The 72,089-nt window shown below is 31.1% G+C and overlaps 7 protein-coding genes across 11 annotated transcripts; 1 reads left to right on the top strand and 6 right to left on the bottom strand.

Moving 5' to 3' along the window:
* Positions 1-874: 874 nt before the first annotated feature.
* On the bottom strand, positions 875-6,112 carry LOC108324744 (receptor-like protein EIX2). The gene is made up of 2 exons (XM_017557675.2): positions 3,411-6,112; positions 875-1,035 (listed from the first exon to the last, which is right to left on the bottom strand). Exon 1 carries the CDS (start codon positions 6,069-6,071, stop codon positions 3,435-3,437), a length of 2,637 nt encoding a protein of 878 aa, XP_017413164.1. The 5' UTR covers positions 6,072-6,112; the 3' UTR covers positions 875-1,035; positions 3,411-3,434.
* Positions 6,113-8,306: 2,194 nt separating this feature from the next.
* Positions 8,307-18,172, bottom strand: LOC108324100 (uncharacterized). Of its 4 annotated transcripts, XM_017556927.2 has the most exons (22): positions 17,997-18,172; positions 17,728-17,880; positions 17,468-17,627; positions 17,055-17,373; positions 16,718-16,858; positions 16,457-16,646; positions 16,216-16,346; positions 15,281-15,487; positions 14,778-14,944; positions 14,210-14,288; positions 13,310-13,837; positions 12,795-13,188; positions 12,214-12,259; positions 12,032-12,139; positions 11,547-11,798; positions 11,285-11,353; positions 10,890-11,117; positions 10,509-10,619; positions 10,200-10,307; positions 9,898-10,005; positions 9,321-9,419; positions 8,307-8,596 (listed from the first exon to the last, which is right to left on the bottom strand). In XM_017556927.2, exons 1-22 carry the CDS (start codon positions 18,097-18,099, stop codon positions 8,440-8,442), a joined length of 3,858 nt encoding a protein of 1,285 aa, XP_017412416.1. In that variant the 5' UTR covers positions 18,100-18,172; the 3' UTR covers positions 8,307-8,439. The 4 variants fall into 4 exon arrangements, with proteins under 4 accessions (XP_017412416.1, XP_017412415.1, XP_017412413.1 ...); XM_017556926.2 differs by lacking the exon at positions 12,214-12,259 and having other exon boundaries at positions 9,321-9,416; positions 12,764-13,188; XM_017556924.2 differs by lacking the exon at positions 12,214-12,259 and having other exon boundaries at positions 12,764-13,188; positions 15,281-15,484; positions 17,997-18,171.
* Positions 18,173-26,154: 7,982 nt separating this feature from the next.
* LOC128195740 (uncharacterized) lies at positions 26,155-28,257 on the bottom strand. The gene is made up of 4 exons (XM_052874138.1): positions 27,971-28,257; positions 27,691-27,745; positions 27,120-27,402; positions 26,155-26,807 (listed from the first exon to the last, which is right to left on the bottom strand). The coding sequence occupies exons 1-4, from the start codon at positions 28,255-28,257 to the stop codon at positions 26,155-26,157; spliced, it is 1,278 nt and encodes a 425-aa protein (XP_052730098.1).
* A 1,008-nt stretch (positions 28,258-29,265) lies between these two features.
* LOC108324867 (plastidial pyruvate kinase 2) lies at positions 29,266-34,109 on the top strand. The gene is made up of 12 exons (XM_017557800.2): positions 29,266-29,728; positions 30,357-30,644; positions 30,766-30,931; positions 31,161-31,295; positions 31,460-31,570; positions 31,668-31,756; positions 31,956-32,018; positions 32,129-32,304; positions 32,580-32,682; positions 32,764-32,912; positions 33,273-33,381; positions 33,698-34,109. Exons 1-12 carry the CDS (start codon positions 29,498-29,500, stop codon positions 33,803-33,805), a joined length of 1,728 nt encoding a protein of 575 aa, XP_017413289.1. The 5' UTR covers positions 29,266-29,497; the 3' UTR covers positions 33,806-34,109.
* A 2,122-nt stretch (positions 34,110-36,231) lies between these two features.
* Positions 36,232-37,375, bottom strand: LOC108325461 (hevamine-A). Its single transcript, XM_017558538.2, has one exon. It carries the CDS (start codon positions 37,308-37,310, stop codon positions 36,408-36,410), a length of 903 nt encoding a protein of 300 aa, XP_017414027.1. The 5' UTR covers positions 37,311-37,375; the 3' UTR covers positions 36,232-36,407.
* A 4,110-nt stretch (positions 37,376-41,485) lies between these two features.
* Positions 41,486-49,192, bottom strand: LOC108326011 (ABC transporter C family member 10). Of its 2 annotated transcripts, XM_017559218.2 has the most exons (12): positions 48,703-49,192; positions 45,576-47,634; positions 45,073-45,393; positions 44,897-44,983; positions 44,177-44,764; positions 43,920-44,084; positions 43,193-43,487; positions 42,854-43,068; positions 42,465-42,770; positions 42,294-42,363; positions 41,970-42,209; positions 41,486-41,824 (listed from the first exon to the last, which is right to left on the bottom strand). In XM_017559218.2, exons 2-12 carry the CDS (start codon positions 47,619-47,621, stop codon positions 41,712-41,714), a joined length of 4,446 nt encoding a protein of 1,481 aa, XP_017414707.1. In that variant the 5' UTR covers positions 47,622-47,634; positions 48,703-49,192; the 3' UTR covers positions 41,486-41,711. The 2 variants fall into 2 exon arrangements, with proteins under 2 accessions (XP_017414707.1, XP_052730978.1); XM_052875018.1 differs by lacking the exon at positions 48,703-49,192 and having other exon boundaries at positions 45,576-47,969.
* A 6,523-nt stretch (positions 49,193-55,715) lies between these two features.
* LOC108326238 (ABC transporter C family member 10-like) lies at positions 55,716-62,394 on the bottom strand. Its single transcript, XM_052875017.1, has 11 exons — positions 60,029-62,394; positions 59,538-59,858; positions 59,369-59,455; positions 58,628-59,215; positions 58,380-58,544; positions 57,664-57,958; positions 57,339-57,553; positions 56,946-57,251; positions 56,556-56,619; positions 56,229-56,468; positions 55,716-55,935 (listed from the first exon to the last, which is right to left on the bottom strand). Exons 1-11 carry the CDS (start codon positions 62,123-62,125, stop codon positions 55,823-55,825), a joined length of 4,491 nt encoding a protein of 1,496 aa, XP_052730977.1. The 5' UTR covers positions 62,126-62,394; the 3' UTR covers positions 55,716-55,822.
* Positions 62,395-72,089: the final 9,695 nt, after the last annotated feature.

The following is a 72,089-nucleotide window of genomic DNA, read 5'->3' on the forward strand; positions in this document are numbered from 1 at the left end:
ACTTAGTTGTTGCCAATTAATTATAACCAATGATTACTTTAAAAATAATTAAAGAAAAACAGTTGTTTGGATCCTAATTTGAGAAAGATTATCAAATTATTGGAGATTGACCATGCTAAGAACTTTAATATGGGACTGATTCTGTATTGAAGTTTAGAAAAAGGGTGTATGCACAAGAGGATAATAAGTTGAATAGTATAATTATTGATTAAGGACACAAAAGTTAACTTAGTCTGTATATAAGTACATTAATTATTATTAAACAATATATTAAAGTATTAAACTCTCAAAATTTGAATTTCTAAGTTTTCCATATATCTCACGTAGTCAAGAGATATATAAATTAATATAAATTTTATTTTATAAAATTAATTTTGGAAAATTAAATTAAATTTAATTACTTTAATATAATATTAGGACTATTAAGAACATACTAAAAGAGATTAGTTAAAAAATTATAACTTCTCGTAATCTATTTATTTAAAAATGTTAAATTTAAATTTTATAAGAACCTTTTTAACTTAGAAGTTCATACTTTTAACTTAAAAAAGAAAAATTTATTAAACATGATATAAGAATTTGTTTACTTAATAAAATTATATATTTTATATGCCGAGTTATATCTATATTTTATGTGTAGATTAAACATTTTATAGAGTAATTTGATAATGATTTAATATTGATGACATAATTAACTTAATCGATATTATATTATGATTTAAATTTAAGTCTAATTCATTTTTAAAAAAATTAGTGTATGAAGTTAAAATGATCTTACTTATATCTTACTTTAAGTATATCAACATTTTAATTTTGTTCGCTGTGAAACTCAGAGCCACAGAACAAAATAGAAGCGTTTGTTACAGATGCTACACTACTTCATACCCATCTGGTTTGATCATTATGTGATTACTTATCATCATGTGTAAGTGTAAATACCATTTTTTTTATTTGTATATAAGACATGATGAACCTTTTGTCATCTTAGAAGAACCTTTGTACAAAGTAACGTGTCAAGGCATGAACATTAAAGACCTGCAATGCATTAAAAGTGACTGTAGTTATATATTAATTATTGTGGGCGTGTTCTTACTGATGAAAAAATAGTTAAATTATTTTTTATGGAATAAATATAAGTTTTCGTAAAAATAAAAATTTGATGCAGACTTACATAATAAAATAAATAAAATAACAATGAAGAATTAAATTATTTTTTTCAAATATATGTTGAACAAAAATACACTTCTTTAAAAAACAAAATATAAAAGTATTATGCAGATTCTATATATAATTAGAGTTAATATCTATTGATATAAATATGTGAGATGTAGCAAGAGTAATCTAAATATAAAAGTGCCATAAAAGTATTTACCCACCAAAATAGGATAAGATTGTAAAAAGATATGGTATTTTAAATAGATAATGTGTTTAAAATAAAGAGATTTTAATTATTTTAATAATAAAACTTTTAAGTATAAATAAAAATTTTATAAAAGGATTTTATTATTTTAAAATATATTGTTTCTATAAAAATTATTTTTATAGAGTTTATCATTTTTTTAAAATTATTTTATTTTTTATTTACCTTTTGAAGAAATGAGATAGTAGAATTACTTTTTATGATAAGTTTTCAAAATCAATCAATCAAGTTCTCAATTTGGGTAAGTTAGTTTTTTACTTTTTTTATAGGTTTAACATATTCTTCTTTTATATGTGGATTTATCTTTTTTGTATGTGTCTTTATAGTTTTCTATAAGATTTTATGTTGATCAGTAGTCTAATGATGTACCATGGTCACGATTGTGTTGTTTTTAGGGATAGATAAAACTTCATGTGCGTCTGAAACTGTTTTGGGGTTTCTTCTTTGAGCAGATTGAACTGTTTAACAAGTAAGGAAAGCTAATTACATTTAAGTTATAGATATGTTTAAATTACTTATTTAAGTGATTGTATGTGGTTGCATGATTTGTTGAGCTGTGTGATGAGTATGATTTGGGGAATTGAGGTTAGGTTTCTAAATTGCATGAATTGGGTATATGATGAATTTTGAAGTAAAATTAGGACTAAACAGCAAAAGTAATGGTTTGTACTAAGTTGAATGGCTAAATATTGAAATGGTATGTTGATATTGTTTGAACCATTGGAATGGAAATGGATAGGTTTGGATATGTAGAATAGCATAAATTTGTTTTCTACAATTATGCAAACTCGTTGGACGAGAATATACTTGTTGAGCGACCCCAAAGTCAGAGAGTTCATTGACTTGGTTATCGCTAAGAATGTCTAACCTTCGTTGCACGATTTATCGCAAAAATTAATCTCGATGTTAGGATTGTTAGGCAAGACCTTTAGTCACTGAGCGAGTGAAGATTTTGACACTATTCGCTAAGTGAAGCTAACAAAGTTGTTCAGTCATTTTTATATTCAATGATTTATGTGAATATGAGTTGTGTAAGGATTGTTTGTAGCATATAAATGTATTGATGTTTGAAATCTAATGAGATATGAACTGTGAGAATGATAAGATTTTCAAGGAAAAATTCTTATGAAGTATGCTTCTTAGTGTGTATTAAAGTAGGGACTCAAATAGAAAATTATCCTAATATTTTACTGGTCATTCACACTCATATAAAGGAGAATGAACTAGGTGGTTGAGAGTCGCAGAAAGTCATGATCAATATAATGACTTATATATATGATTAATCTTCTGAATGGAGACTATCTATGAGAGTACTAAAACTTCCTTATAATTCAATATTAATGCAATTATCGGATGATTGAGTCTAGAAGAGTCTCTCTTTATGCGAGTTGTGTTTTGAAATGGTATAATTGTTTAGCTTGTCAATGTTGTTTGTTTAATGACTTTTTTGTACATTAAGTTATCTTATCTTTTGTTTGTATCTTTTCATTTTTGTTTTATATTTTTTATAATAATCATCATTATGAGTGTAGATAGATGAAGAAGTATAAGTCGAACTACCTCTAAAAAGTGGAGTGGCGGTGATACAGCTAAGTAGTTTTAGATTTTAATTCTTTCGTTTAGAATTTTTTTTGAAAGACTCAAAAAGAATTTCGTTTATAGTTTCTTAATGTTGTAGACAAGCATTATATTTATAGTAATATATTATAGGTTTTGAATTATTTACATTTAATTTATGAGTTATATACTCTTTCACTTTATGGCTTAGATTATTAATTGAATGTTAGAATAACATTTCGAAAGTACAATGCAATAGATATTATTTCTATGTGGTATTTTATAGATTAGAATTATTATATAGGTGTCTATGTTGGATTTAAGTAGAGCAAAAATGTTCTTATTTTTAGAGAAATAAGAGTATATTTGTTTTAAAATAAAATATATAAAAAATGACTAAATTTAAATGCCTAGAAAAACATTATTTACGTACCATATTTGCGATATCTCTTATAATTCAATGGATGTAGGCACGGTTGCATCTTCTGTTGAAAAAAATGGCACTCACCAGAACTCCCCAGAATCCCACAGCAAACCCAATTCCCAGACCCATGTAAAACCACGAATATATTTCAAATTTATCATCTTCTTCTTCCTCTTCCGTGGGGTTTGTACGATGAAGTTCTTCATCTTGCGGACAAATATCTGTAAGTGGAGGTCCACAGAGGCCAGGATTGCCGATATAGCTGAGTTCTGTAAAACCAAGTTGGGTCCCTGATGGAATTTTGCCCATAAAATTGTTGAATGACAAATTCAAGACCTCGAGATAATGTAAGTTAGACATGGAACTTGGAATTTGTCCAGAGAAATTATTTCTTGAGAGATCAATCGATTCTAATGATTTCAAGTTGTTAATCTCTTCTGATATTGTTCCCATTAAGTGATTATGGGACAAATTTAAGGACTGTAGTCCGGTGAGCATATACACATCTGAAGGCACATTTCCATACAAGTTGTTGTTTGAGAGATCAATCACATTCATCAGGTCAACATATGATAACTCGTTTCCTTTTATACGGATCTGGATGCTAGTCACAACGGTTATTGAAAAACCAGGAAAATTAAGGATGAAGCCTACTCTACGAGTTGAAGCATAATTAGCAACCATGGTTGTTATATTATGCAAACAATCAGGTATAGATCCTGATAATCTGTTACTTGAAAAATCCATCACCATTAAGGAATGGAGTTGACATATCTGTCTGGGAATAGTGCCACTGAATTGATTTGATCCCAATTTAAGACCTTTAAGATTTTGTCCAAACCAGCTTGGTAGAACCCCAGAAAGATTATTGTGACCAACATCAAATATACAAAGATTATGGCACCTTTTTAGAGAAAGAGGAAGCTCCCCAGATAACATATTGTTCCCCAGAGACAAACAACGAAGGTTTGGCAAAGAGCCCATTGAGTTAGGAATCTTACCTTTAAGGTTGTTGTGTCCTAAATTGATAAGAACCAAGGACTTCCAATTATTCCAACAATCCGTTAGTTCTCCAGATAAATTATTATAAGCCATATTCAAGTGAACTAAATTGCTTTTATTTGTCATATTTTGGCACAAGATGGTAGAAATGGATCCTGACAAAGAGTTATTACGTAAGTGTAAAACAACCACTTCTGGTGTTATACGAGGCACGCCACCTCCTAAATTATTCCCCACTAACCAAACGACTTTCGAGTTTAGCACAACATTTGACATGTCCCCATTGATCGTGTTTCTTTCTAAGGAGATAAATTCAAGTTGAGTAGCAAACTTCCAAAACTTGTCAAGAGGTTCGAATGAAGTCTTTGAATCTCCAATTGCAAGATATTTCAGAGAACTGTGTTTGAATACCCATGCAGGAAATTTGTTTCTCACGTAGCCCAATCTAATATGTTTAAGTTGAAAGGGAGGGACCCATTCAGAATCAAAATCAAAGTTCAAGCCAGGTGAACTCAATGAAAGTTCCCTCAGATTTTTAAAGGAAAGTAAATTTCTTTCCGACACAATTCCAGTTAAGGAATTTGTTGCAACTCGAAGGATCTCCAAGTTGAAGAGTTTCCCAAGATCATCTGGAAGACTTCCATTGAACTCATTTGATTCAAGTATCAAAATTGTCAAGGATGATAGATTTCCCAAACTTGTGGAAATTGAACCAGCTAAAAAATTATGAGAAAGATCAAGTTCTTGTAGTTGTTCAAGTTGTCCAAACCAATCTGGAATGGTTCCTTTGAGATAATTAAAAGACAAAATCAATGACTTCAGACTTCTAAAACATGGCAATGTTTTAGGAAGTTGGCTATGTATTTGATTTTGGCTAAGGTCAATAAGAGAGATGCCACTACTAAGATTGAATAACCAGGTAGGAAATTCAGATACAAAATGATTGTGAGCGAGATTTAGAACCTGAAGTGAAGTAAAATTAGCGTACTCGAGAAATGGATAGATGTTTTCAAGTTGACAACTCACCAAGTGCAACTCTTCAAGAGAAGGGAGAATGGTTACTGATTGAAGCCAATCAATGTCTTTGTCAATATAAATACCTCCAAGGTTGAGATATTGCAAAGAGGTCAGTGGAGAAATCCAATGCAGATCACGGACAAGAAGATCATAGTTATATGATAAATCAAGATAGCGAAGCTTGGTAGTGTTTCCAAACAGATAAGGAAGGTTATCCGTTGAGAAGTCATCACATCTACGGCTACCGATTGAACTATATTTGATACACTTGAAGTCATTGTTGCTCAAATTCAAGTAGTTCAAAAATTCAAGTTCCAGCAAAGTGAGGGAGAATGCACCTGATAAGCAGTGTGATTTGTCATCCTTGTCTCCATAAGGAACAAGTTGGGGATGATTTGTATAACAAGGGAGATAAAGTTCTGTTACTCTTGCTGTGATATCATCACACTTGACTCCAGTCCATTCACAACAATCTAACTTTGGGAACCATGAGGAGAGAACACCTGAAGGATCTATTACTCCTTGTTTGAAGTTTAGGAGTGTGTTCATGTCCTTCTCGTTGCAATGAATCTCCAAACTGCACATGACAGAATTGAAGGTGATTGAACATAAGAAACAAAGCAAAAAGAGTTCAATGCTGAAGGCATCCATGATCACTCAACAAGATGTTTTTGATGGTGGGAAGGCATTCAATCCAGTACTAGTATATCTGTGGTTGAAGTATATCCTTTGTTTGTATGTATCTTTAAGTTTAGAAGAGTCTGCAAAAGTCAATTTTACAAGTTTTCACAGCAACTAAAAAAAGTTCGATTAAGAATTCAACAAGGTAATGATGATACACGTACTCGAAGAAAAGGATGTTATTAGTGTGACCAATATGGCTCGACCACACAACATGGTTGCTTGTCTTTGACAAGGCACATCAAGGGCCACATTATTTGTAGGAGTTGCCTTTGAGGGGTTGTGGTTTTGTTTTGTTCTATTCATCCCACTACCAAAATAGTAACCCTTAAACAATAGAAAAAAATGAAAACGTGAAGGAACTTTTGAGATTATTCCATTCATAATCTCCACAAACAGAAAAAGACAACTGTCTTTTTAAGTGAGGGTCATCTTCAATGTAACTTTTACTAAAATCTTCTTCTTTTTTCTATTGATGAAGACTCATATATTTATTAAAGATTCTTTTGTTAGTTTTTAGTTTAACGTTTATGTCTTAAGTAATAAACGATAAATAATTGAGATTTATTAAAAATGATATTTTCTTTCAATAATGATCATGAAAAGATCTAAATCCTATCTTACTAATACTTTTAAGATATTAAATATAAATAAAATATACTTCGAAATTTTAAATGAAAACATTTGAAGGATAAAAATAGTTCTTAATGTATTAGATATTCGCTATTTAAAATAGAATTGTAACGAAATAGTACTAGATAAGAAAAAAAAATGTAATATTAAGAAATTCTAGATATTTTAATCAAATAAGAAGTGACATTGGTGATATAAAATCCTTGCTTCCATAATAACATATAAATGAAATTGAGAGGAGTGAACTTTAAACCAAAAACTTTTAATTAATTATATACGGGTAGGAAATATAATATACATACATATTATATATATATATATATATATATATATATATATATTAATACAATAGTATAAAAATATTTGGAATATATAATTCTCAAAACAATATCTATACAAAAAATGTAAATAAAATAAGTTTGGATATATGGTAAAATTTGCAAAATGCATTACTAAATAGTTAAAAAAGATTGTCCAAAAAAAATTAAAAATGGAGTATCATATCTATAACAATATACAAATAGAATATTATATTTATTTATAAGGAAATACTATTTAAAAAAATGGAGTATAAATATAACTACAAATAGAGAATTGGGTTTGTTAAACTAAGCGAATTGGCATTTCCATGGATGGAGAAATTTAATGGATCTTTAGGCTTAAACTTATCTCCACCTCACATGAGATGACTATGTTGATAATTTGAAATGTTTCCAACCATATATATATATATTATCTTATTACCTCTAAATAATATAATTACAAAATTATCTTTATACCCTATTATTAAGAAATGGTGATGGTCCTATAAAATATCGCTTTTTATAACAACTAATTCAAACCCACTTGAGAAATAGCTTTCACTAAACCACTGTTTCACCGTTTCAGCAGTGGAGTGTTGGCCCAAAAAACTGCGCTTAACAAGTTTATTTCAAATTTACTAAGTTGTCTTTAAAATTCTGCATGCTAATATTATAACTTTATGATTAAAGAAGTTATGAAAAAAAATATTCTTAAATCTGACTTTTATTAAGGAATTTATACTATAAATCTTTTCCTTTGAATTCTAATGTGCTAAGAATCCTGTGATCCTGTCAAAATAAAAAAAAAATTGTAAAATAACTTTCAAACGTTTTATTACCATTTTAAATATTTTTATTTTGAATTAAAATAAATTTAAAAAATTATAAAAATAACATGTTTATAAAATATATTTAATAAGAATAACACTACCAGTAACAGCAATCACACGAATATAACTATTCACAAATAGTATAATTAAGTCCGTGATACAAACACTTAGTTCAATCTTAATGTTACATCAAATCCTGCAACAGAAAAGAGTGCCAGGTTTAGGGACCACCTTGAAGTAGGATTTAAGAATCGTTGGGTAAGAACTACAAGCCATAAATTATGTTTATGGAACGGATGTTTTAGTCTCAGATAGAAAAACAAAGGTTCATATTTATGTGAGTAATATAATTCTGAATTCATAAAATGAGACAGTTTTTACGCATATCTTGAATTAAGTTGTCAGCAAAAAGTAGAAGTTAATTCATGGGAGTAGACGAATTTGGAGAAACCTTAGGAGATGGAATTCTATTTTTACAAGGGTCCAAGCTTTACATAGTCGGTTAAGTATAAAAATATTTGCAAAAATAAAAATAAAGAAAATATTTGCAAAAATAAAGAAACCTGTATCCCTTCAGTCATCGTCCTCGGGATCAATCACCATTCTAAGCTTCCTTCTGGATCTCACATTCTCCGAAAATGCACTGACATCCACATCATCCTCTGAATCTGCTAAGTCGTCCATTTGCTGATATTCTACTTGGGAGGAATTCATGGAATCAGCATCTTCCCTGCCAATTCAAATTCAATTCACTTTGAGACCTTGACATACACATCTATGTAATCCATTTTATGTCCCTAACTTTCTTCACATAGCATCAACATTCTCGCAAATTAATCTCAACCTTTTTTTCCCTAAGACTAACAGCCATTGACGAGTTACTCTTAATGACCATTATATTACAAAACATAGACCAACAGCTAAAGGCGAGTTACTTTTTATAACCATTATATCACAAAAAAAAATAGAAGATTTAAAATGGAGATCAGCAAGAAAAACATAAATGCTCTTCTTCTCCATAAATCTCTATCTGATTCCTATAATTACACTATTAAAATACCTAATATCTCTAACTACAATGCACAAAACACTGACTTCTACTATTTAACATGGTATTTTTTTAAATGCAGAGGCAAGAGATGTATCCTTGTAGTTTCTATAAGGCCAATAATTTAGGAGAAACACCCATTGTTTCTTATTTACATCTTAATAACTACAAATGTTACAACAATTTACATTTCAACAAATAGGCTAAATACCCAAAAATAAATTATAATTAACTCAATTGTAAGCCCAAAATCACCAAACAAGCAAAAGTGTTCATTGCAACAAAATGTCTTTTCCCACTAAGTGGCAAAAATGTGATATTAGACCATATTAGCAAAAATGAATCCCACTGTACACTGAATAAAATATTACCAAAAATAAAAATGATACCGAGTACAAAGACATACATTTCGATAACCTCTGACATGTCTCCATTAAGGTGATCATCAACTTGGGTATTTTCAAGCTTGTCCTGCTTTGGTTTAGGAAAGGATCTTCCAGTTCTTCTACATCCATAAATGGCACCAATAAGAACATAAACAAAATCAAATATGGTATGAATGGTGCTGGAATATGACAAGTTAAACTACAAGTGGTTAAAAGTTGTTGTATACAGTGTGTGATTGATTTTAAGGAACTATTTTCAAGCTCATCTTGCTTTGATTTAAGAAAGGATCGTCCAGTTCTTCTACATCCAGAAATTGAACCGATAAGAACATAAAGAAAGTTAAATATGCTAAGAATGGTGCCGGAATATGACAACTAAAATTAGAAGTGGTTAAGAGTTGTATAAATGGGTAATTGATTTTAAGAAATTAACAAGAGAAAGGAATCTTTCCGTAGATACAAACTTAACTAGCATTGTAACAAGATTTCACATAAAAAAAAACACAGTTCAAACTAAATTCCAGATATACAAATTTGTGTCCCTATCATTGATCAATTGTATCCAAGAAAAGAAAAGTTGAAACATGGAATATTTACTTGAGAACAGAGTCGAGTATTTCATCATCAGAATCCTCTCTTGATGATGTATCCTCACTGATAGGTGCAAGCAATTTCTCAGCTGATACCTTGCTATTTATTTTCTTCCTATATTAAATAAAAGATAGTTATATCCAAATGAAACAAAATTGTTGATATACTAGACAAATCCATAATTTTTTCTAGTTAAAGCATAAGGAGCCAGCAGAATCAATAGGTTAAACTAAATTCCTGACATCATTTATGATATCATTGATTAGTAAACTAGTGATCGTACAAACGAAAAGGCAAATGAACATTACTTGATAACAGAGCTGAGCATTTCGTCATCCGAATCATCTCTTGATGATGTATCCTCACTGATAGGTGCAAGCAATTTCTCAGCTGATACCTTGCTATTTATTTTCTTCCTAAATTAAATAAAATATAGTTATATCCAAATGAAACAATATTGTTCATATACTAGACAAATCCATCATTTTTTCAAGTTAAAGCATATCGAATCAGGAGCCAACAGAATCAACAGGTTAAACTAAATTCCTTATATCATTTATGATATCATTGATTAGTAAACTAGTGATCGTACAAATGGGAAGGCAAATGAACATTACTTGATAACAGAGCTGAGCGTTTCGTCATCCAAATCATGTGTTGACAATCTATCCTCGCTGGTTTGCCCATGTGATTGTCCCCTTGATACATTGTCGTTGTCGACTTTCTTCCTAAAATCATAAACATGGAACAATAGTTAGACCAAAGAGCTAGAAGAGACTCATTCATCCGAGCAGCAAAAAAATTGCATTTGGCAAAGTACTAAAATTCGGCTGAAGCATATATTTATGTATAAAATTTGAACAGTGTATCCATTAAAATGGTCCATGGCCTTCTGGAAGTTACACATGCCAATGAGTGAATGTTATTTTGCAAACATGAAGAAGTCAATGCCTCAGCTTTGTAAAACTGCATGACCAAAACCGCAAACACAAAGTTACCTTTTTACCAATGATACCAATGTCTCATCTTCAGATTCATCCATCCTATCATTTGAACTATCCATGACATCTACACCCTTTAGGTGCTTTTTGCCTCTAGAACTCTTCTTCTGAGGTAGTGATAAACCAAGCTGCTTAAGTTTTCGAGAGACTTGGGCAGGAGTGAATTTACCATCCTCATCAAGTGCATTGGCTATCATGTAACTACATCTTCTATGGTCCTTGAATCTGCAGAAATAACAACCTAATAAACTCATATGTTCAATTCCTCTGCTATTTGTCATCCTCAGCAAACAATATAGAAAATTCAAAAAACATATTAACTACTATCCGTTCAGCCATTCTCAGTTAGATACTGAGAGAGACCAAATGCAAGGCAACCAAGTAGTACTCACTGCTCATATAGAACTTTTAACAGAGCTTCCTGATCTTCATTGAAAGCACGGAGTCTCTTCTTTTTTTGCCTGTATATATGAAATTGAACTCAAATTCAGAGACCACCTTAATCTATTCGATGCATCAGAATGTATGTTAAAAAATTGTTGAATTAGGATGAAGAATAGTGACAACGTTTCACTTCTAGGAGGAAACAGAAATTTAATAGAAAAAAAAATACCAGTAATACTTAATAAGCATCATAGTTCAATATAAACATACAGGTGTTGAACTAACTGGCTTCTTTCGAGATTCACTGATTTATGATTGGTATCTCCCACTGTTGTCTCAGCATCTAATTGATTGGGGCTAGTAGACAAAGGTCCTTCAGCATTATTATCACCAATCCTTCTCCTACGTGCAACTGTTAGACCTAATCTTTTTAACGTATTGGAAATTTGAGCAGGCGAAATTTTACCATCTGGATCTAACACTTCAGCTATACGCCGACTGCAATGTCGGTCATCTTTGAATCTAAAATAATCAATGCAAGAACCGTTGGTGAAAAGAAAGACTAAAATCCATATGCAAGAGAGAGAGAGAGAGTTAAAAAGCTATGAATTAATCCATCATGCTTTCTCCTTCAAGTATGTTTGCACAGATGATGTAAAAAAATTAACGAAATAAAAGTGAACTTCTTTCTGACAAGGCTCTACATTAAACTATGTTCCAAAGTTCACACAAAGGTTTGGTCTGATTAAACCTACTTTTCATAGAGATTCTTAACTTGTCCTTCCAAATCGCCATCAAGAATAAGTTTTTTCCTTCTCCGTGGAACTATTTGAGAATCATCTTCCATTAATTGCTCCTCCCCACTGTTAATCCAAGTGAACCAGGAATCAGAAACTACAAAATCTCAGAAAAAATTGATGAAAAGTTGCGAACATACTTATGATCATCTTTTCCATTAGCACCAAAAGAAAACGAGAGTAGTCTCAGTTAGAAAATGTGGGAAATACTCAACGGTAACATCATAGAATATTTTATAGCATCGTATGTTATCTCATAGGAACTCTTCTACATTTTATTACTTATTTTCTTAAATAATTAAAAACTTTATAATTATAGCAGAGGTATCTGATTAATTTGATTTAATCACATATCATTGTATAGGAATAAAGTTTCCAATAATTATTTGTATTTTATTGTTATTAACTTACATAAAATAGGCTCTATTCATTATGTAGTTCAATTACAAAGTTCTAGTATCTCTTCCGTCTATTTTTCCCTCTCTTTCAAAAGTACAGATAATTCTTCGCAGTATATCTATCTTTATCTCGATCTATTATGAACCAATCAAGCAACAAGCCTAATTTGAAAATTGGTACCACTTCTAAAAATGGTCATCTCAGTGCCGCCAACATATTTCCCAAAACATATAGAAAGTTCAAAATCTAAGGCAAGAAGCTCACAACCAAGGTTCGAGATATTTATCTTACTTTTGATATCCTGAGTCATGAGTAATCAAAACATCAGCGTCATCCTCACCAAGTTTTTTATATCCTGAGCCATGAGTAATCAAAACATCAGCCTCGTCCTCACCAAGTGCATCAGCTATGCTTCTACGAGTCCACACCTTCGCTGGGGATAGACCAACTTTTTCATCTTGTGCAGTGTTATTCCACTTGGTACTTTCTTTCTTCAAATGACCAAGCTCGCTCAACAAATATTCAGCATTCATGTAATGACATTCCCTTTGAGTCTTCCAGAAAAGGACTTCTACAAACAAGAGGGGTTGTTTTTTCATTTTCTTTAGCATATTTCTGACCAAACAATTCAGGAAATCAACTATATCTGCATATTCCTGGCAGGGAGATGACTTTTGTTCAACCAGGATGTCATAAAATGTTGTGAGCAGCGATAACTGCAATAGTATGTCAACAAGATCAATAAATATTATTCATCAAAAAAATCAATAAATATTATTCAGAACCATTTTCAAAAACTACAATCTCATTGAAGATGGAATACTTGCTGGACTTTACCTGGTAAAACATAGGTTGGAGTTCAAGATCATCACTTATTCTCCGCAACATGCTTATTATGTAATGATTTGTAGCAAGGGAATTGCTCTTATAAAACTTGAGCAACCAGCACAATTTCTGAATGATACTATGATTTGCAAAGGCAGAGACAAGCGTTGAAACCTTGAAATCAACTTCATTAATTGCATTTAGTTGCTCATCTTCAGAATAATCATTAGTACCATCCAACATGTCCTCATTAACATGTTCAGGATACGTGGCTTCCATTGGTTCCAACTCAACTTGGGGGTTCTCATCTTCTTGAACATGTTTTTCATGTTCATTATCATCAAGGGCAACATCCTCCCCGGTGGGATTTGGATTTGGATTTGGTAGACATTCCTGCAGTAGCTCATTTTCTGCTGATTGATTGACAGTTGAGATGCCCGTTTCATTTTGAATGCAAGAATTATCTCCAGTCAGTTTGTCCCCCGATTCCGTTCCTTCTGGAATTTTTTTCTTTTTCACTTTCCTTGATTTTCTCGACACCTTGAATTAGAAGATATAAAGTAGAAAAAGATATCAAAATGCAGTAAATTTTTTGGACAGTATGCTCTGCAATAGATTTTTTACAAACCCACATATTACATTATTAATGTCAAAATACTAAAAATTTGAGCTATTAGTGAAGGCTCGTTATCAGCTTTATTCATCTCTAACAAAGCTCACGGAAGCAAAAAGCTATTACATTTAAATGTGAAATTTGAATCAATATAAACAAGGGAGGTATTGCATATGAAATTCAATTGCTAAGCATTTGTGTTAAAGTGGTTACAGGCATCTTTCCTTGTTTGTTCTGATCTCAGTGATTTATTTCAAATATAACTAACTCTTGACAGTCAGACACAAGTTTCAGCTTACCCTCAATGTTCCTCGAGACTGAAGACTATCCATCAGCTTTACAACCTTATGAATGATTTCTACCAAATCTGAAAGATCACTGAAAGGAAACAGAATTCATAAATATGTCAGTAAAGAAAGAACCATGGGGTTATACACAAGCTCACAACAAAGACATGCATAAAATCACTATTATCATTGAACTCACGTATGAAGACAATTGGATTCCTCCCATAATAGACAATTTTGCACACAGCTTTTGAATTGAAAAGTACATATTATTTAAGCTGATTGCAAAAAGAGAAATTTATTTAGTTGGACAGAAACACTTTTCCACTGTCTATCACAATGCTGCTTGGCATACTTAGCTTTCTACCAATTGACGCATTCACCAATACGTAATGTGTCAATTTTTGCATGATGTATGAACTAAAAAGACAACTAGTGAGTGATTAACAGATGTCCCTTGAATAGCATTTTAGGACCAGAAAGCCGCTAAGAAACAAGTTTAGGACCCAAAAAAAGAAGTCCATATATGTTCATAATTAATGAATGTGAATTTGTTTTTTATAGAATAACGAGGTCAAACCTTTTTGGTTGCTTGTGGGTGTCAAAAGTTTTCATCAAATTCAATAGGAATTGTGTCATCCCTTCCTCGGTCTGATCATAAGTTAACTTGTACAGAAGGATACGAGCTGTTTGTGGCTCCTTTGAGTCTTCAGGCAACAATTTAAGTATCAAATCCAGCATGCGAATCTGAAAAATAAAAAAACAGAAATTAGTAAACATTTAATAAGGTTATGCACAGGAATGGAGTTATTGAAATCATTCTTGCAGAAATGCCATGACTTGTAAATTTATTAAAAACAATAATAGATAAAAGTGGGACCATGGAATGCCAAGAAAAATGGAATGAGATGGTGATTGATAAAGCAAAACCGTTTGTAGAAGTGATCTAGCTTTAAGATATATTTACAGTCCTAAGAACCTTAGCTAAAAAAGAGAGCACGAATATAAAAGAGAGTAGAAGTTGATGTAGTAACATGAAAAAAAAAAAAACAGAACATTTTAATATTTTGTAGTTCATATTACCATGTTTTTCAAAAGAGAACCAGCTGCAGATAGAAACTGGTGGTCATTTGTTTCCTTTAGACCATCATAGGCATTCCGCCACTGTGAAATGACCATTTGAAACATTTCCTCATTCAAGGATGCTGCAATTGGACCACAAATTTGACCACTGAAATCTGAGGTAACTGCATCTTTATCACCAAAATTCTCAAATGTGTCTCCTCCCTCCTTGGTTTAATGAAGACGAGAACATGTATGAGAATGACACCATTTCTCAGTCGTAGATTGAAAAATCACAGGTATGCTATTTACAAATAAAGCAGAAAGTAATAACTCACAAAAATGAGAACAACAGATGCTGTTACTTATTGCCTAATTTTATTTGATATTTTGTTCATTTCCATTTGTCCAGCCAAAAATTTTTTATTTGCCAGCTTATCATTTTGCACGGGAGTAATGACTAGCTATTTGCACCTTGATGAATCAAAGGTCACAAAATAATAAACCCAGAAAATTCAAGTAAAGAAATCAACTTTTTTATCCTTTTGTTATTTCTTTGATTGTGATGTGTATATAAATAGTAGTCATTATCGCTTACTATTCACTAAAAGATAGCCATAATGTGCCATAAATTGTAACTATAAAATTACAGGAACTAAATTACAGGCCTACAAACAAAATCATTACAGGAAAAGTTTGCTTCGACATGGGTTGAGAAACTAAAATTACAACTACTTATGCTTCATGCTAATTTCTAAGTAACTATAAAACAACTAAATATGTAAGGAGAATCTATAAAATTCCAACCTTCAGATTAATCAGTAATTGTTCCTATTTAGACCATGAATTCTTAAAAATTTGCATTTAATACCTCTAATAAAGGGGACAATGTTAAGTATTGCAGCTTGAAAGAGGTCAAGAGAAGAGATATGAAATTCTCATACTATCACTCTCACCTTAGAAGCTGAACATTTGTAAAACTGAAACGCAATGACAAATTCAGCCACTTGAAAGAAAACAACAACATCACTTCTTTGAATTGAGGGATGTTCCTTTGCGATGTCTTCACGGATGGATTGCATCAAAACTGATACAGGTTCAAATTGCTGTGGGATTACTTTTCACTTTACAGGTTGAAACCAAAAAAAATAAATATATTTGCAAATAATACAAATTATCTGAGAACAAAAGGCATACCATTGTATCCCCCAGAAAGCAACTGATTCACAAATCCGTGAAGCAACTCCAATATCTTATCCTTTGTTGAAGGCAACCTTGGATGATCCCACGCAATTCTTTTAGTAGGACCCCGAGTGACATTGTGTGCTTTAAGCAGCACATTATGAGAAGAATTAGGATTTCCTTTAACCACTGCCTTAGAACCATCCTACCAAATAGAGAGCAATTATCACTCAAGTCCACCCACATAAAAGCACGTGCAGGGTCAAAAAGTAGTACCATTGTAAGCCGAGAAAATGTTCCACTGAATTGCGAATGTCTACTAAGATTTTTGATCTTACTACTATTTTTTCTATTCTTTTCCTCCTCCAAGATGAACTGGTGGAGACTATTAAGAGAAGCCTGGGGATCTTCATCTGCCTAAAAAGGATTTTACAAAATGTAATTGACCTAACAAAATTATAAAAGCACTATATTGGAGAAGATAGAATGAGGAGATCTTAACACATTTACTATGCGAGTAATGTTAGCAAAGCACATTCAGAAGAGAATAATGTAAATAAGATGCTCCTAACGAGCTTGGCAAGAAAAGACATTAGTCACTATGAGGACTAACCTTTGATCCCTTCGAATGTGCCCTAATAATTAACTCCGGGTCCTGACCCATGAAAATGTAATGGAAAATTTCTAGTAGAAGCAAGTTATCTTGACGGAGATAAGCATTAGAACCACCAACATATTGAGTAATAACCAAGATTATATCCATTACATTCTCGCGAAATAAAAGCTCTAGAAACTGGTCTCTCAGAGATAGAAACTGACACGCTAGTCCCCCTGACTTCTGGTGCAACGGAATTTCTTGAACAGCAAGAATATTTCTAAATAATGTAAGCACAAGCTGGACTAGTTTCCAATCATCCTCGCTAAATGTGTCGCTGTACACAAACAATTTAAAACACACACATAAGCACTTTTTTTCCATTCGCACTCGATACACCGAAAAACAAATTGCAGTTTGCAGCCACTCACCGTTCAAGATTCTCAAGCGGCCTCTCTAGAAACGAAACTATCACTGCAGCGACATCACTGTTCGTCACAGCAGACTTCAAACCCCACAGATACTCCAACTGTTGAGGTATATCCGTGGAAGAAGGCTCAACCGGCATCGTAAGAAACACCAGTACCTTTACTGGAAGAAAAACAAAACAACTACAGATGAATCAAAACCCAAACACGCTTGAATCGACAAATTCAAGATATGTGTGTGTGTGTGTGTACATAAGGAAAACCTGAATTCAGAAGCAAGTTGCGATCTTCGTGATAAATCTCGATGGTGGGTATCAAATACTTAGAAACTATGTTCCATTTGCAAACTTGCTTGAAGACATCGCGCGTTTGGGGATCGTCGCGCCTAAGAAACCGCAGCAAATCTTTCAGGTTATCTGGTAATTGATAACAAGTGTGAGCAGTGAGGAACCGAAAATTATCATCAAATCGAAATCATGTGAAAAAAAAAAGGAAATGAAAAGGGGATATTGAAAATGCAAGAGAATCGTACCAAGACAGTGTTCGCCTTTGGTAAAGCCAACTCGATTGCCTTCATCGTCCTCTTCGACGGTTCCGAGGCCGGAGCAGATTACTGATAAGCCTTCGGTGTCCATGGTGATGACGGAATTGCAGAACTGTGCAGTTTCGGGATCTAAAACAAGGTCTGAGTTGAGTTGAGTAGTTTAATAGAAGAATGGCGGAAAAACTTCCCGCGCTTTTGAGCGTAGGCAAGAAAGCGGTGTCGTTTAACTTTTTTGTTTCTGTACCGTTGGCTTTAACTTAGTTTTCTAACAGAAGAAAACGATGTCGTTTATTTTCGTTAGTATTTTTGTCGTGGGCTTTAGTAAAGGGCTATTACGGTTCTTTGCCAACTGGCCTTTTCTGTCGGCATCTCCATAACTGCTTTCTGCACCCTTCCATTTCAATAAATTTAATAAAAACGACTTTTAAAATTCTTAATGAGATTTTTCTAGTTATTCATAATGTATTAGAAATATTCAAGGATTACAAGTTCAATATGAAAAAAATATAATCACAATGAGATTGCACAATGCATTGTAAAAATATAATATGAATTAAATTCAAATTGTCTTAATTTTTATTCTGAATGACTTCATAAATAAAATTTGTCATTATAGAATGAGTGGTCTAAATAGTTTAAAATTCGTCCTGAAACTTTCTTTTCAAAACTGTAAACATCATACCTTTCTTGAAAGGTTCAATACATCTATAATAAAGATTAATTAACTTGTTATGTATCATGTGTTGAAAATGAAATATCTCCACATGTCTCAGATTGTAATTATGCATGACACAAAAATTAACTCATATAGATAAGAATAAAATTAAGTAATGTATAAACTTCAATAATAATAATAATAATAATAATAATAATAATAATAATAATAATAATAATAGTTTAGATTGTGTGATGGTAATAGTAAGAAATAATAAGGGTGTGAACATACAATGATTTGTATTGTAAAAGAGGTTTATGGAATCATTGCGTCATAAACAACTTGTTGTCTCAAAAATTCAAGTTGAAAGGCATTATTCCACCCATTTTGAGACTATTGGCATTTAAAATTATGGATCATATATCCTATTGGGGCTTAAGGCATTACTAAGATTTGTTTAATCAGTTCACCTCCCAGCACCTTTAAACTACTATTACCTAACACTTTAAATATAATGTATTTAAATATAATATTATTAATTACAATAATAATAAAATATGAATTTTTTTTAGAATCATTGTATTTAATATAAAAATATAGTTCTTTAATATTATTAAGAGTAGTTGAAATATTTTAATGAAAATATCATAATTTTCTCGCTAAATATATTAATGCGAGATGGAAGTACCGATAAAATGAAGACCAATCAAAATAATTTAATCTAATAAAGATTATTTTCATATGAATGTCTTTTCTTTATGATCTACATTAATTGTATTGTATTTATTAATAGAAATATTCATTTAATATTATTAAGAGTAATTTAAATATAATATTCTTGTAAGTGTATTATGGACTAATCCAGAATGAATTTTTAAATTTGGAAATATATTTCAGAGAATGATTCATCCCATAAAAATCACTTTAAATAAGGCATAATTTTAAATTATCATATTTATGACAAAAAGAAAAAGAAAGGGATGTGGGAAGAGTTGTTGCGATTTGAAACAGATATTCTTAAGCAGTGTAGTCATGTAAAGGGAAATAAATAGAATATACATGCAAGAAAGAAACATCGAGGATATATGTTTTAAATATATTTTTAGTTTTTAATCTTTGATATAAAATTAGAGATTGATATTATCTAAAATTTTAATATATTTTTATATTTATACTAAGTTGATTGTAATTTTTAAGTGGATTGAGTTATGTTATTTATTATAGTGTCATTGTTATCATGTAATTAAACTTAATTTTTATATAAATGTTATATTTAATTTTTTATTACATATTTTTTTAATTATTTTTAAATCAACTTTAATTATATTATTGAAATATAATTGTTTGCTATATGTAAAAAATAAAAAACAGGGTTAGAGTTGGTTTTAAAATAGTAATAAAAATTCTTCTAATTTTAAAAACAATAATTTTTTTTTATTTTAAAAGTATTGAATAATTTTTCTTATAATTTAAAAAATAATGAAACAAAAGAATATTCCTTCTAATTTAAAAATAATAAAGAATTTTTTTCTTATTTTAAAAAAAAAAAAAATTCCTTCTAATTTAAAAAAACAATGAAGAATTTTTCTTTAATTTTAAAAACAATAAAAAAATTTCCTTCTAAAATTTAAAATAAAAGAAAATTAAAATTGAGTTGAGTTGAATATAAAACACTACAATAACACATAATATTAATATTCACTTGATATATGATACTGACACAACTTAAAACGTGATATGGAATATAATATTGTATACATAACTATTTTTTTAATTAAAAAAACTACAAAGTGATAAGCGATACTCATTATTCATCTTCAATTAATTATTCAAACGTCGTTATCTAAAAAATCAAGTTGACAAAAATTAGACATTATTAAATGTAAAAAGAGAATAGATGACCAAATTAAATAAAAATAAAATTAGAAATCACCATTGTTTAAGCCTTGATTTAATTATTTATTTTCATGTTACTCAAATAATTTTGTATATCTCAATCATATACTAATTTATTTATTATTATTATATCATACTATTTACAAAAACTGTTAAATATCTAAAAATATCAAATATCAATTAAAAACACAATAGCCCAATACTTACAAAATACATTATTATTTTTTATTATTGTTTTGCTAATAACAACCGTAACTATATAGAATTGATTTTCTCAAATACAACGTTCACAACTACCATATTATCAAATATATAATTGTAAATATGATGCAATGTAGTTGAAAAAATATAACATCTTACTATCATCACGTTTTAAGTTCATGCATTAACATTCTAAATTTAAACTTCAATTTTGTAACAACAACTTATATCCATTTTGTCATTGTTTTAATATTTAGTATAACAGTTGCATTATACATTATAACAATTATACTAACCCAACATTTGATAATTATTACATTTAAATGATATTTAATTTCTAACCACAACAAATATCTATTTCAATTTCAATTAATCATTTATCTAAACTTTGTCTAAAACAATTCCTTAAATTCACAATTATGCATCAATTTAATTATTATTATACATCTTAATATTAAAAAATGTATATATAAAAATATTTTAATATATGTTACAACATAATAATATAATTATTTTTTAAATTACTAAACTTTTTATTTCAATATCACAATTATTTATTATATATAACAATTATATATATATATATGGGGTTTGCTAATTTACGTAAGGGATTCTTTTAGTTAGTACATTTTAGCAAAGTGTACCAAGTTTTAGGTTACAAAAAAGTCTCTATAAAAAAAAATACAACTTTAAATTCAAGGGTATTTTAATAATTTTAAAATAAAAAAAATAAAAGGTAGTTGTTTATCATTCTGATTGGTGCACGTGTATGAGTAGTTATTACCTTTTATTATATATTTTTTTAAAAGGTAGTTGTTTTTTAAAATAAAAAATAAAATAAAAGGTAATAACTTCTCATGCGTGGACGATGATAAAAAACTACCTTTTATTTTTTTATTTTAAATTAAATTTTAAAATTATTAAAATATCCTTGGATTTAAAGTTGTTTTTTTTAATAGGGACTTTTTTGTAACCTAAAACTTGGTACACTTTGTTAAAATGTACCAACTAAAAAAATCCCTTACATAAATTAGCAAACCCCTGTATATATATTTAAAACTTATTTATTTAAATATAATAGTACCTTATATTATTTTATTATAAAAAAATTAAAAACAACAAAACAGAGGCACGTGCGTACCACTGGTCTAAGGCTAGTTAGGGGTGTTGCTCCCTCCACCACCACCCCTTCCTCCCTCCACCTCCCCAATTTTTCTTAATTCCAATAGATTAAAATTTTTTACTTTTACTATTTTAATTTATTTCAAACCTAGTTCTCCTACTTTAGTCCTGCACCTAATCTTTCCATCTCCCATTTTTGTTTAACAATTTGTCTTCCGTTTTACTCTGTAACCCCATTTGTCTTCTCTGTTTCACTTCTCTTCCTCCATTTCTTTTTTCTTCATTTTCCTTTTGGGTTTCAAAGTTTCCATTGTCGTTCATCTCTGGTGTGGAGGAGCTCGTTTAGTGTGGAGCAGTCGTTCATCTCTGGTGCGGAGGAGGTCATTCATCTGGCGTGGAGGAGCGTGGATCTGCGGTTGTCGTCCAGGTTGGTTCTCGCTCACCATTTTTGTAGTTCAATTTACGGTTTATTATTGTTTACGTGTTATTTGTGCTTGACTGTTGTCGCTGGTTGTCGTTGTCGTCGAGATTGTTGGCCTAAACAGTGCCCGTGAAAGGCCAAAACGGATGTAGGATATCTGTTTGGCCTTCGACGGATGTCCGACTTCCGTCGACGGATGTGGGATATCCGTCGAAGGCCGATCGGATATCCCACATCTGTTTTGACTCTCAGGATGCTGTATTTTTTTTTAATATTTTAATTGTTTTTAGAATTATTATAATTGGAATATATATATATATATATATATATATATATATATATATTTGATATATTTTTTCTTAATTTTTTTAAACAGTAATATTTGATATATATATATATATATATTTATATATATAGTTATTTTTAGATTTTCTTTAACGGTTTAGATTATTATTTTAATATCTTGTAAATTTTTCTATTTGTAGTTTGTAAATTTTTCTATTTGTAGTTTTTAAATGAATTGATTAAGTTTGAATTAGATACGTAAACTTCTATATATTTAAATTATTTTTATTTCTTGAAATAAATATTATTAATTTAATTCTATTTAATGTTAGTAAATTTGTATTTGTATTTAATTTATTTACAGTAATTTTGTATTTGTAATAATAATTAATTTAATAATAATTAAATGGAAATGTATTTAAATATATTTTTTTAATTAATTAGCTAATTGTTTATTTTATTTAATTTTTGTTGTAGTTAATAAATTAATTATTATTAGTTTAATTTATTTTGAATTGTATTTTTTTATAGTTTATTAATGATATTTAAAACAATAATTTTTTTAATTTTTTAAATTAAACAAATAAATTTTTGTTCAAAATGGCAAGAACACGTGGTGCATCTTTTAGTTCTTGAGGAGAGAGTTCGTCGCAGGGCGAAGCTCGGAGAAGACCTACCGTTTCTGCTCGTAAAGTCGTGTAGCTCCTATCCAGGATGACCCCATAGCTGAGGAGCGAGCCTTTGAGGAGTAGACATATGAGGCGTATGAGACTCATGGTGAGGAGGATGCATTTGAGGCCCCTAACGACGATGACAATGAGGAGGAGCATGCGGATGTTCATGACATACAAGAGGATGTCGGTGGATTTCCTGGAGGTCCACGTGATGGTTCATTGCTAACGCACTATGTTCAACATGTAGCTTATGCTATTTCACAAGGTCGGGTGAGTGCAAAAATAAAATTTATTTTATTATTTTTTTAATAGAAATTTTATTAAATATTGATGTGTAGGATCGAGGGGACACACTGAAGTTGATCTCCCACGAAAAAAAAAGTTAGAACCATGCCACGAGGGAATTCAACACATTGTGTTGAATTCCAGTTTGATGCCTCTCACAGGGATTTGTTATGATTACGTTGGTAAGGGGTTACTCCTCGGATTCATAGAGAGGTAGCATTTCGAGACCAGTAGTTTCCATCTCCCTATAGGGGAGATGTCGATTACTCTTGATGACATCTCGACGTTACTTTACCTGCCCGTGATGGGACAAATGTGTGATTTTGAGGAGTTGGAGTTTGAGGAGGCTCGTACAACCCTTGTGCAACTGCTCGGCGTTGATGGTGGCACAACAGGTGCTGAGATAGAGGACGCATGTGGTCCGAAAGTCAGACTCAGCTGGCTTAGAGAGATATATGTTCAGAGGTGTGAGTCGCAGCATTGAGACTATGCTGCCAGAGCATATTTGTTGCATCTAGTAGGATGCACGATTTTTGCAAATAAAAGTGCTAGTTTTATACGCGTGTCTTATTTATTGTTATTTAGAGACATACACGCGTATGGCAGATATGCCTGGGGTGTTGCTGCACTCGCCCATTTGTACGAGTAGCTCAGGGATGCGAGTCTCACCTCCACGAAGCAGATGGCCGGATATTTGACTCTATTTCAGGTACAATTATAACTTTGACATTTATTTCCATGATCGAAGTTGGATGAAATTTAATTGAATAATTATTTTTTTAGAGTTGGATATACGAACATTTCCCTGGCATGGGAAGGAGGCGGTTGGTGACTTCTTATAATGATACCACACCACGTGCCATGAGGTGGCAGAGTTCCATTCTCGCGGAGATTCGCTCACAGTTGGATGCGCTGACATACAGTGGAGTTGTATGGCATCTGTATGAGGGGCATCGGGCCATTCGACCATTCTTCGGCATCTGTATGTATTCTGGATGGATTCGGATTGGTGACACCCTTTGTCGTCATTTGCCTGAGCGTGTGCTGAGGCAATTTGGGTTTCAGCAAGACATTCCACGATCACCGACTACGGTTTCAGATGCATATATAGTGGTCATTGATCATGTTTGGTTGCACTTTAGAGCTCAAGTTGTGAGTAATGTCAAACATGCAACATCCCCTTCTGACTGTGTCGATGGGTACATTCAGTGGTTCAGGAGGGTTTCACATCCTTATATTATTGTTGCTGCAGATGACGCTCAACCGGCTCTTGCGCCTAGACAATGCCCCGATGTTCCACAGGAGGCGCGACCCCATCGTAGATCGTCTCCACCTTCACCATCTGGCACCCTGGTATGTTATTTTTCATTGCTTATATTATTAAATTTTCTTCACCTTGTTTATTTAATTGTTTGATATAATTATAATGCATGCTAGATTTAAGCGAATGGCGAGAATGTTACAGTCCTTGATATTGTGTCGTCATGTGACCGAGGGTACTGTTGCACATCAGGTGTGAGTGGACCTGCTTCAGATTGCTAATGAGGGCATCGACGAATATTCCCCGACTAGGAGAGGGCAAGGCATATGCGTGGTAGACGATCGACGTCTAATTGATAGGACTTTGTATTTCATTTTTTCATTATGTATTACAGGACTTTATATTTAATTTTTCTCATTATGTATTATTTGACTTTATATTTCCTTTGTATTTGTATTAGACATTTATAATTTCTTATAATTTTAATGTTTTCATTTTGAGTTACATGTTCTTTTATATTGGTTATATAGATGATCAAATATTTATATGTTTAAGTGGAAAAAAATAAGAACTTAATTAACAACAACTAATATAAATATCACTAATACTGGTAATATAAATATCTTCATACATAAATAAATACTACATAAATATCACGAATAATAATAATATAAATATCACGAATACTGACAATAAGTACTTAAATAACAAAGTATAATAGTGTATTTTTACATATCTTCATACATAATATAAATATCATGAATCACCTAAGTCAACATAAGATGTTGTTACGCCCATCAACTGTGCCGATGCTTGCATCCTACTAGTATAAATAGATGACCACGCTCGTGCCTTAGGATAACAGTGGGTTGAGGACATGATATTCACCATAGGCAATGAACAACCTTCTTGTAGCTTAACATGCATTATACAAATTACAATAATTAATTGAGTGATAAGTAATTTTAAAATGAAATCATAAAAAAATGCACTTACCTGCACAAAATGACATCCATGAACATGTCCTATACAAATTAAGCGATGTTGAGTTATATCAGAAGGTGGTGTGGAACGTAGTGGGAAGATAGTATAATTTTGAGAGTATGACATACACACTAAGATAACGTTATATCGGTTAGCAATTGCATAACCAATGTCTGGTAATGTCATCCACTTGTTCATGTTAGCCTGTTATGAATAAAACAAGTTGTTAGAAAAAAACAAATGTAATAAATAAAATACATAAAACAGGAAACACTTACCGTTGACAGTGACTGCACCAATAAAGAGTTCATCAGTTCTTCTAGTCTATCATAGCCTCCGACTAGGCTTGCGTATTCATTATGTCATTCACCGAGTTCTTTGTACAACTCATTCCTAATAACGGGCCATGAATCTTCTCCGAGTCCCAACAACGCATCAATGCATCTATACCCACAGTGACCATCAGCCACAACATCAACAACGTCCACAATGAAGGGGTGAGTAGTAGAATGAAACTGGTCTATCATTGGAACTCTCCTTTTCTTCACTGCTTTTGGCTTTGATTGTAATTTACTTCTCACAGATGAATATTCTATGGTTGAATGAAAGGCGTCCACATACTCAAAATATGATGGATCCTGCGTAGTAGACCTTTCTCTTCGTTGAACTTTACTTTTTTGTGCACCCTTTTTCTTGACTTTATGTAATGGAGGGACCATTGATGTCAATGTAGGACAAACAATCTCAAGTAACTTCTGCTTAATGGTGACTTTACTGCCAATGTCAACCTCATTGAATCGTTCTTCTACTTGTTTCAACTCATCTTTAATGGATAATTGAGACTCAGTTTCATTTAATTCAACATTTGAGAGATGCAATCTTCGCCACATGATATGAAATTCACCCACAGGGATCATCCTATGATCATACCGTGCTAATTCACATGCACAGGGGACACCAAATGTACGTCTCAATACGCATCCACACTTTGAGGAGTCCAATCCTATCTGTTGCACTATTTCCAATTCCTTAGCAATGAGATCCAATGCATATCAAGAGACACGCCCAATAAGTTATCTATATCTGTAGCCTTTAAAATGGTCACTCGTGAGCAACAGACTACTTTCAAATGACGCCTTAATCTTGTTGTGTTGTAGGATAATGACGTTATGAATATTATCCCAACAAGAACACAAATCACCCATATATTGCCTAGAACTTTCTTCAGGCTCTAATGAGCAGATTCAGCCCTGAAACAAAAAAAAATCATCAAAAAGTGCAAATAAATATTTATCTACAAAAAAAAAAAAATAACATTACAACATACCTATTGTGGTTGTGTTCCCTAAATGCATTACTCTGTTCGTCCAGAACTTTACAAAGTATGTACTGTAAGGAATAATCCAAGTCTGATTAACATATTCAAAGAACAAAGGCCATGAACTGCTTCCGTATTGAAGACCATTCACATACTCAACAAACAACCTTTCTTCAGCACAATCCATCACATTTTCCCATGCATCCATCAACACACCCCAAACCTCAGTAGAATGAACTAACATTTTGCATTTAACTTTAACATTTTTAAGGATGTGGAATCGACATAACATCTGATATGACTCAGGGAATACATTTGCAATGACATTCATCAAAGCCAAGTCTCGGTAAGTGACAATGACTTTAGGACCACCCTCAGATGTTAAAAATAAACCTTTCAGTTTTTCCAAAGCCCATGTGAAATTACTCTATCTTTCAGTAGACAAGAAAGCAAATGCTGCTGAGAAGGTTAACCCTATAGACGTCATACCCACAATCTCAAGCAACAGAAGTCTATATCTATTTGTTTTATATGTGGAATCCATAAAAAATACAACATTAAATGAGTTTAACAATTTGACCGCATCAGGATGTGTCCTAAACATGTCAGTAACAACCTCTGAATCATCAGCACACCTACTCCAATGAATGTACTTATCCCGATCCAACAACATCATAAGCTGTTGTAGTTCAGTTCTGGACCCTCTTAATGATCGTTTATACGCTTGCCTTGTGTTGTAGATTTGTTTAATCGTTGTGACATTTCAATCATTATTTTGTTTGAGTGTTAATAAAATATTTGCAGGTGTAACTTTACTCTTTGTCATATCAACCAGTAATGACTTCTCACTCGTATTTAACCTGCCAGCATAAGGGTGACCAACTAAAGTTTCAGCCAACTCATGGTTGTGATGTCCACACATCACCTTCAACACCCATCCGACCCCATCTGAACATGGTTTACCCTTTAATCTAAACGGACACTCACATTTACGAGTGTTGTATACACTAGCCACCGCATCGGCTTTGTATTTCCGATATTTTTCCCCTCTTTCACATCCAAGTATGACGAACGTTTTTCTTCCACGTACACCAGTAGCTATGTCAGATCTTACTATTATCACAACAAATCCTAAATCATAAGTCATCCCTCTTACCCATTGAATTAAGTGCTCCCGTGAACGAAATATTTCATTTGTGGTAAATTTATTTGTTAAATCTCCCTCTACAACTTTGCTAATTGATGAAGACAAATCAGATTTCAAACTACAACCAATTTGAGAATCCATACGAAGATATTCATCCATTTTAAATAATAATCACCCACAAAATTATAATGAGCCTTATTAACATAATTAATAATTAATCAAACAAATATAAAAATATTAATATAATTAAATTATATATTTCATATAAATAAAGTAATAAGTAATTTTTTATATAATTATAAAATTGTTAAAGAATTAAAGGATACAAAAATCATATATAAAAAATATATATTTTACAAAATCATTACGTTTAAAAATTAATTATATATAACGTCCAAAATACAAAAATATAAATATAAACTAATATAAATATACATTATTAAAATATATCAAAAATATATTTAAAAATAATAAATCAAAACATTTAAATTAAATTATTAAAATATCTCCAAAATAAAGAATAAACTAATAAAACAAACCCTAAAATAAAAAGAAAAGGTTAACTTACGGAGGACACATCCTTCAAGGGATGTCAACATTCGTTTTAAGGTAAAACGAATATTTTAAGGTTTTATTTTAAGGTTTATTCGAATACCACCTGGAGAAGCACCACACGCACTGCACCACGAGAGCTTGATAACTCTTTCCAACTTCTAGTATCTCACAACGACGAAAGGTTTTTACTTATGTATAGACTAGAATAAGTTATTAGTGGAATAGGTTGAGAATGGATAAAATTAAAAAATAATAATCCTAAAAGTAAAATTTTAGTGAAGAACAAAATAAAAAAGAAAAAGTAAAGGGAGAAAAGTGTGGTGGTCACCAGTTAGTTATAATAACAGTTTATGAAATACACAAAGAAAACCGGTATCAGTAATAATGAATCACACGAGCGTCTAAAAATAGAAGTTAGAATAATAAGAACAGCACTTAGATTACTCGCTTTCAAAAGTGTGTTTAGTTTATGGGAGCAGACACAGCACGATAGTGTTCAATTCGATAAAATCGAATATGTGTTTTATGTCTTCTGTCATGTTATCGGCCCCCCCACTATATACCTGTCTACCTCTGCCCAATACAACGGCGATTTCTCCAAATCTTTAATTGCACCTTCTTCTTCTGCACCCTTTTATCCTCCATAGCTTCTTCACACACTCCATTACCCTCTCTCTCTGCAAAAATGTCTCAGGTTGTTGCTACTCGATCCATTCACTCCTCCCTCACGCACCCCACCTCAGGATATGTACACCACAGGCCGCCAACATCGTTGAAGCCTCCAACTTTTGCTTCCAAAGTGTTACCACAACAAAGGAACAACCGCTCCAAAGTTCGCTCCCCCAGTTGCCGCGTCAATGCGAGGAAATCTGCACCCGCTGAAGTTGTCCCCGTATCAGCCGCGGATGATTTAAAGGTTTGTGCCTTTTTTCTCTCACGCTGTAATTTTCCCTCTGTTGCTGAGAAATATATGACGGGGAAGTGAGAAAATTTGTTATTTTTTAGTGAAAGACCTGAAATGGAAGTAGAGTAATGAGAAACTTCCACCTAAAAGCGTGGTGGATTCGGGTGGAAAGAAGAGAGATAGGAAGAAAGAAGAGAATGTAGAGAGGTAAAGGGTTGGAGATCCATTCAATGAGTAGGTATATGGCCAAAATAGTATATAGAAATGGAAGAACACTCACTTAGAGCAAGGTTTTGCAATTGAGTCAATTTCAAAACTAAATTGTATGAGTAAGTGATTGACGTGGATAAATGATGTCATTAAAAATGAAGAGAGACATGAAAAGAAAATTGGGTTTATGTGAGATGCCAGAGAAAGTGAGTTTATGGTGAGTATTTATTTATTTATTTATTTTTTTAAAGTAAGAAAAGTGATAAATATGGTAAGTGATGGATAGAAAAGGACGATATGGATGAGAAGAAAATTGGGCGGAAATCAGATAGAAGAGAACGTGAGTGTATGGTGAGTGTTTCTCATAAAGCAATGGCCGGTGGTTGCGAAAATGGTTGAGTTGTAACCCATTTAGTGTTGCGGTGAACAGATTGAGGAGGAATTGCAGTACTTGCGTGGGATGCAGCAACTTGGTGACACTGCGGTTGGAATGTGGTCCAAACCAACGGTTAGGAGGAAGACAAAGATTGTTTGCACCATTGGTCCTTCTACCAACACCAGGGAAATGATCTGGAAGCTGGCTGAGGCTGGGATGAATGTCGCCCGTATGAATATGTCTCATGGAGATCATGCTTCTCATCAGAAAGTTATTGATTTGGTTAAAGAATATAACGCTCAATCCAAGGACAATGCCATTGCAATTATGCTTGATACCAAGGTAATGCTTAAGTTCCTCCTTCAATCTCCTGCTGTTTTTAAGGATACTTGTTCATATCATATTTCTATGATTACAGTTTAGATTTTGTGTCAGCTGATGATTCATTTTTCTCTGTTTTCAGGGTCCTGAAGTTAGGAGTGGGGATTTGCCTCAACCAATTGTGTTAACACCTGGGCAGGAATTCACTTTTACCATCCAGAGAGGTGTTGGAACTGCAGATTGTGTTAGCGTTAACTATGATGATTTTGTCAATGATGTGGAAGTGGGGGACATGCTTCTTGTTGATGGTATGTCAACCAACTGTTGGCTTATGAAAATAAAGTATAATTAACCAGAATAAGCTTGTGTGCAAGACAAGCTTATAAGCTAAATAAAGTAGCTTATAAACTGCTGAAGTCACTTTCCGAACGCACTTATTATATGTTTAATTGTTGGTGGACGATATCTGTATTTTCCTATTTATCTCACGAAGAGTTAGTACTTAGTCAATGGTGTCTCTTGTCGTGTGTGATGTAGGTGGTATGATGTCTTTGGTGGTGAAGTCTAAGACAGAGGATTCTGTGAAATGTGAAGTTGTTGATGGAGGAGAGCTCAAGTCAAGGAGACATTTGAATGTTAGAGGAAAAAGTGCAACACTGCCTTCCATAACTGGTTAGATTTGGGATTACTATTTCCATTCTTGACATATATATTTTTTAAATATTTGTCTATCTCTTTCTACATGGCTATCCATGTGGATGGGTTCTGGCCACTGGACGAGGATTGATGTGATGTTGATTTTCCAAAGACATAATATTTTTGTTGTTTTGCTGCAGAGAAGGATTGGGATGACATTAAATTTGGAGTGGATAACAAAGTTGATTTCTATGCCGTTTCTTTTGTAAAGGATGCACAAGTAGTTCATGAACTGAAGAATTATTTGAAAAGTAAATATTCAAGATAATTGTAATTTTTTAGTTAGTCCATCCGAATAATTTCTCTAATTATTCTGAAATATGATAAATTTTCCACTCAACACTGCAGGCTGTGATGCTGATATACACGTCATTGTAAAAATTGAAAGTGCAGACTCTATACCGAACTTGCATTCAATTATTACAGCATCTGATGGGGTGCTAATCTAATCCTTACATTTTTTTTTTCTCACTATGGTTATTTCTTCATTTTGGGAGTAGGAATGATTTAGCCCATATTGTAAAAACAGAAATCTTCAACACTGAGTGTTTTGCTTAGAGGTAGTGGATTACATTTTTGGAGCATTAGTTTAGTATTTCTTGATATTGAACTGTCTACTTCTGGCATCCTGTTTAGGCCATGGTTGCAAGAGGAGATCTTGGTGCAGAGCTCCCTATTGAAGAAGTTCCACTTTTGCAGGTAAAATCCTTTTAAACAGAAATGAGTTAATGTTAAAGAAAATGATTACATATTGCTTCCAAAACTGGACATGAATTTGAGTTCTTCATCAATAATGCCTGGTAATGCAGGAAGAGATAATCAGCATATGCCGAAGCATGGGAAAGGCCGTTATTGTGGCAACAAATATGCTGGAAAGCATGATTGTTCACCCGACACCAACCAGAGCTGAGGTATCTGATATTGCAATTGCTGTTAGAGAAGGTTCTGACGCAATAATGCTTTCTGGGGAAACTGCTCATGGAAAGTAAGTAATAATTCTATGTCTTGAATTGTCCAAATCACCTGATATTCTTCTATTGGAGTTCTAACTAAGGAAAGAAAGATATCACAACAAATTGGTGTTACCTTGAAAAATTAGGTTTTGATGGTGTTATAGTTGAGAGTTGATATTGTGATTTTATATGCTGGAGTGTCAATATGTGGTTTCATTTGTAGCAGTCTACTTAGTGACTTGGAAGAGTAATCTAAAGGTAACATTCATTGAATGTGACTATAATAACTACATTCATTATATTGCAGGTTCCCACTAAAAGCTGTGAAAGTAATGCACACTGTGGCATTACGGACAGAAGCCACTATAACTGGTGGTCAATTGCCACCTAATATTGGCAACGTATTCAAGGTTTGAAATTTAAACTCAATGACTCTACTTAATTTTAACCATTGTGTTCTAATGACATGTGATCGTTTTTGTGCTGAGTAGAACCACACGAGTGAGATGTTTGCATACCATGCAACCATAATGTCTAATACCCTTGGAACCTCAACTGTTGTCTTCACTAGATCAGGCTTCATGGCTATCCTTTTGAGTCACTACAGACCTTCGGGCACCATATTTGCATTTACAGATCAGTAAGTTCCTTTTTCGCTTTGTCTCTTTAGACCATACGAAAAACAGTTTACTTTTGAAGTTACAGAATGTACTAGGTAGTTAGTAAACTAATTTATAGCCAGTTTGGAAATCCGTTTTGCCTGCCTCTGAAAGAACTTCTCAAAAGTTACTAAGAAGTTGTTTCTTCTAACAGAAGTAGCCGGTTGCATCTGTGCCCAAGTTGTTTGGGGTTCTCTGTTCTATTTTTGTCCTTTATCACTATATTTCCTTAATAATTAGTTGTTCTCATTTTCTTAATTGGATGTATGTGAATCTGATTTCTTATATTGGAGTATATAATTCAATTGAAAACCATGACCTCATTTTTGCTGGCCATGCAGAAAGAGGACACAGCAAAGGTTGGCCTTGTATCAAGGAATATGTCCAATTTACATGAAATTTTCTGAAGATGCCGAAGAGACTTTCAGAAGAGCCCTGGATCTGCTCCAGGTAATATTCAGAGGATATCTTCAGTGATTGAAATATTATATAAGAAGCATATAAACAGGCTCATATTAACTACCAACTTTATTGATGACTAATGAGAAATTTGATTGGTCATCTTTTGTGGGATTTTTTTTCTATTGATCACTTTTTCTATTGGTCATCTTTAAGGGATTTGAGTCTAGTTTAACTTAGACCTACAACATGTTGGTTTAGGGGATATAAGAGGCTGTTTCTTTGAGGCCAAAAAGGGTTCACAGGGTTGTAAATTTTTCTTTTTATTTAGTTTTCTTATGATCATTCTTTTTGTTTCCATATGCAGAAGCAAGGAATGGTGAAAGCAGGAGAAGAAGTAGCACTGGTTCAAAGTGGCAAACAACCCATATGGAGGTCCCAATCCACTCACAATATTCAGGTCCGAACAGTGTAAACAGAATGAAACGGGTTGATGCAAATTGTATTTTGTTGGTTGTTGCCTAGGCTTTTCACTTCTTTTTTTCACTTATGCTTTACTGTGCTCCTTTTTTTGTGTGATCTTATTGCAGACACTAGACGTATTTTAGTGGTAGTCATTGGAATTTTGATAAGAAATTGGAAGGATGAATGTTGATTGTATTTGTAAGCAAGATATAAGGATGCAATTCTTGCATTACAAAAGCTATTATGTAGGATTAAATTAGGTTTTAAAGTTCACTTTCTATGATTTTAAAATTAGATATTGTGTATTGTAAGTTTTCTTTCTATTCACCGTCAGGAATTCTTGAAAATTTGTTTGCAAATTAGTAAATTACAAAATTTATAGTAGGTATTGTTTTTATATGCCAAAATTACTGTGCCTTTGTAAGACATATATGTCAATGATCTTTTAGGGGTAAAAGATTGCATACCCGGAGATACCAGACGTATCATCTGGTCACTAAAGATAAATATTTATTATTAATAGAATCACTATTTGAATTAAATAGTATATAAAATAATATAAAAAAAGATCATAGTATCGTTATTTTGTAATAATAAAAACTAAAATAAACATAATTTTATACGCCCTTATAATTAAAAATAAATATAAAATTCAGATCAAATATATTATAATGGATAAATAAAAAAAGTTATAAATTATATATTAAGAAAAAAGGTTGAAATGGTGCTGATTTTTATTAACCTGGTTCGTCACTGATTTTTTAGCCAATTCTTTTTCGAACTGTTTTTTGAGATCTATGAGATTTATTATTATAGATTATTGTGTTACGATTTCATGACATAGCTTAATAATCTACAGTATACTTTATGAACGAAGCATACCATAACATCAAGTATCAGATAATTAATACGATACTAGAACAATCTATGATGAAAATAATTATTTTTCTCTATTTTATCTATATTTTCGAGAGGTGATTAAATAATAATTTGAGTATTGAAAAGAAAAAGTTCTTATCTATTATATTTTTAGTGTTGTTCAAAATACCTTAATTTTAATATGTCATGAGAAATTTGTTTTAATATATTTTAAAATATTAAAATATATTTAAAAATACAATAAAAAATAATACTAACACAAGAAATCCAACAGAATTCCAAATTTTACTTCTTTTTCACCCATACATATAAGCATCTTTTCACCCAAGTGATTGGATGGAAGCATTAGCATGAGTTATGGTAGACTTCCACTTAGAAAAAGAGGGGAAAAAACAAAAAGAAAAAGTGTAAGATGAGACAAAAGATAAATGAAGAAAGTAAGTGAATGTTTACATTTACTTTTAAATATTAACTCTATGATCTTGCAGCCTCCTAATATTTCACATGCTCCCTTTTGCAAGTTGTAATTTCAAACCAAAAAATTGTGTTCACCTTATATTTAAACGTGGTGGAGGTGAATCAAGACATCAAACAAAACAGGGTTGCATGTGCAACTGCTATATATCCTCGACCGGAATGAGTGGCCCTGAAACAAACACATGGTGAGCAATCTTAACAAGGTTATCACTCCTATGTTGTCGCGGCTTACTGCCGTCGCCTCTCGTTACATACTGTACGGAACAAGTAATCAACTACCAAAGTGGATTAGTGCACACAATAATACTACGTGTTTTTTATTTATTCTTTAAATCTTTTATTATAAAATAATTATTAAAAATAACATTATTGTTTTTTCTAACAAAAATGAATTTTTTTTCATCATTTTCTCATTTCTTCCTTTCGTTTTCATCTGTTTTCATTCTCACCATCAGCGAATAGACTTCTTAAAATCACCATTTCCCTTAATCGGAAAACTATCTTATCCCACCTACAGTTTAAATATTAGGAAAATAGAATTATTTTACTGCCTGTTTTGAATTTATGCTCAAACTAGTTTTTAAAATATAAAAGTAGAAAAATGATCTGTTAGTAAATGTAAAAGGTGAAATATAATGTTTTGTTACAAAAATTATTAGTTCTAATAAAAATTACCCTTTCCTGCTTTCAATCGGGGAACGACTCATCAGACTTCTGAATACATAAAGCTTTCTCAATTAGGAAAAAAGAAGAAGCACTGATTCTATACTATTAGAAATACATTTAAAAGCTTCATCTTGCACTTCAAACAGAAAAGTCAACTAGGTGAGATTAAAAGCCTCCAATTCAATTAATTACTTTTTTGATGCCAAAAATTCTCATACATATATATTACATCCTACATTAGAAAACCATATTCATCAAGTTATATATTACAACCTCTCAGAAATTGGATATAGGAACTCTCTCAGCCATACAGGAATATTTCAGTAAGAATTTCTTCACATGTTCTTTTTGTGTGGTTTTCATCAGCTTAATCTCTCCGATGCATGTTTTCAACTAAACATTACATAAATGTAAATTGAAGAATTGAAGTGTGATTTAAGAAAAGGCTCGGGTCAACATAACATGTGCCTACAATTTCAGATAACCAACCATAAACTACTTCACAAAAGTACAACATTATTATTTTTCTTATATCTATTACATTTCAAATCACAACTTGGAGATAAAAAATTCACCGCCGAATTGCAACTTCACACGCTTCCAATAATTGAAGTACTATACCCGTTCTGGACATCAAAGAATCTTGACCACAGCATCACCCCACCATATTTTGGTGACTCCTTAATCACCGGCAGGATCTGAGACGTCAACACATCGGCCGGGATGAAACCGCTGCCAGCGGCTGCCGGAGCCGCCGGCAACCCTAAGAATATCTTCCCAGCAGGTACTGTACTAGTCCAACGGTTCCAAGAATTCAGAAGGTTGGTTACGCTCCCATCAGCATACTGACATGGAGGGTTGTTGTAGAACTGAACCCAAACAAAGTCAAATAGGCCCGTGTCTAGGGCAGTGCCCAAAAACCTATCGGGAATTGGACACTGAGGGGCAGCACCTAGGTATACCCTCTTCCCTTTGCTACTATACGCTTTAAGGAAACGTGCAAGGTGCTCATAGTTTTCTGTTGAGCCTTGTTCTATGTCGAAATCTATGCCATCTAACACAGCATCACCTAATGGTCGTGTTGATGATTTGCCTCCCAAGAAAGTGTTCCACAGGAAGGTTGAAACGTTCCTTGCATCCTCAACGGAAGCCAAAGTGTAGCTTCCAATGCCACCACCGATGGAAAGCAACACCTTGATGTTTTTGCTTTGGCAGTCCTTGATTTCAGCGCTGAACTTTGTGCAGGAATTGGTCGCGGGGTTGCAGTGACCAGCCAGGTTCATTTCTGGGGTTTGGCCATTGCCAAATTTGTTGAGGAAAGCTATGTTGACGTGAGTGTATCTCCCTGTGGCACATGCTTCGGAAAGGGTGCCCTCGTTGCCGTTTTGGCCCCAGTAGATGGCTATGCCGCCGGCATGAGAGGTTCCGACAAGAGTGAAGAAGAGGAGGGGAAGGAGAAGAGAAAAAACATCAGAGTTTTTGCTCTTACCCATTTTTGTAAAGTTGGGTTTGGCTTCTGTTTTCTACCCTTTGGCGTGTTGTGAAGGGTTCCTTCCACCTTTGATATTTATAGAGCCCATAGCTGGCTTTTCACAGCTTTAAAGTTTGAAGATTTGAATTAGGGTGTTGACTCAGGAGATGTCATTTCCCACGGGAAAAGGTCTAAGAAGAGCTTTAATTTTCAACAACTGCATTATCTCTCGAATAATTTGTAGGGTCTTTAGTATAGTTTCCACTATCATTATCACTATGTTTATCAACCAGATCAATCAAAAGTCAAAACCATGAGACAGGGATAACTATTGAAACTCAGAAGAAGGTTGGTGTTCGTTACTGTGTTATATTTGAAAACTATTTTGCTTTACGTTAAAATTTAAGGTTTCTACCCATTTACATGTAATAAACTTGAAATTTGTAACACATCTTTTACATCCTGACATATATATTAATGGAAATTCAATATCAGTTCAATAGTGTGTAAAGATAACAGACACAACAAATAATAAAACTTGCTAGATTTAAGATACCTCTGTTACCATCTTATGCAATTAATTTTAATTCAACTTTATAAAATCAAATTATGAAATAAAAATTCTTTATATATATTATAAATTTATCTTGTTTCTAATAAAATATTAAACGTTTAATTAGAAACAAGTAATTGACTCGATTACTTTACGTGCCAAACCCTCGAACAGATTATCACCGCAGAAGCTGAAGAAGCATTAATGCAAGCGTGCCATTGTTTCATTCCTTGTTAATTCCTGATTCTAAGATATGTAGAAAATTTGTGTAAATATTTATCCATGAAATAAATAAATAAACATGTTTTTATTGCTAAACCTTTTAGAGATTTGTGCTTAGTACATTGTCAACAAACTTTGCATTCTTCTAGAAATATCCTTTAAATGTATCAAAGTCAATTGACAGACTGTATAATTAATTAATGTATTTCAATTGAATCATGTTTTTATAAGGTAGAATATTTTAAAGATTAAAAATTATTGGAATATATTTAAAGTGTAAGTGTTGTTTTACAAAATTGTCCAATTATGGGGTGCTATATTTAATTTAAAACTGTTAACTCTTATAAAATAATTATTTCAAAATTATAGAATTGCTGTAATTAATTACAACTATCAGTATTAGAATATAAGTGTATAAAAATAAACTATTAGAAAAGTATCTTTCTAATGCATATACCAGTTATTATTCAATTATTCCTGTGTTAATTTGAATCCAGGAACATTTTATTCGTGAGGGTTACTCCCTACACCACCACGCATTGCTCCCTGCACCACTACACTTTTTTTAAATTTCAAAACTATCCTTTATATTTTAAAATATCCTACACCTCCTCCTTTTCTCTTGAACGGATATCGACATCCGTTGAAGAAAAAAATCCGTTAACGGATGTCACACATCCGTTTAGTTTTTTTTTTAATTTTTAATTTTTTTAAGTTTTTAAATTAATATATAAATATTATTTAATTTTTTTTAAATTATTACTTAATTATTTATAAATTAATTTTATTTTATTTAATAAAATAATTATTATTAATTTAATTTATGTATTATTATTTTAAATAATAATTAAAATACTTTTTAAAAATTGATTAAGATGTGGTAACATCCGTGAAGTTTTTTTCTTTCTAAAGTTTTTAGTTTTTTATTTTATTTTATTTTAAATTAATATATAAATATTATTTAATTTTTTAAAATTATTATTTAATTAATTATAAATTAATTTTATTTTATTTAATAAAATAATTATTATTAATTTAATTTATATATTATTATTTAAATAATAAAATAGTTTTTAAAAATTTATTAAAACGGATGTGGTAACATCATGAAGTTTTTTCTTTTTAAATTTTTAGTTTTTAATTTATTATATTTTAAATTAAAATATAAATATTATTTAATTAATTTAAAATTATTACTTAATTATTTATGAATTAATTTTATTTTATTTAATAAAATAATTATTATTAATTTAATTTATATATTATTATTTAAATAATAATTAAAATAGTTTTAAACTTTTATTAGAACGGATGTGGCAATCCGTTAACGGATGTCGCCATATCCGTTGAAGATTTTTTTTTTTTTAAATAAAAACAATAAATTAAATATAAAATATGTAAATGGACGGATGTCAATATCCGTTGAAGGTGAAACGGATGTTGATATCCATTTTAGAGAAGGGCAAAATTAGTATGGGGTGGTGCAGGAAGCCTTCGGTGGTGGTGGAGGGAGTAACTGCCTTTATTCGTATAGCAAATTTGTTGAAAGATATATACAACTGACAAAAATCTAATTAAAATGGGCTAATTCATATGTTGAAGTTGAAAATGAAAAGAATTTAAATTATTAATTTGAAATTATTATTTTTATAAAAGTAATTGAATACTATAAGATATATGTTAAAATTAATGTTTATGACGCAGAGGCAGAATCTGAAGTCGAATTTGTGGATTAGATAGTGATTGGTGTAATATATTATGGAAGAAATCTGATATGAATAGGATTTTTGTGGATTAATTTGAGTAAAGGAATAAGGTAGAAGTCTGAAATGTGAAATTAATAATAAAATGCAGTCCATAATGTCTGCAAGTGCTCTGCGTTTGAGTTAGGGGAATATGATTATTGATATGATAACTATCAATAGTCAACGCCCGCTTTCGTATTCCTCAATTCTCATTTGGCGTCAATGTGAGACAATACTCAAGAAAAAAGCATGCAATGCTTTTAGAATAATAAGTTAAAATATTTTTTTAAAAGTTAAAATTTGTATTTCTTTTATGTTGCATATAATTATTACTTTTATTTACTGGCATACAATGAAGATCAGTATTTTTTGGGCCCGCAAGCAAGGGTCCTGATTTCAAAAACAATCCAATTCATCCTGTGCGTTTCACTTCCAATTATTTTTCTAATTTTAAAAAATAATTTTATATTTTCTTTTACTAGATTTCAAAATTTAATAAATATATTTTTATTCAATTAAAGATAATGTTTTTATTCAATTAAAGATTTTATCTTTATCAAATTTCAAAATCTAATGAAAGAGTTTTCAAAATTTAATCAAATTTTAAAATTTGATAAAAAATATAAAATCTTAGATTTCAAAATTTGATGAAGAAATTTTTTTTATCAAATTTTGAAATTCGATGAAAAATAATAAATAAGATATAAGATTTTTTGAATTATAAAAAATAATTTTAGAATTTAAAATAAAATTATTAATTCAAGGTGAAATATTTTAAGGTACATATGAAACCACATTTATCATCATTTAAAAAGGAGTTTCTCCATTGTTCTGGTATAGGATCGAGTCACCCAAGTCCTACACAATGCATCGGCCGGAGCTCTGTTCTCTCCGTCCAGTCAAGCCTTGTTCAATCTCTTGTGCACCGATCGGAGGTGTACCGGCTAAAGGTGCTCCGATGCGAAAGTCAGTGATAGTCCGATCGGTAAGTTAAGCACTGTAATAAATGCGTAATTAATGAACCTGTCTACCTCTTACCTTTGACCTGTATTTATAGTTTTGGTCGTGGGTTTCGGATTAGCAAAGTCCAATCATTCTTAATCAGTGTTTTACCTTAATCATGTTCGGAAATCCACCTGCCACGGCCGTCCGGCCTTGATGTTTCTCGATACCGTCCGTCGATGCCGTCCAGGGATTATTACATCCATGTATCATTTAAAAATATCAATTTGGAGGTTAGAGAAAGACTTGGAGGTGAAGGGATATTAAACATATTCAATATTAAAGAAAACTTCAAATGTAGGTTCTGGAATTTTAAAAAGAGACAATATGATTAACATCACATATTAAGAGGCAACTCTGTGAAGAACAATCCAATAATTAATAGAGGATACGTGCTAAAATACAAGTTGAAATCAAATGTTAGACATAACATTCCGAAATAATACATGTCTTAAAGCAACTCGGTAGTCAAGTGATTAGAAAATATAATTCACCAAACGAGTTTTAATAAAGATTTTAGACATTTTTCATAATCATTGAAAAACAAATTTCTTAATTAAAATGAAAGTTCATTTCTACGCAGAGATAATAGGTTAAGTTACTAAATTGAGAATGTGTTATAGCAAAATATCTTTTTCAAAATTTTATTCCTGGAAAGAAGACTTAGTAGACAGATGGCTAAAATTGATAGAGATACCGGTGCTTCTGATAACATCCAATGATTTTTCCAATTATAGATGTCATATTGTAAGCAACAACTGCTGAATAGCTTTGCACTATTTTCTTAGTTTGTCCAAATATAATGCATTTCCATCCTACTTCTAATCTAAATAAACTGTCTTGACTTGTCAATGTCACAGGAAAAAAGACATGGCAGCTATTCCAAAAATCTTGTTCAGTCTCATTGAGATTCTGCAGACCGAAAATGAGACCAATATTCTTTGACAAGATTCCCAAACAGCGATCCTTCTCTCTTTATCAACTTCATTGGTTCATCATACTCCACCAGTTTTCCTGAAAAAAAAAATAGTCACTTTGTTTTCGTAGAATATATACAATAACAAAACATTAAGTTCCAACGCATGATCAATTATTTAAAAAATTAAATCATCACAATTATAGATTATTTTGGAAAAGCATGTGTTGAAGCGCAACATACCATCACTAATGGCAAGAACCTTGGTGCAATCCATGACAGTTGGTATCCTGTGAGCTACCGTGATAACTGTACAATCTTCAAACTCGTTACGAATGGTTTTCTGCAAAATCAAATCAGTTGCATTATCAATTGATGCAGTTGCTTCATCAAGCACCAATATGCGACTTCTGCGTAGAAGAGCACGTCCTAAACAAAATAGTTGTCGCTGTCCCATGCTCCAGTTTGCTCCAGCTTCAACAACTGTACAATAATTTGCCACTATTAATTAATACTTACGTAGGAGTTTGTCAGAGCAGAGTTGTAGGAACAAAACATCAAGTGTACCTGAAGAGTCTAATCCCAATCCCTCTTCTTTCTCTTGGACAGCCTCTTGTAACTGACACTTCCCAAGAACCTTCACATCGAAGCTAAAATCAGTCCACACATAGTAGAGATGTGAAAAACATAAAAGACATTACAAAATACTGAAAAATTACAAAACATGTATGTCATTACCTCCCATATCTCTTGATCAGAGTGTTGAGATAAGGGGTCCAAGTTGTATCTGACTGTGCCATTAAAAAGAGTAGGATCTTGAGGTATGATAGCAAAGCGTGATCTCAAGTCATGAAGACCAATAGAGCAAATGTCTATGCCATCAACTACTATTTGTCCACCAGCTGGCTCTACAAGACGGAATAGAGCACCTATGAGAGTGGATTTTCCACTGCCTGTTCTGCCAACAATACCAATTTTGTGCCCTCCTTCAAACGTGCATGTGATGCCACGCAGTACTAGTGGTGCATCAGGCCTGTAACGTATCTATTTTTATACCAAGAAGCAAATTAGGAGCTTTGCTTCACGGGGGCATTTTTAAGGACATGTTTTGAAATAGTAATGAATACCTGCAATTCATTTATCTCTACTCGACCAGCAACTGGCCAATTCGCAGGAGGACGATTTCCTTCTATAACTTCTGGTTCCTCACTTGGTATATGCATATACTGATTTAGCCTCTCCACTGATATTATATAGTTCGCTACATTGCATTGATTTTGAATTGAAAATACCAAGGAGACGTTAAGTGAAAGACCATAAGAAAGAGCCATGCCGATAAATCCTGGAATAACATCATAAGTTGACATTATAATACTTGCATTGGACCGAGCTTTTAATGAAAAACATCATTTGCATGAATTACACAAAATGTAGCTTTTCAAAAGCAATAATAGAAAAAGTCTCACCAGAGGAGAAACTTCCAGGTGGAAGCACGACCATGCAAAGTGCAGCAGATGCGAGAACAACAGCACTGACTGTTTCTAATCGTTGAATCAACCACTCATTTGCTGCAAAACTATGGAAGTAAGGACTAGCATTGACATCAATTAGATGAAGGTTTTTCTGAAAAAAACGATCTTCCTCCTCAAAAGCCCTTATTGTCACAGCTCCAGCAACAGATTCAGCAAGATGGTTAGCTACAAAGGATTTTGTGGTGCCATTCAACCGCATAAGTTCTTTCGCTGAAGCAAAGTAATATTTCTGTATAAAAGAAATTATTAGGTTAATAAGTATTTTTACTTTGCAATGAGAGTATTTAAATCTATGAAAAATTGTTACGAAGTCATTAAAAGAGGAAAAGATGAAAGAGCCTCCATATTGTGAATTTTCTTTGTGAACTGAACTATATCTTAGTGCCCTTTCGTAGTACACAAGTTTCCTTATTTTATAAGTCAAATCTTGATTAAATCAGATACTTCCCAGCTATTTTAAATTCAAAATTTTCTACATGGAAAATAAATAGGTTTCAAAAACCCGCATTATATAAAAATGCAGGGATGAAGTCGATCTGTGTCATTATGATCTCATGTCCAACAATAACACTGCGGTTAAATAATTTTATTCTCAAATTAATTTAAAAAATGACACCAAATTATCCATGTAATGTAATCCAAAGAAGAATTCGTTCATCACCTGCAAGCTGATTGCAAAATAAATCATTGGGATTGAGACAAACAAGACTTGCCAAGTAACAACTGCTAAAACTGCAAGATTAGCATAACAATTTGAAGTAGCTGCAACAGCAAACAAACAGCTGAATGCAACATCAAGGTCCACAATGTTGAGATCCGAGGAGACCTAAACAAGGAAATAACAGACAAAAAATTATTGCTTCCATGCATTGCATTACATTGTAAAGGGAAAGAAAACGAAATGTTAAATATGCTTACCCTAGTAAGTATCCGTCCTAAAGGAGTGGAGTCATAAAATGACATGGGAGCACGAAAAAGGGAGTTCAGTAGCTGTAAAAATAGTGACTTTGACGATTGAAGGCCAAAAGCAACTGTAGCAAGACTTCTGATCAACAAGAATATTGATGAAATAGCTCCAATCAACAAGTAAACCACAATCAATTTCAAAGAGCTGACTTGAGGGTTGTCAACACTAGCTGCCATCCACGAGTTTTGTAATATTTGGCCAATCACGAACGTTATCTGAGAAAAAAAAGCCAAAGAGAATAATATATATCCTTTGCTCTGATTCAGATACAGTATATACGGTCTGAAACCATGGTCTCCTTTTTCTCTCTCTTCTTGCTTAATCAATTGATCACCTTTTGATGCTTCATATTGTTTCTCCATGGATGTTTTTCTAATATCTCTAGAACTATTTGAGTGTTTCTGGGAAGAAGTGACATCCACAAGCCGGTCAGAACCAGCAGTCTCTTTGTGGGCATTCACAAGGTTCTGAAATTCTTGGCTTGAGCTCAACAAATGGTGATACGGAGCAGCTTCTATAATTTCACCATCTGACATCAACTGTAGGAAAAAAGAGTGATTATAGCAATGCTAATTTACATCCAGTGCTTTACAATTACAGAACTATTAATTATATGCAAAAAAAAATTTAAAAAAATGACATAACTAGTGCTTCGAGATGGAAGAAATTACCAAAACAAAATCAAATGCTGGAAGGAAGTCAACTTGATGAGTCACGAGCAAGACTGTTTTCCCAGCAAGTCCTTCCATTATGTATTCCTGTCCAGTTAAAAGCCATTTATCAGTGAAAAGTTAATAACACCAAGACATAACAAATGTAGTACAGGAAGAAGAGAATTTTTCATTACATTAAACAAATTTGTTGCAGTATGTGCATCAACTGCACTGAATGGGTCATCCAAGAGATATATATCAGCATTCTTATATAGTGCACGTGCAAGTTGAATTCGCTGCTTCTGGCCTCCACTCAGGTTAACTCCTCTCTCTCCTATTTCAGTGAGATCGCCATTGGGAAACAACTCTAGGTCCTTCAATAGTGAAGACCTATGAAGTGTTACTTGATATTTTTCAGCATCCATGTCTGCCCCAAACAATATATTCTCACGTACTGTTCCTGATTGTATCCATGCTGTTTGAGAAACATAGGCAAACTTGCCATACACTTCAAGCTATAAATCAAAAAGCAAAATAAGGTACATATTAATCAAATCAATCTAATATTACTACTCAAATGAATGATAGAAAAAATGCACGCTGGTAACTTGCAAAAAATGAAAATCTCGTCTAAATAGCCCATGGAAGTACCACAATTTGCAAAGTTTATAATAGACAAAAAGGAACATAATCTTACTTCTCCCTGAGTCATAGAAACTTCTCTGAGAACCGCTGCTAAGAGAGTTGATTTGCCTGAGCCAACCTCTCCACAAATAGCCACCTTTTGCCCTGGTCTAACCTCCAAATTTATGTTTCTCAGTGTTGGCTCTGATACATTATCTTCGCATGAAAAGTTCGCAGACTTGATTGTTATTGAACCCCTCATATTGTCATCGAGACACCTTTTAGTGACATTTGCACTCTGCAGTTCAGGTGCCTCCAGAAATTTTACAATCCTAGTAAACGCAACTTTTGCCTGAATGATCACCCCAATAACATCAGGAATGGTTCTAATTGGATCTTGAACAAGGCGCAAAGTAGCCACAAAAGTGAAAACATTATTTGCATGCAGAGGAACATTAAGAAAGTAACATGCCCCAAAGGAAGCAGTTGAGATCAGAACAGGGCTGGACCAAAAGAGAAAGGTGTTGTACGCCTTTCTTAATTGCACTGCATACAACCATTTGAGCTCCTCTTTCCTTAATCTCTCTATAGCATTTCTAAACTTGGTTTCCCATGCATACAACTTCAACACCTTCATATTCACAAGAGCCTCAGAGCAAGCCTTCAATCTCTCATCTTGTGCGACCATAAGCTTGCTTTGAAACTTGTGTTGTAACTTTGCAAGTGGAGTATTGCAAAGAACAGTGATTACTATCACCACCAAGGAGGCAATTGTTGCCAGCCCAACAGCACGAAAAAGAATTACCAATGAGATGCATAGTTGAAAGCTAGTTGTCCAAGTCTGGTGAAACCAATAGGGAAATTCACCAATTCTATAAGCATCCACAGTGACATAATTCATTATCTCACCACCAGAATGCATCAATCTAGCAGAATTAGATAACCTCAATTGCTTTCTATAAATGGCTGCAGTTAGCAGTGACCTAACTTTCAGACCAATAAGTCTGCAGCGGAAATACCATTGCCTTTGAGAAAGGGATTCAATGGATTTTGTAAAGAAAAGTAATATTGCCAATACAAAACCTTCATATTTGAAACTCTCTTTACCCTCAGCAACCAATATAAAAGAATTCAAAAGAAGAGGTCCCGAAGACAATGCAAGTACCTTAAGCAATGCAAAGAATCCCGATGCTAAAATTTCTCTCCAGTGGCATAAAAGTATTATCCTCAAAACTGATGGCTGCGAGGATGGATCCTTTTGTTTTTTTCTGTTCAGTTGGTCCAGAAATAATAAATAACGACTTTCTGCTCGATCTTCCTCCCGTAACCCTGGAATGTCTTCATCCTGAAGTGTTTTCTCTTTACCCATTTTCATCAATGGATTCAACCACCAGAATGACATTTTACTGAAGAACCCCGCTTTGGCAAATAGTGTTACATATGGAATAGATTCTTTTTTATCAGACTCGCCATTTAAGAGGGAATAAAGACTTTCATCAGTTTCTCTGTTAGTGTCTCCATAACTGGATTCCTTAAATGTGCATAATAACAATAATATCGCCCCCGGAAAAGATAGAATATTTGAAGCTATCATAAGGGTTAGTTCTCTGCTACTAATTGCATAAAACAATGATGACGCACAGAAAATACCAGAAATCAAAAAGATCAGAATAGAATAAAGCCTCGACCATCTTCTTGGAAGTTGTTTCAACTTAAGACTTAACATTAAACTCACTAACAACCACGTTAATCCGTGAAAGATTTCTAGCAACCACCAATCAAAAGGCAACACAGTTTGGGTCTTCCTCAACTTTTCCTCTAAAATCCCAATGCCTAAGCACAAATGCACCAACCCAATAACTCCATTAGCTATGGAAGAAACTGTCTGCAAATATGAATATCTTTGCACCTGTATTATACCCCGAGATGGTTTTAATGTTGATTTCTGGATCATGATGAAGACAAGCATCATAAGTAATAACACATCAAAGCAAGAGATCAACAAATGGTTGACACAAGTAGAAGGATCGATGAGAAGTCTAAAGTCATAACTGCAAGGCATCCTTCCCGCCTCCGAACAACCAGATTCCCCACAAAGCAGGCTCCAAAACACCGTCATCTCCTTGACTTCTCTGGAAAAATAAAAACAAAGAAGCCCATAAAATCATGCCCTTGGAGAGGAAATCATTATCCTAAAACTGTGAAACTAAAACCCATAAATAGTTTATCAACAAGCTTTAGCCAAAGAGACGTATTTGAGAACGTGTCTATGGCTAAGTTGACTTTTAAGAGAGAGAAATGAACATGGACAAACAATGTTCACATGCAGTCATCACTTATCATCAACAACAAGTAGAAGATATGACAATGGTTAACCATAAACGCCTAATACGAGTTTGTTTTTTCTTTCTGAAGTGAAAGAGTATTCTTGACTATTCTCAAACATTCTCTTTTCAATAACACTCTATATAAACGTCAGTAATTTAGAAATAGAAACGTCACTACAAAAGAGTACAATTAATATTCGTTTTTGGTGGTGTGAGGTATCTTCCATTGTGTCAGCTATTTATTGGTTATTCCTAGTGAATGATAGCATTTGAGTTTCATATTTACTAATCAATAAGTATATTAGTAAATAATATGCGTGTTTTCTATACATCTTCATTTTGTTCCAGATTCATGTATGGGGCATCTGGGCTAGTTCAAATTCAAGTTCTAAATAATGCCCTCGACAGGGTGAAGGAGTTTGGTTGAAATATTCTTGATCCTTTTATAAAATTTGGCTTTTTTCTGCTTGGTTTAGGCCCGCGATAAATTAAAATTAAACTCTAATATCTGTCCATACGTTTGATTTCCCTTTCACAATCTTCTGTACCATTTTTTTTTCTCCACCACTTGTCACATTATTTCCTCTTTCTCTCTCTTGATCGTTTATTCTTTTTTCTAGCACACTGATGTATCAAATGAAAACAACTTCATTCCAGCAAGAAAACATGGGGAAAAAAATAACACAATAAAAAATGGCTTCTGCTGATTTGGGTCTGAAAGAGAATGACCGAACGTTGAAGTATTGTTACGATAATATATAAAAAGAAAATAACAAAACGAAAGGAATATTTAAAATAGACCAACGGAAAGTGGCTCATTAAATTTAATGATAATAAAACAGAATGAACATAGGAATCAGTAAAAGGACAAACCTATACAGCGCATCGTCCGAAACCTGAACTCATCAGTGGCTAAATGCCACACGCAAACGTATTTTCCTTTTGAACGCGTCTATCAGAATACCGCAATGGACGACTCGTGTGACGGTTAAATAACAAGAAAGAAGGAAAAAAAGCACATGTTCTTGTTTCTTGTTCTTGCTATTTTCTAGTGTTTGTGAAATTGTTGTTTGGTGAAGACAGGGTACGCATGCATAAGATGATGAGAAGAGTGAGGTTATGGAGAAAACGAAAGGGAGGCTGCGAAGAAGAAAAAACAAAGATGAAGAAGCTTGCTGTGGTAACAGTGGAAGTCAGTGAAAGTGTTGAAGAATGAAGGTTGCGGCGAAAGAACGTGCATCTATGTAACGAGATTAGCGTAAGACATGAGTGCATTTATATGGAAAAACCCAAACGATGTCGTCATGGCTAACGTCAGTTGTTATGTTTTTTTCTGTCATAGAGCTGACTCACTCGTTATTGAAATACCTTTCCCTTAACAATTAATTAACTATCTATTCATCTTAACCACATATTTTTTTATCCACAATATTTCAACATAATACCTTATTATTATGAAAGGTCAAGATATAACCAGGTAATAAAAATGTCTTCACTCGAATAAACAATTAGTAAATTTAAAATAACTAATATATTTTACTTATAGGAATTCAATACATGTCTAAAAATTTATAAACATTCACACCACCCTATCTAGCTATGTTAGATTCTACTAGTATTTTAAAATTAGAGCGTATTATACTTACAGTTTTCTCTTACTTTTTTTTAATTATGTTATTTGTTAAATATTACATTTTGTGTCTTTTATACATCTTTGTTTTACCAAAAACTATGTTACATTTATGTACAAGTTATACAATGAGATTGACTATTTGTTGAAAAAACTTTCACAACATTGACATTGTTAAAATGTCAACTTAGATCAACTATGTCTGTGGACAGATTACTTAGTTTTACTTTTATTTTAATTAAAAATTATTTTAAAAAATAATTATTGATAACTTTTCAATAAAAATCTTCAATTTGTGAAGACACGGAAACTCTCACGACTCCTCATGATGTTAGAAACAAGTATATCGTAAACATTATAAATTTAAGACTATGTTGATTGTAACTCAAAATAATCAATTAATGATGTTTATTATAACATTTTAAACACTTTTTTTCATATTTTCAAATCAAAAATCTCCAAAAATTCTCATATATATTTCTTACTTTTGTGTTTTATTATATTTTTCATACTTTTATTCCCTCCTACAAATTTTATCCGCTAAAATATAAATATATAAAATGCCTCTTTAAAATGTTTTCGTACTATTTTATATTTAACTACAATTTTAATAATGTTAACAATGATACCATACAAACAGTGGGTAGGATTTTTAATATGTAAATATTATAACTATTTTTATAATTGATACTACATTTTAGATTTGTCATTTTATATATATATATATATATATATATATATATATATATATATTATATTATTTTATTGCTATTAATAAATACCTAAACATATTTTAAATCTTAGGAAAACAAAATTAATACGATTTTTTTCAAAGAAAAATGTTTAATATTTTAGAAAATTTGCAAGATACATGTATAAAATCTGTCGGTAAAACAAAATTATTAACAGCTTATCGATGGTCAAAAAGTCATCGATAAAAGTGTCATTGGTGAATTTTATCAATTTTTATTTTGTTAGTAATTATCGAAGAATTTTTTCGTCGATAAATTCGTTGGTCGATAAATTCTACTAACGGATTAATCCGTCGGTATTTATTGACGATAAAATGTCATTGATAATTATTGAAGAAGAAATCTATTAGTAATTACCGATGAAAAAATCTATCAGTAAATATCCCAATCTGGTTCATCTTCTTCCCCGCTCTCCCTCTCCTTCTCATTATTTCTTTCATTTTTATTAATTTAGAATCTTTGCACAGTGATGAAAAACGTTAGCTTTGATCATTACAGTGGATAAAAGCATTTTTACCAATCCTTCTTCTTCTTTCTTTCATCTTGACGCATTTTTTCCAAAATCGTTACAGTGGAGAAAAACGGTGTTGCACAATGGTGACATTGCTTGAAGCGTGAAAAGGGAAGAACAAAAGCGGCATTGCACGGTGATGGTAGTGGTTGAAGCGTGAAAGGGAAGAAAATATGTATTGGACAGTGTTGATAGTGATTATAGAGAAGAAGAAGATGGAGTGAAAGACCTCAATGACGTTGGTGGAGACGAAGACAATGACCTGGCTAAACAGAGAGGGAGGTGCCTCAAAGCTACCATGACGTGAGGTGAGATGGATATGTAGAGGAATGCAGAGGCTCAATAGCGCAACAAAAATAAACACTACGAGAGAGAGGACAAAATAAATAATGTCTCTCGTAGACAGAGAAAAAAATGGATAAGAAAATTCTCGCTTTTTTTATCGACAGATTTTTCGTCGTTAAGTCAAATACGTATCACCAACGAATTTTATCGATAGATTCTTTCATCAATAATGCGCATTTCACTTACCAACAAAAAAAGCCGAAAAAAAGTGAAAAATAGGTAGGGAAATTCCCACTATTTTACCGCTACATTATCGACAAATTTACTAACGAAAAAATTTATCGATAAGTAATATACGCATTAACGACGATTTTTTTTGTCAATAAGTGATATATTCATTATCGATGAATTTATCAACAAAAAAATCAGTAAAAAATTTGAAATCTATTAGTATTAAAAATGTAACGACAAATATATATATATATATATATATATATATATATATATATATATATATATATATATATATATATATTTTGATAAAAGTCCGTTGGTATTTTAAATTTTTTTGTAGTGCATAATCTCTATCATTAATAACTTATCGTAGTATACTAAACATTAAAATAAATTTAATTACAAATTCAAATTAAAAGAATATAATATGAGAACTAAGACATAAAATATCCCCTAGAGGGCATTGATCCCTTGTTAAAAACAAATTAGATGTGCTATATCTCCTTATTTAATTTGAATATATTAGTTTTATAAAAACAATTAAACTTGTAATGTGGAATTTATAATAAAGACAGAAAGAAGAATGATAAAATTGTCTTCTTCACTCATCCATCTGTGTGACCCTTTACTTAAAGTTGGACAATTTTTCAGTGAGAAAAAGGGGATTTTAACTTTGTCAATACAAGAATGATAAAATATGAAGTAGAAGTTGTATTCTCATAACCTTTTCTTCTAATGTAAAATGTTAACAGAACTGTCCTTTTGTAGATTAATTATAATTGAACTTATCACACATTCATAAATCAAAATTATATATAAAATAAAGAATATAAATTTTTGGAAAAAGTATAAAGGTGGAGGGAAACACGCATGGGAATGTGGTTCTGCTAGTTTTATATAAAGAACATTAAAGTTTTTATAATGGATAACAGATCCTATATCAAGACACCCACGATATTGAAGATATGGTATGGGACCCTACGCAGCATATTGATAAAGCGTGTTTGGCTAGTAAGTATTTTTATATTACTATTATAATTTTGTTATTTTGAATTCTCCTATGATTGCTGCTTTATTAAATTCAAACAATATTTTATAAATTGATCTAGTAAAATTTATTGTTGGTAAGTATTAATAATAACATAAACGTGAATCTGAGTTTTGTCTTGAATAAAATAGACGCAATTAAATATTATATAAAAATGAACCTTAAATCTAATGTTTGAAATTTTTTTTATTAAAAATATTATTTAATAACTTTGTATTAAGAAAAAAAAACGTGTTACACATGTCATATTTGTAATTATCAAATATCGCGCATTGAGTCTTATGGCAATTTATTTTGAGTATGCTAACTGGTGAAATAAAGGTAGAAAGTGTGAGAGATTGTTGATCTTAAGCCAAAGCAGAAATGAGTATTTGTGAAAGTTGATAATGGTGGGAAAGGTGAAGGAAAGACATAATGTGAATTTGAATGGGTAGAAGGAATAATAAGAGAGAGAATGAAAAGAACGATAAAGGAGAGTGTATTCGACAATGATGATTTTGTTAATCTCAGTTGTCTCTACTTGGATAAGTGAAGGAAACCAGGGAGTCAGTCAAAAAATAAAATTAACTCAATATTTTAATATTATATTAAAAAGTAATTTTTAAATTTAATTAAATTTTATGAACTTCCAACAAAAATACTAATTCTTTTTTTACGTTTGTAAAAAGAATAAAATAAAGAATAATAAAGGTCAGTCTAAAAACTATATATATTTAAGATGATATATTAATTAAATATAGTGAAAAGTGTGGAATCATTAACTTTTGTTTTCTTAGTCCCTCACCCATGTCTTGTAGTGGCTTTCAAAAGGAATACAAAGTGCATAAAACTTAGTGCTCACTAATGGCTTGTTTGCGACTCTGCAAGAAAAAGGTGAATGAAATAAGGATCTACAAAGTAAGCATATATTGTTTTTATATTGTCTTGTCTCTCTCATGATGTACTCATTCATGTCCACAAAAATCACGCTTTTTATTTCATAAAATAAATAAAATAGTAAGAGATGAAAATAAATTTATATATTTATATATATATATATATATATGAAAAATATTTTTTTTAGTACTATCAAAAGTAAAGATGTGTGTGTTATTTTTCCTTATTACACTGAATATATATATTAATTTTTTAATTATAACTAATTTAGTTTTACAAAAAAGTGTTAGATTTTTAAATTGGTAATAGAATAATAATATATTAAACAGAAGTAATTTTAGTACTGTCTTGAGAAATATATTGAAAGGATTTTGGGATTGAACATAGATTTGAAAAGAAAATATGTAAGTTTTCAGATTCTGAATAATCTATTCAATGAATTTAAATTCGTTTAGTTAGTTTTTTTTAAAAAATCAGTCCCGGTCCTAAACTTAATTTGCTTAACAGATTTAAAAAATAAAACTAAAATTTATTATTTAGTTTATTTTATTCAAATAACTTTGATATGCATAAATTTAATTACTCTAATAAAATTATGAGTATATTTTGTTTCTTTCTCGAAAATTCTTAAAATCTGATCATTTACTAGAATTGATTAATACTTATGAAGAATTATGATTTAAGTGAGATTACCAAAATGATGACAATAGCCTCTGAGAAAAATTGAAAGTTGTGTTTCGTGTTCCCTTCATGGTTAGTTAAATCGAATGGAGTTCCACTTCAGCATAAAACCATCCGTTTTAAATTTCATAGGTTTTTTATTTCTGTCTATTTAATTTATGGACTTCGGGTTATCTTTGACTATCTATATGGTTTTTTCCAACTTCAATCTTGTTTATTAAAATTTCTCTTCTTTTTTTTTATCACTTTCATATTTTCCTACTTCATCCATCCAATCGAAAGTGACTTTTTTGAGCGAAAATTCCTATATATTTTTTATTTTATTTCAATCATCACTTTTCCTTTACTTGAAGGACATAAAGTAAGAAAAATTATGTCTTGAATAACTGATTATGCTTGGCTATCTTCAACTTCCTATTGCGAAAACTGTTCAGTGAAAAAGTGGTCACTCACGTCACATTAAATAGTTTCATACTAATTCAGTGTTGAGCATTTTAAATTGTATAGTTTTTATTTATTTTTATTTCAATCATCACTTTTTCCTTCCGTAAATGACATCATAGGAAAAATGATGCCTCAAATAACTGATTATCCTCAATTTTGTATATGATTATTTTCAACTTCAATCTTACTTTTTGACTTACCGATGCCATGGTTTTGTCTTGAACATTTAAAAAAGTTCCATTTTAATCATTTCAATCTTGATCATTATAATTTCCTTTGTTTTTTAATCATTTCAATATTTACCTAATCCCTTAGCTTTAAGTCATTCACTTCCTGCCATCGTAAAGCCTTTCCTATTACATTATTCCTCATTCAAATTTGATTTTTTTTATCATATGTATATGTCCCTGTCATCACCGAATAAATGTTTACCACAACAACTTTATACTCGTCAGCACATAACATATCATTTTAATAATATAAAATTATTAAAATAAATTTTTGTAAAGCAATGTCAGAGGACTATACAAAATAATAATAAAAGAATTAGAAGAGCTTGCTGGCAAATTCATCTACTTCCTTCCATACCACAGGAAGCAGATTTTAAGGCAAGGCGTCTCAGCTCCGAAACGCATTTCATATAACCTAAACCAAATAAAAGAAATGAAATGAAGAAAGGTTAATAACGTAACTGACCAAACTACCCCTTCAGAAAATTACATTTTTAGCCTTCTCCTTCTTTTCAAAATCAGACCCACAAACTAATAATTCATTTCCCACTATAACAGTGTCAAATGAACGAACACCAAAAAAATATTATTTTGATACACCTAAATTTTTTATATTTATTTAATATTATTTTTACATTTTTATTCTTTTATTTAAAAAAATATATAAAATTTTACATTTGTATAATCATTTTATTTTTATATCATATATCAAATGAACGTAAATATATATTTCATATAATACCATTTTTCATCGGGAAAATACGGTGTCAACGAAACACTACTTTAACAATCAACGTAGCCTTATTTTAACAATTATTATGGTGTCATCATCATTATTTGTGTAACTACGATAGTCATTATGTATATTCTTTGTAGGAGAAAGAGTTGTATAGTAAGCACTAATTATAAGTTTCAACAAAGAAATCAAGACTTTTTATCACTATCATCAATCATTATTGTCGATTTTAATGTTTATTTGTCATTAGACCCGTGATATAAAATTTAATTCGTTATTTGTTTCGTTAAAAAATATATGCAAGTTCATGAATATTTAAAAAGTAATAATTTATAGATTTTTAAAATAAAATCTAAATAAAATTAAAAAATATAAAATATAAGTTGTGGGTTAATTACGTGAATTCACGAGTTAGTTTATCTAGTTTAATAAAACAAAAGTAAGAAAAAAGTACACAAATATAAGAAGAATATAAATAAAAAGAGAGAGAATGCAACGTGCCCAACAACGAGTCTCTTTAACACGTATGAACACACGAGATGCATAAAAAGAAAACATTTCTAGCTTTAGTGTGATTCTGCAGCCTGCAAATGAGACCAGTATTCCTTCACAAGCTGTCCAAACAGTGATTCTTCTCTCTTCATCAACTTCATTGGGTCGTCATATTCCACCAATTCTCCTGAAAAAACAGTCACACGATTTTCTTTTTCATAGTAAACAAGATCGAATGTTTTATTATCTTCTTAAAATGCTGAATCAAACTCCTCATATTTTACTACCCTTTGCTCAAATATAACCATCTATTTTCTGTTTATCAAACCAAATGGTATGTTATAATAATTATTCCGTGTAGGAGAACTATCTCATCTCATTTGCAACCTTGTCAACTTAGGATTGTTTGAGGTCAATATTAGCAAGGTCTATGGATTAATATGAAAACTTGTGTCTAGAGGTAAATAAGATGCAACATACCTTCATGGATGGCCACAACCTTAGTGCAGTCCATCACAGTTGGTATCCTGTGGGCTACAGTGATTACAGTACAATCTGCAAACTCTCCCTTGATTGTTTTCTGTAGAATCAAATCAGTTGCATTATCAATTGATGCAGTTGCTTCATCAAGCACTAGTATCCGACTTCTCCTCAAAAGGGCACGCCCCAAGCAGAATAACTGTCGTTGCCCCATGCTCCAATTTGCCCCTGCCTCAACAACTGCAAAAAAGTTTCATCACTAGCAATTAGCTAATCAAGCAAGGCTTGATTTCTGTAATATTGTTTCAACAAAGCTTGAAAGTGTACCTGAAGAATCCAACCCCTCTTCTTTCTCTTCAACAACTTCTCTCAGCTGACATTTCCCAAGAACCTTCACATGCAAGCAACAACTAGTCCACTTCAGCAAATCAGAGAAAAGATAAACTACCAGAATCAACTTTTTCATGCAGGAAAAGAAATAAGAACCAAACATGGATCTAGTTCTTTTATAAACTAAAATCAATTTGTGAACTTAATTTTGATGTAAGTTATCTCATTTAATTTATCAAACAACTAGAGTGCATATTATAAAAGTTGATTTTAACTTCTGAAATTCAATTTATCTTTCTAATTTCCTCTGCTATAAAGGCTCATGAAAAAGTTTTCCTAAACAGACTTAATGTACATGTTGAAAACTATGATACTATTAGTTGTTACCTCCCATATCTCTTGATCAGAGTGGTGAGATAAGGGGTCCAAATTGTATCTGACTGTTCCATTGAAAAGAGTAGGATCCTGAGGTATAATACCAAAGCGTGACCTCAAATCATGAAGTCCAATAGAACAAATGTCTATGCCATCAACTACTATTTTCCCACCAGCAGGTTCTACCAGACGGAATAGGGCCCCTATAAGAGTGGACTTTCCACTTCCTGTTCTGCCAACAACACCAATCTTGTGCCCTCCTTCAAACGTGCATGTGATCCCACGCAGTACTAGTGGTGAATCAGGCTGGTACCTTATCTGTTTGGTATTTCATCAAACAAATCATGTGTGTCAGTGATCAAGTCCACCTAATTTTCAAAACAAGAAACTAGTTCACTTTATTACCTTCAAATCATGAATTTCTACTTTTCCCTCAGCTGGCCAATTAGTAGGTGGACGATTTCCTTCTATCACTTCTGGGGCCTCACTTGGTATATGCATGTATTGATTTAGCCTCTCTACTGATATGATTTGATTTGCTAGAGTGCATTGGTTTTGAATTGAAAACACTAGGGAAGAGTTTAATGAAAGGCCGTATGAGAGAGCCATGCCAATAAACCCTGAAATAAAGAATGTTAAAGTTTGGCGAGACAATAAACATAATGTGTAAGCTATTACAGAACACATACAGTGACATTAATTTCAAAGATAGAAAAAACTGAAGGCGCACCAGAGTTGAAAGTCCCAGGTGGAAGTACCACCATGCAGAGTGCAGCAGATGCAAAAACCACTGCACTTATTGTTTCTAACCTTAGCATCAACCATTCATTTGCTGCATAGGTATGAAAGTAAGGACTGGCATTGACATCAATCAGATCAAGATTCTTAGCAAAAAAACGATCCTCCTCTTCAAAAGCCCTTATTGTCACAACTCCAGCAATAGATTCGGCAAGATGATTAGCCACATAAGATCTTGTCGTGCCATTCATCCTCATCAATTCTTTTGCAGTGGCATAGTAATATCTCTACAGAATAACATTCTTATTAGACTATGTTTCGGGCAAACAACATTTTGTATTAACACAGTTATACGTATAAAAGCTTAGATAATTTTTTAATCCTGTGAATATGATCTCCTTTAATTTTAAACTGCAATTTTTTACGCAAGTTTAGATTCCTACCATTTTTTTAATGTTTTTTAGTGAAGAAAATTAAAATATTTTAAATAATATTTTTTACTATTTAAATAAGGTAATCACACAACTTTCATTTTGTATTTCTTATATATTATCTGTGTACCTTCTTTAATTAGGTATAAAATGGTAAACGCATAATTTATAATATAATATAGAATAAAAAGTATATGTATTTATATTTTTAATAATTATCAAATAAAAGTAATTTATGATAATATTACATGGTTAAATCAAAGAATCTGTGTTATACCTGCAAGCGAAATGCTATGTAAAGCATTGGTACAGAGATAAACAGGACTTGCCAAGTAATGGCTGCTATAACTGCAAGATTTGAATAACAAGTTGCAGTAGCTCCCACAGCAAAAATAAGGCCAAATGGGACATCGAGATCCACAGTGCTTAGATCCGAGGAGACCTGAACAAGGAGATAATATTAAAAATATTAAAATTTTCATTGCATTTCACTGCTAGAAAAAGAAAACTATTTGATATGTTTACCCTACTAAGAATCCTTCCCAAAGGTGTGGAGTCATAAAATGACATAGGTGCACGAAAAAGGGAGTCCAGTAGCTGTAAAAGTAAAGATTTTGATGTTCGAATACTCATAGCAACCACAACAAGACTTCTGATGAACAAGAAACATGCAGAAATAAAGCCAATCAACAAGTACACTGCAATCAATTTCAATGTGCTGACATAAGGGTTGTCAACACTGGAAGCCATCCATATGTTCTGAAATATCTGGCCAATTGTGAAAATAAGGTGAGAAATAGAAGCCACAGAAAAGTATATATATCCTTTGTTCTGAGTTAGATACTGCAAGTGAGGTTTGAACCCTCTGTTTCCTTTCTCCCTCTCCTCTTTCTTTATTAATTGACTTCCTTGTGATGTTTCGCACTGCTTCTCCATTTGTATTTTACTAATCTCTGTAACAGTATTCGAATTTCTACTAGAAGAAGTGACATCCACTAGTTTCTCAGAACCAGCGGTCTCCTTGTGAGCATTAACAAGGTCTTGAAATTCTTGGCTTGAACTCAACAGATCATGATAAGGAGCAGCTTCTATGATTTCCCCATTGGACATCAACTGTAAGTAAACATCTTGTCATCATTCATAACTTTGAACAAACAAAAAACAAAACTTTTCAATCGAAACAACAAATCTAAAGTCATTAATTAGAAGTAAAAAAAAAAAATCAGAATTGACATGATCAATGTCTTTTAAGATTGAGAAAATTACCAAAACAGAATCAAAGGCTGGAAGAAAATCAACTTGATGAGTCACAAGCAAGACTGTCTTCCCTGCAAGTCCTTCCATGATGTAATCCTGCGAAGTTTCAAAGGCGTCTATCAATAAAAGGCATACATAATTATAGTATCTGAAGAAATGGTGTTTTTTTTTCCATTACATTGAACAAGTTTGTAGCAGTGTGTGCATCAACAGCACTGCATGGATCATCCAAGAGATAAATATCAGCATTCTGATAAAGAGCGCGAGCAAGTTGAATTCGCTGCTTCTGACCTCCACTCAGGTTGACCCCTCTCTCCCCTATTTCAGTGAGATCACCGTGTGGAAACAACTCAATGTCCTTCATCAGTGAAGACCTATGAAGTGTTTCTTGATATTTTTCAGCATCCATGGCTGCTCCAAACAATATATTCTCACGTATTGTACCTGTCTGTATCCATGCTGTTTGAGAAACATAGGCAAATTTTCCATGAACTTCAATCTGTAATTCGAAAAAGAAAATCAGTTATCTAATAGTACAATAATGAAATCTATACTGAAATGGAGATAGGAATAAAATACCCTTAAATTTAAGTTATGTGCTAGAAACTACTTAAGCTATCACAAGTTGTTGCAGTGTTTTATATAAGCATACAAGAGGTTAAGACTTACAGTTCCACGAGTAATAGGAACTTCTCTGAGAATTGCTGCTAAAAGGGTTGATTTTCCTGAGCCAACTTCTCCACAGATTGCTACTTTTTTCCCTGGTCTAACCTCCAAGTTTATGTTTCTCAGTGTTGGTTTTGACAAGTTATCTTCCCATGAAAAGTTAGCCGAATTGATCAAAATTGAGCCCCTCTTATTGTCACTAAAACCTCTCCTAGAATTTTCACTTTGCAGTTCAGGCGCCTCAAGAAATTTTACAATCCTTGCAAATGCAACTTTTGCTTGAATGACCACTCCAATGACATCAGGAATTGTTCTAATAGGATCTTGAACAAGGCGTAAAGTTGCTACAAAAGTGAAAACATTATTTGCATGCAAAGGAACATTAAGCAAGTAACATGCCCCAAAGGAAGCAGCAGAGACCAAAACAGGTGAGGCCCAAAAGAGAAAGTTGCTATATGACCTTCTCAATTGCACCACAGACAACCTTTCTAGTTCCACATCCCTCAACTTTTCAATTGCATTTCTGAAATTGGTTTCCCACGCATATAGCTTCAACACCTTCATGCTCACAAGAGCCTCGGAAGTGGCCTTCAATCTCTCATCTTGTGCCACCATAAGTTTTCTCTGAAACTTATGCTGCAACTTAGCAAGTGGAGTATTGCAGAGCACAGTTAGAACTATCACCGCCAATGAGGCAAATGTTGCCAGTCCAACAGCACGGAAAAGCACCACCAATGCAATACATAGCTGAACGCTTGTTGTCCACGTCTGGTGAAACCAATAGGGAAACTCTCCAATTCTATTGGCATCCACATTGACATAGTTCATTATCTCACCACCAGAGTGCGTCAATCTTGCAGCATTAGACAACCTTAGTTGCTTTTTATAAATTGCTGCAATGAGCAATGATCTAACTTTAACACCAATGAGTCTGGTGCGGAAGTACCACTGCCTTTGTGATAAGGATTCTATGATCTTTGTGAAGACCAGTGCTATGGCCAATACATAGCCTTCATATTTGAAACTCCCATGACCCTCAGCAACCAATATAAAGGAATTCAGAAGCAAAGGGCCAGAAGAGAGAGTGATTACCTTTAACATAGCAAATAATCCTGATATCAAAATCTCCTTCCAGTAGCACATAAATATTGTCGACAAAACTGATGGCAGCGATGACGGTTCTTTCTGTTTCTGTCTGTTCAATTGGTCTAGAAACAGAAAATAACAACTTCCTGCTTGATCTGCTTCGCTCAACTTTGGAATATCCTCTTCCTTAAGTGTATTCTTCTTACCCCTTTTCATCAATGGATTCATCCACCAAAATGACATCCTGCTGAAGAATCCAGCTTTTGAAAATAGTGTGACATAACTATCAGAGTCAACTTTATTGGTCTCTTCTTTTAAAGGGGTATACAGACTTCCATTATTTTCTCTCTCAGTGTCTCTGTACTTAGATTCCTTGTAAACGCATAATAGCAACAGAATTATCCCTGGAAAAGATAAAACATCTAGAACTATTTTCAGGGATAGTTTTCTGTAATCAATTGAATAAATCAAGGATAAAACACAGAGAATACCAGAAAACAAGAAGATTACAATAGAAAACATAAATAACCATGTTCTTGGAAGTTTTTTCAGCTGAAGACTTATTGCAAAACCCAGCAGCAACCAAGTGAATCCCTGAATGAATTCTAGCATCCACCAATCAAGAGGAAAAACAGTTTGTGCTTTCCTCAGATTCTCCTCTAAAAGCCAAATGCCTGAGCACAACTGTATCAGCCCCAGAGAGCCATTGGCTATGGCAGACACTAGCTGCAATTTGGAATAATTTTGCACTCTGATTACACCCTGAGATGGTTTCTCTGATGACTTCTTGAGGATTGCAAATGAAATCATGATCAGCAGCAACACATCAATGCAAATGAATAGCAAATGGTTGATACACGAGGATGGATCTTTCAGAAACTCAAAATCATAAATGCAAGGATGCCCTCCTGGCACTGAACAACCAGCTTCCCCACAAAACATACTGAAAAACTTCTCCATTTTATTTGCCTTCAAATTGCTGCTCAAAACCTCACTCTCCTTGTTCTGTAACATCAACCGGCACAAAAAAAAACATAAAAAGAGATCATCAACAAGGTTTTGAAAAAAGAAACACACTCGAAAACACCACGAAAATGTAAGTCTGTAAAGGGTTTAATCATAGCGTGTTTTGGTTCTGCTTAGCTAAATACCAGTTTCCTTTCAAAGTTCTTCTGCTAATATATTTATTATAAACAACTTTGAAAAAAAAATCAATATAAGCTGAACTCTGAGCACACACGAATGATAAATTTGAGAAAGGACATTTGCATATGCAGTTAGAGTAGAGATGAACTACAATGACGAGAGGTATATATATGATATTGGCATGCAAACCTCACACTGAGAGAGCAACGCGTGTTTACAAGAACCCTAGTGAGCACCATGTGCTTCTGGAGAGTTACTTGTGAGATGGTCCTTTAAATGCATGAAAAGTTACAAAAGAAATGGGTTGAGACAATGAGTTTATGGGTCTCTTTCACGGTGTACAAGTTTTCATTTTTTAACGTGAAACTTAAAATAACACTTATATTTTCTACAGAATTGTGAGCGAATAATTGTGATCCCGTCAAAGCTGCCAACTCACATAAAAGCATTCCCTTCAGAGAGAAAAAGGCGGAAAGGGAAGAATCATGTGTAAGATTGAAGAGCGAAGTGTGTGCCTTAATAAAGAAAAGAAGCAAAAGGAGCTTTAACCAAACGTGGTCCTTGAGTCCCTGTATATATTATAGCTGAATCAAGCAGAAAAGCATAACATGCATACATGCATGATCAGCAAAGAGAATGGTATTATATATGGAAGATAGAGACATAAATGGTGCATAATTAAATTTGCATTAATTGGAGTGAAGCCGAATTATAAAGAAGCGTGTGTGGAAGAAGAAGAAGAGATAGACAAAGCACGAAATGACGGGTTTGCGGGTGGTACAAAGAATCTTTGCATTTATAGAAGAAACATGGTAATAGTAGTAGTAACATTTTCCCTTTCCTTTTCACCGTTTTATTTTTCTGCATCTTAATTTGTTGTTCCCAGAAACAAGATGGAAAAGACTGCATAATGAAGAAGGTTTATATGCAGTTATATGGCGTTAAAAATCAACAGAGTTAAATAATTAGTCACTATCAAGTTGGGATAGTAATAATAATAATAACAATTATTATTATTTAGACTTGTGGTCGGTTTGTGGCATTGTCTTCCATCATTTTACGTGTACGTTGGTAATGGTGGCTAAAAGAAGGAAAATGCTTTTCCATCTCCATAAAAAGGACCAGACCACCGAATTCATCATTCAATCGGCTAAGTTACAAAAGAGAGATAATTTCAAAATTAACTAATTTCTAAAATCTTTTTATTCTCTCCAAATTTTTAAAAAATGTGAAAAACAATATTTGACAGAGACAACTTAATCTTATACACTGTAGACGTCTTAAGTATCGGGTTAGACATTTCTTTCCTTAAAGTTTATTTTCTTTTTATGTACTCATAACGTTAATTAATAGAACCAAATTAAAATTAAACAAAAAACTTTTCAAGAAATAAAAGGAATTTGATAGTCTATCACACACATTTTTGTCTCCAAAATACCCAAATTACTAAAAAGATCAAACTGATTACAATCTCGCTTTTAGCCAAAATATAATTGCAAAAGACTGTAAAAGTTTTATTTTCACTTAAAATATCAAAAACATCCTTTAGAATATTCTGCAATTGTGTAGAGTTCTTGTAAATGGACAAAAAACCTTTATAATAAGTTTGAGTTCTACTTGTGCGAGAAAATCTTAATATTTTTTTTTAGAACCATATAAAAAAAATCAGTTTTACAAATTAATGATTAAATTTATATTGTTAGTTTATAACATTTTAGACTTAAATGCCACGAATATATATATATATATATATATATATATATATATATATATATATATATATATATATATATATTTTGAATGTTATGTTTTTTGATATTTCAATATTAAATGTCATTTTCGACTATAGCTCTGTGCGTAGAGTAAAATGGATCCTTCAATAATTGAATTTGATCGGCTGTCAGAATATATATAAATCTTTAAATTTTATTTTATAAATTTAAAATTAATCTAAAAAATATTTTTCCTTCTAATTCACTTATAATTAAGTTAATCTGTGATTATATTTAATTTACAGTAGGCTGGTTATTTGGATTTTCATTTTTCAATTATGTTTTCATAGAAATTAATGAAAATAACTGCAAGATTAAAATTAATATAAAATGATAAATACTATAATATATTAAAAATCAATTGATACAAATTAATTTAATATAATTTAATTTTAAAACAAAATCCCACATAATATTTTATAATATGTGGTTTGTTAAAACTTATTTTTTAAGAGTACAACTCCAAAGATGATATTTTTATTTATCTCTAGGGTTTAGGATTTTAAACTCCCACTTGTAACCAGTGCCTTTGGTAATGTCTTTTTTTAAAAAAAAAGTCACACTAATAGTTAGTTAAAAATCTATTGCTTTTAAATTAACTATTATAGAATCATTATAACAGCAGTACGATCTACCTTGTAATCATTTTCGTGTAAAATACTGTAATGTGCATGATTTGACATGAGTAATAGCAATATTTTGTAATTTTCTCATACTACACTTTTCCTTTTCAATACGCATGTGGATAGTATTGGTAAGTGATGGTGCTCAAGATAATGCTCATATTTACTACTTACATTGATTTATATTATTCAAACTACTAACAGAAACAAAAGAAGTTAAAATTCTTGGAATAATGTATTTGAAGACTCGTGTCAAAATCTAGAATGCATACGTAAATACAAAATATATATAAATTAATTTATAATATATATAAATATAAACATCATCTTTTATAAGTTATTTTTTTATAATTAGATTAAACTTAAAGTTTACATATTTTAATATTTTTCGACATCACGGTGAAAGAGAACCACATAAAGAATAAATACACAGTGGCATTACTACTGTACATATAGACATGTTTGATTGGGTTGTTTTGTATATATGATTAAAGAATGGTGCTGATGAAAATAATAATAAACGAGGGAGTAGATTGGTTTGAATGAACTTAAATTATATATATATGCATGCAGAACCCGAAAACATAAGAGAGCATTTTATATTATATACGAATCATATAGAAAAGAGTAGTAGAGTAGCATATATATTATCAGCAAGCATGGCAAACAATACTAAAGCAGACACAATATTCGGAGCAAGTCACATGGAAACTTGTGCCTAATTAAGTTGTTGAATTTTGTTTTAGGTTTGTTTGGTTTCGTTTTTTATCTCCAACTCATTTCAGTTTTTGTTCCTTTTTTATCATGTTAACTTCTAAACTTTATTTCTTGAATTTATGGCATTGAAAAGAAAAAGAAAAAAACAAAACGCATACTTTTATATATATATATATATATATATATATATATATATATATATATATATATATATATATATATATATATATATATACTTATTTATATATATGGGTTTGCTAACTTGAGTATGTTTTTTTTGTTCAGTTGATAAATTTTAACAATGTGTACTGAGTTTTAGTAGACAAAAATATCATAATATATTATGGATTCTAAATGATAAGGTTAGGTATATTTTAATAATTTTCATTCTCAAAACTAAAAAAAAAGAAAAAAACCCCAAACCCTTGTTTACTCCTTCATTCTTCTCAACCATTTCTCTTTCATCTCTCCCACTCCAATATTTTATTTGTCATCTTTACGCTAGTCTCAATTGAAAAAAAAATCAGAAACACTCGTCTAACCTTAATCTACCTTCCTCACTTATCCAATTTGTTTCTCTCTCATCTTCTTACTTTTTCTCTCACCCACACACAACAACCCTCGACACCACAATTTATTGCTCTTGCTTTATTCGTTCATTTGTTTTCTATATAACAAAATAATTGATGATGTTGATGTTGATTTTTGATTGGAGAGCTGTGTTATATATTTTTCCTTCTGATTATTAATAAATTTTGTTTTTAAATTTTATAATTTTGTTGTGTTATAAACTCCCTAGGACACCATCATCAATAAACCACGATCAAAATCAAACCAAGTTTAGCTAATTAAAAATTAAGTCAGAAGAATGTAATGATAAATAAAACCTTTAACTTCACAAATCACATAAACACATTGGATAAGTGAGGAAGGTAGATTAAGGTTAAACGAGTGTTTATGGTGTTTTTCAATTGGGACTAGCATAAGGATGATAGAGAAAATGTTGGAGTGAGAGAGATAAAAGAGAAAGAGTTTTGAGAGGAATGACGGAAGTGAGCAAAGATTTAGGAGTTTCTTTTTTTTTAGTTTTGAGAATTAAAATTATTAAAATACCCTTAACCTTATAACTTAGAATGCATGATATATTAGGATATTTTTGTCTACTAAAACTTTTACACATTGCTAAAATATACCAACTAAAAAACAGGCATACGCAAGTTAGTAAACCCCATATATACATATATATATATATATATATATATATATATATATGTATGTATGTATGTATGATTATTGTTTGAGGTGACATGACGTTGAGTCTACTGGAAAAAGGAGGTTCAAAATAAATACTAATAAAGTATGAGTCCAATCATATAAAGATTGACACTACTTTCTATCCAAAATATTAAGATAATGAGTTAATGAGTCTTTCACATTTATATAATGCTCTACTTTTTTTATTTCTATTCAATGTGAAATTTAAATTCATATTTACATTCCTAATTATCCTCTCAAGATTAAATCTCTTCCACATTAATATAATTCTCCTTCAATCAACATCTATTTACTCGGAAGTGAATTACTCGTATCCGGTATATAAGTTAAATAGTATAATATAAATTTTTAAATGGTGAGATTGGATTATATTGGATTGTTAGTATTGGACTCGTATCCAATCAAACCCGAGTATATGAGTATGTGTTATTTTGTGACACTTTGAACATTAGTATGTGGTAATCTAATATCATATATAATTTATTGTGTGAAAATGATAGGTCCCTTAAATTTATATTTGTTTGTTTAGTTTGAGGCGAATTTGGTGCTTTGATCGAGGCTTTAGGGTGCCAATGCTTTTAACTCTTTTTCTTTTCATTTATTTACTCTATTTCTCTTTTCTCTTTACTTTTTGACTTTAGATTTCAGGTAAAGTAACAGAGTGAAAAATGAACTAACTCAAATTAAAAGAATTACAAACAATAATAACTCCTTTTAGTATAATTCATTTACGATAACTTTTTAATATTCATATACTGTGATTTAATTTTGTTTCTTATATTTTAAAGAAATTGATTTTATAGTTAATTGTGATTAAAAAAAACATATGACAAATTATCTTGTGTTATTTTCATGCATTACAATTCACCTTTGTATGAAAAGATGTTTACATTACACCACACGTTCTTTTATTTCCAAACTTTCATCTTCTTTTTATGGATTCAAACCTACCTTTTTATTCTCATTTTCTTTCTTGCTCACCTTATTTTCGTAAAATCAATTAAGAAATAATATGTGTAGTACATATAAAATAATACTTATAATAATTACATAAATAATATAATAATAAATTATTGGATAAATAAATTTTTTTATTATGTGCTTATTATGCAATAAATTATTATAAAACTAAATAATGTTAACCTTGAAAAATATAACTAATTTAGGAAGTTGGTTTGCAGCCTAATTTTAATTATCATAATAATACCTTAGAGAATATATATAGTTTGTAACATTCCTCTCAAGGTATTTGCCTTCTCAACCCAATTGGGTTCCATCAAATATTCAAATAGATCTTGTCTACTAAAGTTAGTGTATTTTAGTATGAATTTTTACTGCACATTTATTTATTGTACAGCTTCTAGTTATCTTTTTCTTATAAATATTGCTTGAATTGAATAAAGACAGAAAATAATTTTTGGATTTTTTAAACCATATTATTGGTTTAGAATAATTAATTATTTTGTTAACGATCAGTTTTTATAGAACTGGATGATTATATTTAATGAAATCTCTCTTTTTTTTAATTACTTTTTTTAATTTACAAAGTTTGGAATTTTTTATTTAAAAAGATGAAGTCGCTTCTGATCATATTAAACTTGGTTTAGCCTTTGCTTCTGAGTTTCTCTCTCTAATAACTTATTATATATCTCAACAAGTTCTGATGATATTTTTAATAACATTTTTTACAAGAAAAATATTTTTTATAAATTATATTAAATTTTTCAAATATTTTTATACAAAATCTCTCATTTTAACTTCTTCAAAATCATATTTTTATTTATAATTTATTTAATTATAAAATAAATTTCGTTACGAGTGTTTAAGGTAAATAAAGATAACAACTAACTTGTTTAATTAATTTATAAACATTAATTAATACCAAAATAATTACTTTATTAACTCAAAATAATCTATCAATTAATTTAAATAATATAAAAAAAAATTATTTTTGCTCAACATTTCCTTTAGTAGCTTGTTCATTTAATATTAGAGAAAGAAAAAATAGAAAGAAAGAGAGCTTTGAGACTATTAAAGGAAAAGAAAAGAGAAAAAGAAAGAAAGAGAAAGCTTTGAAGTGTAAAGAAAAAGGGAGGGAGAAAAAGAAAGTGAAGGTAGTATACTACACAAAATACCAAAGAATCTCTCTATTAGACATAAAAGGATACAACAAACAGTAAATTATAAGTAATTATGAATAATATGATTTCCATTGTTAATACTTTATATTTCAATTATGAACATGTGAACAGAATATCTTTTATCAACCTTCTATTAAATCAAAATCTAATTTCATTTAATATTTAATTTTATTTATGCTACAAGTTTAAATAAAGAAGAACAACTTGTTTAAATATAAAAATAAAATAAAAAAGAGGAAAATAAGAAATTGTTAACTGCTTGTAGACTTTAATATGCCAATAGCTTTCTTATGCATGAATATATTCCAGGATTCAAAAAATGTTGTGAATATCTAAATCTGATTAAGCTTTTATTTAAATGATTTAAAACTAATGAGTGCGTTTCTTTTTGTTTAATTATTATTTTATCTTTATTTTTTCATTTTTTTTTTCAATTTGGTTCTGATTTTTTTAAAAATAATTTAATTGAATCACTTTTGTTGGTATTATACAAACGGTGCTAAAGTTGGTGTTACATGTTAATTTTTTTTTAATTTTTTATTTTTATGGGAAAAGTCTCAATTTGGTATATAACTTTGTTTTTTAGATTCAATTTAATTTTAATTTTTGTACAAATAAAATAATATTTTATTTAAAGAGACAATATTTATTTATTTTATATAAATTTTATTCTTATATTTTTATTAAAATTGATCTTTTTATTAAATATTTGAAAATATATATTTAAATTAACTTTAAAATTTATACCAAATTGAAAATAAGAAATAACTTTTGAAAGAGAGAATAACTATAAAAAGCTTAAATATGTTTTTATTTCTTAATTTGTAGTGAAATTAAAATTAATCAAATTTTTTTGACTCAATTTAGTTTTTAAACTTGTAAACGTGTGAATTTAATTTTTTTAACCAAATTTTATTAATTTTATTTGACATTTCAAGCCAATTTTATGATAATATTTAAATTATTTATATATTTATTTTTATTTTAATGTTGAGAAAATTGTTTAAAATAATAAAATATAATTATAAAAATTTGATTAAAATAATTAAATTTATAAAGTTAAAGAATTAAATTGAACTAAAACTAAAAAAATTAGTTCTAATTTTTATTAAAAATTAAGAGATTAAATAAACTCTTATAAAAATATAATTAAAATTAAATATTTAATTTAGAACAAAAATCAATATATATATAAAATTAATACTTAAATCTTAAGAAAATATATTATTGCGTTATTTGTATTCCATTTTACATTAGATTTAATAATCATATTCAAACTCTAATTAACACAATTTTAAATAAATTTATATAAATTTTAAAGATAATTTAAAAGTATCTTAAAAATATTTAATAAAAATGTCAATTTTACTAAAAACTAATTTTATAAGATTTATAAAAAACATAAAATTTGTTTCAATTTAAAAAAAAAACAATATTATTTAATTTTTTACAAAAAATAAAACTAAATTAAATTCAATATAGAAAACTTTACTCATATCAAAGTATCACATCGCATTATTACTTTCAAGTCATACTAATAATATCATATGACACATGAAAAGTTTTTAAAACAAAAAATAAATTATTTAAAATAATTATTAATTGATAAGTGATATTGAGTTTAACATTATTTGATACAATATTAAAAGAAATAATAAAATTGAATTAAAATTTAAAAAAATATAATCTAAGTTAAATAAATAAAAACTGAAAAACTGACTTCAGTTTTTTTTCAAAAATAATAATAATAATAATTAAAGTATTCTTTATATAAAAAAAAGGAAAAGTTGAGAAATTTGCTGTCTCAAAATGAGTCTCCCAATGTCAAGACTTGTGAGAAAGTGAACATTGACCGACTTGTACTCAGTTCCGTACACTTCCTTAACATTCTTTTTACTGTTTTATATTCTCTCCACTGTCTCTCTTTCTTTCTTTTTAAATTAGGATATGCAGAGAGCCACCGACAAAAATAAAGTCCTTTGACCCAAAAGCAAATGGACATAAAAGAATATGGGGAACACACTATTCTTCTACCTTCTACCATTTCTTCCTGCTTTCATGGATCAGTACAAAGCTTGTTTCAATTTTTTTAAAATTACTCACTTAGTTTCACTCGCTTTTCTGTTATAAGTAGGGCTCAGTAAAAAAAAACCCAAACCCGAAACCATTAATAATAGAGGTCTGGGTCGGGTTATAGGAATTCAGGTTATTTGAATAAAAATATTTGGATTAAAGCAGGTTTAAATGGTCGAAGTTTAAATTAAAGATTCTGGATATTCGACCCGATTCGTGATTTGAGTATATAAAATAAAAAGTTTTAACGTTAACACTAGTTTTGCAGTGGATTCGAAACGGTGGTTAAGTTTGTGGAATGTCAGCCGGTCATACATTCTTTTCTGGTTGGTGACTCGTGTTCTTCTTTATAACGTTAAATCTGGACCCATTATCCATCCACATGCAACCATATTTGATATTATCCAAAAGCTGATGCTTGTAGTAGTTTAAAAGTGATAGTAGTTTAAATCTGATTATTTATAAATTTATAAAATGACATTTAAAGTGTTAGTAGTTTAAAAATAAATTCAACTATTTAAATATTAAAATATTTTAATATAAATAGTTTTTGTTACAAATGAAATTTTATTATTTTAAAATATATAATTTTTTTATAAATTATTTTTTTGAGAGTTTTTTGACCTTTTTTTTATAAGTTTTTTTCTTTTAGAATAATGTAACTTTTATCTAAGAGTCCTTTTATTGTGTTTATCTATTTGAGTATCAGAAACCCTGCTTAAATAAACAGTGATAAGATTTTCAAGTCTAATGATTAGTTTCTTTAATAGAGTAATTTTTACTCGTTTCATTTCATTTTTTCCTTGCTTGTTAGCCTTCTTTATATTGCATGTTAAGTTTGAGTCTTTTACAAGACTCTCGGTTGAATAGTGATACTAATGGTGTACTCTGATCACATTTTCTGATTAGTAGAAGTAGATATATAGGAAGTTTTGGACGTTGAAGTTGTTTTATGTTTTCTTTATAGAGTTTGGTTTATGTCAAGTAAAAAAAAGCTAATATTTACTTTATTTTGTACTAATAAGTATGAATTTATGTTTGATCATGTTATATTATGAGAATGATGTTTGAGTTAATAAATGATTGTTTAATATAATTATTTAGTAATAGTTATGATTTAAGGTGTGAAATTTGATTATTGTTGAATGGTTGATGTGAATATTATGAATTAGTACTTATGTAATCATTCAATTGAATGATATAATTAATAAAATAGATAAGTTATTGTATA

This window comes from Vigna angularis, chromosome 3, assembly GCF_016808095.1.
Source record: "Vigna angularis cultivar LongXiaoDou No.4 chromosome 3, ASM1680809v1, whole genome shotgun sequence".
Taxonomy (NCBI): Eukaryota; Viridiplantae; Streptophyta; class Magnoliopsida; order Fabales; family Fabaceae; genus Vigna; species Vigna angularis.

Coding starts and splice junctions, on each gene's coding strand:
- LOC108324744 (XM_017557675.2), bottom strand. CDS start 6,071: ATGGATGCCTTCAGCATTGAACTCTTTTTGCTTTGTTTCTTATGTTCA.
- LOC108324100 (XM_017556927.2), bottom strand. CDS start 18,099: ATGGACACCGAAGGCTTATCAGTAATCTGCTCCGGCCTCGGAACCGTC. Junction 16,647..16,717: donor CATTTTCTCGGCTTACAATG/GTACTACTTTTT, acceptor TCTATTTGGTAG/GATGGTTCTAAGGCAGTGGT. Junction 11,354..11,546: donor AGCCAGTTAGTTCAACACCT/GTATGTTTATAT, acceptor TCATATATACAG/GCAAAAAAAGAAGAGACTCC.
- LOC128195740 (XM_052874138.1), bottom strand. CDS start 28,257: ATGACTTATGATTTAGGATTTGTTGTGATAATAGTAAGATCTGACATA. Junction 27,746..27,970: donor GGTCACCCTTATGCTGGCAG/GTTAAATACGAG, acceptor TCATTGGAGTAG/GTGTGCTGATGATTCAGAGG. Junction 26,808..27,119: donor AGGGAACACAACCACAATAG/GTATGTTGTAAT, acceptor AATTGGAAATAG/TGCAACAGATAGGATTGGAC.
- LOC108324867 (XM_017557800.2), top strand. CDS start 29,498: ATGTCTCAGGTTGTTGCTACTCGATCCATTCACTCCTCCCTCACGCAC. Junction 30,932..31,160: donor GGACATGCTTCTTGTTGATG/GTATGTCAACCA, acceptor TGTGTGATGTAG/GTGGTATGATGTCTTTGGTG. Junction 31,296..31,459: donor AACACTGCCTTCCATAACTG/GTTAGATTTGGG, acceptor GTTTTGCTGCAG/AGAAGGATTGGGATGACATT.
- LOC108325461 (XM_017558538.2), bottom strand. CDS start 37,310: ATGGGTAAGAGCAAAAACTCTGATGTTTTTTCTCTTCTCCTTCCCCTC.
- LOC108326011 (XM_017559218.2), bottom strand. CDS start 47,621: ATGACGGTGTTTTGGAGCCTGCTTTGTGGGGAATCTGGTTGTTCGGAG. Junction 43,069..43,192: donor ACCTGGAAGTTTCTCCTCTG/GTGAGACTTTTT, acceptor ATGTTATTCCAG/GATTTATCGGCATGGCTCTT. Junction 42,364..42,464: donor CTGATCAAGAGATATGGGAG/GTAATGACATAC, acceptor TTCGATGTGAAG/GTTCTTGGGAAGTGTCAGTT.
- LOC108326238 (XM_052875017.1), bottom strand. CDS start 62,125: ATGTTACAGAACAAGGAGAGTGAGGTTTTGAGCAGCAATTTGAAGGCA. Junction 57,959..58,379: donor ACATAGCATTTCGCTTGCAG/GTATAACACAGA, acceptor GTTATTCTGTAG/AGATATTACTATGCCACTGC. Junction 55,936..56,228: donor GGTTGTGGCCATCCATGAAG/GTATGTTGCATC, acceptor CTGTTTTTTCAG/GAGAATTGGTGGAATATGAC.